The following is a 72,089-nucleotide window of genomic DNA, read 5'->3' as shown; positions in this document are numbered from 1 at the left end:
CCGCTCCCTCCTGCAGGCTTTGCCTTCATCTTCCACGGCGATGCACAAAAATAGCTCTGATACCATGTATAAAAAAAGAATGGCTATGGCGGCTTGGAGATGATAGCCATGGTTACTATGTTGGAAGTCAACATAGATAACTATGGTTATTATGTTGGAGTTGACATAGATAGAGAGAGAAAAGAGTTAGAAAAAAGCTAGAGAGAGTACAGTACACACGACTCAAATGATGTTGACTAATATTAGTTTATTCTTCCATGAAGTACATGCACCTTTATAGGTTACAAAGGTTACCTCAATGACATCACTACTTATGTCGGGCATACAAATATCTAGATATTATGCATGCCCCTCTAAGAGGTGGTTCACACACAAATACACAAACATTTAAGTGAGTGTTTACTCCGTGTTAGAGGATGTTCACACACACATACATTACCACATATTTATCCAAGCTTAGAAGCTTTTCAAACATAGGTAAGACCTTGATTCCCAACAGATATGTAGCACTATTGGGGTTAAGCAAGGTTATCTTTTCTCACCATTTAAGTTAGTGTTTACTCCTTGTTAGAGGATGTTCACACACACACACACATTACCACATATTTATCCAAGCTTAGAAGCCTTTCAAACACAGGTTAGACCTTGATTTCCAATAGATATGTGGCACTATTGGGGTTAAGCAAGGTTGTCCACTCTCACCAACACTATTTAGGCTATTATGTATGGATAAGATTGCATCCTTAGCTTTAGAGGTAAAGGATCATCTTTGGCCCAACCAATGGTGCCCACATTACTATAATATGCCACTGACATTTTCCTCATCTCAGATTCAGAGGAGGAAATCACCTAGGTTCTTTGAGCATCAAGGAGAAAGACCTTACGATCAATTTGGGCAAAACAAAAGTGATGGTTTTTTAATCACCTAACTACCTCATGGCTACATAGGGGGAGATTCTTGATCCTTGTAGACTAAGTTGACCCAATAGCTATGTATGGAGGAGTATTGGCATGCTTCAAGGGTTGATGTTGTTATGCATGATTAGGAGTAACTCGTTGGTGCCCCATGTCATAATACGTGTAGAGTTTAGGGTAGCTCTAGTGGTCACATATGCTCTTTTCGAGACCATTAATTACATTCATGTATATTCCCTAGATAGATACCATCTCCTTGGACTAGCACTAGAGTCTTCTATGCAACTTTATCACAAAAGGGAGTGGGAGTGACATGCCAAACTTCCCTCCATCTCGCAAAGAAGATGACCACCAGATCATGTATGATACTCAGAGGTAGTTGATTTTTTCATGCACATGGATTGCTGATTGATCATCTCCCCCCATTTTAGTATAGCCTAGACTATCCACACCTTAACCTCTCACAACAAGAGATCAAATGGATCCTAATATTGGATCTACTCGGCCTAACGTGAGTTATATAAAGAACAATTTAAGAGACTCTTTGAGGATGGATTCTTTGAGATTCCAAGGTTCATGCAGATCCATATGTCACATGATCACAATTGGTCAACCTAGAGTATCCTCCCACTACCTCTTTGAGTGGAAGAGAGTGAGAAGACAACCAATAACATCCCACTAGAGGAGCGATATAGAGTATGCATCATAGGAGGGATAGAGGATGAGGCCCAATATATGTTCACATGTTTAGCCTATTATGAGATGCGGGGGAGACTTCACTACCTCTTCTAGGAGGGGTTCTAGCTATTGGCACAATGATGCAATATTAGGACCAGAGATGTATTGGGATGTCCAGATAAAGCTTAGAAGACATAGGGATAGAGTATTGAGAGGAACGCTAAGAGACAAGGCCAACCCATACAAGATGTTGCCTAGAGATCCATCAGTGATTTCTTCACGACACAAGCATCCACATTAGTCATCCATGTTGACATCATTGCTCAGTCATACACATAGGGGCCATATTCATGTCCCATAGGAATTTTTGTGTGAGTGGCCCTGCTCCATCTTATGTGCTAGGCACCCCCAACCTCGATCACATAGGATTTCAAGCACAAAGATAGATCCATGAGATTCCCCAACCCAGATCACAGAGGATCTCCACCACACAAAGATAGATCCATGAGATTCCCCAACCCAGATCATAGAGGATCTCCACCACACACAAGGATCTCCAACGTCGATCACATAGGATCTCCACCACATAGAGATAGATCCATGAGATTCCCCGACCCAGATCATAGAGGATCTCCACCACACATAGGGATAGATCCACGAGATTCCCCAACCTAGATCACATAGGATCTCCACCACGCACAAAGATAGATCCATGAGATTCCCCGACCTAGAGGATCTCCACCACACATAGGCGTAGATCCATGAGATTCCCCAACCTAGAGCATAGAGGATCTCCACCACACACATCAGATTCTCTAACAACACAACATGCCCTCACCTTGGTCACATCCATCAGAAGCTTGAGAGATTCATGTTTTAATTTTTAGTTTTCATGTTCTTTTTTAGTTTTTCCATGTCACTATATACCCATGGTATCATTGTACTATTCATGGTCTCATAAGCTCTTTAGGTCTTTTTGTAGATGTTAATCTCTCTCTCTCTCTCTCTCTCTCTCTCTCTCTCTCTCTCTCTCTCTCTTATAGAGTCATGTTTGAGTTTCTAGTTTTCACGTTCTTTTTTAGTTTTTACACGTCACTGTATACCCATGGTATCATTGTACTTTTTATGGTCTCATAGGCCATTCAAGTCTTTTTTGTAGATGTTAATCTCTATGTGTGTGTGGAAATAAAATAAGGAGTAATAGTCTCACAAATATTGAGATCTAAGTCTTCTTATGCATTTGCATCACTCATACTTGCATGTGTTAGTTAGATGATTTTTCTAGAAGTATGTCATGTTTTCATGTGTTGCTTATGCAATTGTGGGTCAATCTTCTAGTGCCGAGGATGCCTAGAACTATTGGCTACAGGCCATGGGCTTGCCAAGGACTACAAAAGACCTTTATACAAAACATTTGACCCATGGTTGGAAGACCTTGGCTCCTATCCTAACTCACGTGGTTGGAAGACCTTCCTATCCTAGCTCACATTTTTTATAGGGCTCTTTGTGAGGGGTTCCCCTATCTTTGACTACCCATACCATTGTTCCCCTTCACAAGGCATGAGGCCACTTGGATCCCAATGATTATCAAACCATCATAATCTTGGCCATACATTGGCCAAGATTTATGGAGCAATTTTGGAGACTCAAATTAGCTCGTGAGAAGAGGGGCACTGACACCACATGTAAGATTCAAGATGAACTATTAGACCCTTGACCACATCTTTATTACATTACCATTGAGGATGTGAGGGCACGTCTTTTGTTGCTTTGTGGATTTCAGAAAGGCCTTGACACAATATCGAGATCTTGACTCTTTGCTTCATTTTCCACCAGAGAGGGTATTGGCACTATATGAGTCAGTGATGTGACAGACAGGGTTCGAGCTCCAGGTGGCAGGTCAGGTGAGATTCATAGCACCAGGTGAGATTCATAGCACCATTGGTTCCATTGGTTGGGGTCAAGGCTGCCCACTCTCCCCACACTATACATTGATAAGATTTTAGATTTTATTGATAGATTGGGGGCTGCTAGCCCAGACAATAGTTCCAATTCTCTTGTATGCAAATGATATAGTCCTTATCTCTTAGGGGATGCAAAGACATCTGGGTGCAATTCAGACATGTTGAATCTTGCCCTATTATGCACTTCGAGCCGGTTACACTTGAAGACACGTGGATAGTCCTCTCCACTTTGAGGAAATTTGACGGTGCGGAGTGAGGGTTTGGAAAGGTCTCTGCTTGCGCAGGTATCGTTGGGGCAGACGAGGCTGCCTAGTAAGCGAGGCATGTCGCACTTCGGGCGCTCCGGACCTCCAGACATCAAAGACACCTACTCACTTCTCGTCCTCAACATCACTTTCCGTAAGTGCTCGCCCTGCCTAATCAAGATGAAAGTGAAATTTGTCAACATTAACACTCTCTATTGGAATTGGGTCGAACTAATATAATCAATACCTTGCTACACAGCTCTAGATAAGTGTCATGTGCATGCTTGCCCATGTACATTCTCAGAGCTAATCCAGAGGGGGCAGCCAAGAAAAAGAGCATTAGAACCAGAAATTGGAGCATAAGGTGCTGAAGGGGCAGTAGGTTGACTTGGAGCAAGGCTTGGAGGATTTGGAAGGCTCAGTCGGCTGCAAGAAAGTGGAGTCGGCTGTACCAGAAGAGGTCGGCTGCAGCAGGCGCTTCAGTTCATGGAGAGGCACGCAACCCGACCAGCATTTATGGAGTCGGCCAACTCTTCTAAGTTCAAGAAGCCTACAAATAGGCCCAGATGCTCATTGTGTTACTCATTCAACTCTTTAGGAGTTGGGTCCAAGTTAGGAGTAGTTTTGGTGATGTTCACCTTTTCCAAGAAGGCAGCCTATGGCTGTAGATTAGGTATCTTTTTGTACCATATGAATATACTGAATTTCCAGCATTTCTCTCTCTCTCTCTACTCTCCCTTCTGTTTGCGTTTTTGCATCAGCATGTTCTTAGTGGTGTTTAGGGCTGAAAGAAGACCCCCAGAGCTTCCGCATGTTACAATAAGAGCCATAAAAGCTGATAACTTGGACGTGTGACCTTGTCAAAAGTATGGTCGTAAACTTTACATCTGCCACGTCAAAGGTGTGGCTAATGAACTGGACATGTGCCATATTAGAGGCTAGTGCACTCACTCCATGAACTAGGCATCCAGCAACACTGAGTTCTGGATAACTATCCCATCAGAAGCTAGAACGTCTACCTTGATGGATCGCTGTAAACCCACACATGTGATACATTCTAGCGTCCCATACCTTCAGAACATACCCCATATATGTCTTACAATCCATCACTCCTTAGCTTGCAAGTCTTTCAAAAGATTTCTTAAGCTTGCGAGCAATTTCTTCTGGCATACAAACTGAATCTTCTCGGGAGTGTAAATTTATCCGAGAATCTTGTTGATCTCAATATCAGGTAAATCTCATCTTTATCTGGATCTTTGCAAAATATATGTGTGCGTGCCAAGATCCTTAGAACTATTGTTGCATACAGGGAAGCCTTGCTATACTGATCCACATCGCTTAGCTTGATTAAGAACAAGATGCTGATTAAACATGAGTAAGTTAGAGGAGAGAGAGAGAGAGAGAGAGAGAGAGAGATGGTGTCAAATTTTATGGTACAAAAAGGTGAGTGAATGACTTTACATATTTAAAAGCTGTTGGTCTACCCCAAAGGGGTGACCTTTAGGCTTTAGCCTTCTACATACTTTTGTTGACTTCTATAAAGAGAGTTGAAGAACGTACAAAGGTTGGGAGAATTGATGAAAGTAGTAGAAAGAAGAAAGTAGGTTTATTTAGGAGTAAAAAAAAGAGACTTGAAGAAAGCACGAGGGTTGGGAGAATTGGTGAAAGTCGTAGAAAGAAGAATTTAGTAGATAAGTACTAGAGTAATCCTAGCAACTAAAGTCAACCCACTCATCTTGAGTCCCAAGGAGAGTAATCAATCTAAAATGTCAAAGAAAGTAGCAAAGAGAGTCCAGGGAAAGTGAGAAAATGATTGTATAAAAGAGAAAGTAGAAGTGTAGGAGTAATTAGGAACACGCTTATCTCGAGGTAAATTTATAAATAAGGGAGAGATGATATTCTAAGACTTTGTGTGTAAGGATGAGTACATTGATATTCTTGCGGGAATCATTGGAGGACATTTTGGGAGTGAAATCACTGCTTGTAAAGTCCTCTATGACAGGTTATGGTGGGAGAGATGCCATGGAATATGTCAAAAGATGTCATGAGTGCCAGCGCTTCACAATACCCCAACAAAGAGTTAGGATGCCCTTACATGATGTCTGTCAGCAGACAATTTGCTAAATGGGGCATGGATTTGGTTGGACCCTTTATGATGCTATGACCACAATCAAGGTTGATGCCAAGACAATTGCTAAGTTCCTTTAGAACTCATAAGTGACTGAGGGACTCATTTCTTAAATGATGTGGTAAGAGTTTCTTAAGCTTGCCAATGTCTCAATAGGAAACCAAAGAAAGTAGCAAAGAGAGTCGAGGGAAAGAAATTAGTTTGTGAAAGTGAAGAAATTAATCGAGGGAAAGTAATTGAGTTGGTGAAAGTGAAGAAATGAGTGTATAAAAGAAAGTAGAAGTGTAGGAGTAATTAGGAACATGCTTATCTCGAGGCAACTTTATAAATAAGGGAGAGATGATATCCTAAGACTCTATATGTGTAAGGATGAGTACATTGATATTCTTGAATAAGCTCAAGCAAGAGTCGTTGGAAGACATTTTGGGAGTGAAATCACTGCTCGTAAAGTCCTCTATGTTGGGTTGTGGTGGGCAAACACTCATTGGAGATGCCATGGAATATGTCAAAAGATGTGTGGGAGTGCTAGCGCTTCACAATACCCCAACAAAGAGATAGAATGCCCTTACATGTCTGTCCGAACATTGAAGAATTTATGGTTGTCCATCATGTCTTTGGAGCACAAACAAGGTCTTATGTGCATTGTTGAAGCTTCCAAGACAAACTGGGAACAAAAACTTGTTATAGTGTGATCAATTTGCATTTCAATAGGGTGCAACCATTCAAATTGTAAAGAGGTATTTGCAATGCACTCCTTTTTTGTGGGTGATTCAAACTAGCAATCAATGGGTTACAGTGATCAAATCAACAATTTGCATTTTAATAGGGTGCAACCATTCAAATTGTAAAGAGGTATTTGCAGTGCACTCCCTTTGTAGATTGATTGCATTTGGCATAGCTCCCACAAATAGTGTGGTTGGAGAATGTGCCTGTATATATTTGGGTTGCAGGTTATCTCTCTCCTGAGCTGAATAGAAAAGGGGTAAGGGAAAAATCTACAGAAATCAAGGCATAGAGGGTTGCATGCCAAGGCTAGTTCCCTATTTTGCAAGGATTGCTAGGGCAAGAAGGCTCATTTCAATGTGCGGCAATAGTGCAGAATGGTACCAAGATGATTGTCTCACAAGGGGGCGTAGCCAGGTCATCTCGTAGGACCACAAGGAAGCAGACTACCACACCCAAGGAGTCCTTATAAAATCATACCAAACAAGGTGGGTTACTTCTATGCTGAAGAGCTGGAAAGGATGAATAGATACATGCTCAATTTCCACCTCAACGGTAGAGGGAGTCCCCCCATACATTCCTTATCAAATCATAGCAGACATGGTGGGTTACTTCTAGGTTGAAGTGTTGGAGAGTATGAACAAATACATGCATAAGTTCCACATCAAGGCGATGGGTATAGCATGAATGGAAGGAACAAGGCTATCGCACCCAAGGAGGGAGTCCCCCCATACATTCCTTATCACAAAAAACAAGGTGGGTTACTTCCGGGAACGAAGAGCATACTATGCCATGGTGCCATTGCTAGATTGTCACATGACAGTTCTTGAGGATGTGTGAATGTCAGCTGGACCGACAAAAAGTACGCCGCCTCAACTTCTTCAGGCTCTACCACCCTAGAGATGGACTATCTCCGATGCTTTCAAGCAATGGCCCGCACCACTAAAGCCTTCCATGTAGATTCAATCCAGGGCTAAGTAGGGTAAATAGTCTTCTAACGACTTACAATGGAGGCAATGAAAAACTCACTGAAGTTGTTCGAAGTGAGCCACGCATGGATTAAACATAATGCCACAGAGGCAAAAAGGTTAGCCTTATTCGGCCCCACAAAACAGACAAAGCCTCATTAGACCAACGCTAGGCCTACCATATCTAGCCACTCTAGTACTTACTTCTCCTTCTACAAGCCAAAATAGATTCACAGAGGTAGCCACAACGGTGCTCCTTAACTCTATAGAGCTTACAACAAAGAGAAAAAGGCAAAGGCCATAATGGTGTAGACTTTTACAAAGCTAGTGTATAGAGAACTCAAAAAATTGCAAACTTTGGGAGGGAAGTACCTGGGAGCAAGACTTGTCTTAACCCAAATTATGTATTCAGGACTGGAGGCATTCCAACCATTGCTCGCACCGATGGACTTGTAGAAGGGAAAAAACCCTCACAAGTCCCACATTGGAAAAAGGAGATAGAGGTAGTCACTCCCCCACCTGCAAAGAAGTCTAGGGTAGAGGTTTAGGCCCTAGAGGACCCAATGAATGAGCCGACAAAGATTCCAAAGAAGATGACAAAGAGCGAGCCTCCGATGAGAGTAGCCAAAGCATTCCGAAGCTTTCCAAGAAACTACCATCATAGAGAGAGAAGTCCAGCCCTAGGAGATGGATTTCCCAGACCTTAACATCAACATGATCCCAGCAAAAGAGTAGATGTTTGGGCTGATTGTCTCATTTATTGCTTCATATCAAGATGCCTCGGATGTCACCATATCCAAGCTGCCATCAAGTTTCTCAACACAATTAGTATTTGTTTACAACATTTCAAAGAAGAAAAGGGCCCCATGCAATGACATAAATAGGACAAATCTCCTATGCCTCTAGGGCCTTTCCTTCGACATCAACCTTGGGCCCATACTTTGCCAAATCTCTGGGTTGTTTGTGCACATTCATTTTTTGGAAGCATTTAGGATACAGGCCTTCAAGGAGATGTTCTCATCCGAGTTCATACTTTTTGGTTACAATTTTGTGTTCATCCGTAACAATGGGAAGCCACTCCAACGTCTAAGGCAGTGCAATACTTTTATATGATGAGATCATCACACGAAGATAAATTAAATATCCTCTCATTGACATGCCCATTATTCATAACTTTTGAGGAAAGAAGTAGGTCTAGACAGGGGGGAAGGGGTGTTGTTAACTCTTTTCTTTCATCCGAAATCCTTGCATCTAGCCTAGGATTTATTCACATTATGTATGGTCGTAGGCCAATGATGTATCAACAGTGAGTCACACCCACAAGCCTCATATATATGGATAGAGATAGGCAATGGGTACCCACTTAAGTTGGGCGGTCGGGCAAAGCCCATTTGTATACATACAACTTTTGATAATGTAAGGGGATTTCAATCATTTCTCGAGTGCAAAGATTTCTTCTTATCTCGAGCTCTTACCTTCTTGCTTGTTTGATTGTAGGATGCATGTTTATGTGTGTGGATGGAGTGTGTTGAGTGTGCATGTTTGCTTGCTTGTGTGAGAGTGTGATTGATCATGATTGGAGAAGAAGGTGGTTCAAGCTTTCTAGCTTAACCATTGCCTTTCACAAGGATTACTTAGCTGATTAGAGAGTAGAGGAAGGGATCAAACAAGAGGGATTGACACACCTCTTGGCCTCTTTAGCCTCTCCAACCAATAGGAACTTCCATGATCCAAGATAAGTGGTCTAACAACTAGCACTATGGTTCCTTACTAGAGAGAGCAAGAAGGTTCTTGGCATGAAAAAACTACCGGGCAAAAGATGCTAGCAAGGGTTTGGAAGAAGGTGACAAAGATCCACCCTCTAGCATAGCTATTGATGAGCAACCAAAGGATGCCAAGGCCTTCTAAGGAACTGCCATAGAGAGAGCAGACAAGGTCCAAGGGATGGATTTCCCATATCTCAATAGGATACTTTTGTAACCACCACATTCGTAAGAGGGCATCAAACCACAAGAGTGTTACCATATTATAGTAGTGATGTGTGTGAACACACTTAGGACCGCCGGGGCACTTTTTCCCTCACTAGGAGGTTTTTTCCCCCGTGCATTGTATATACGCCCATTATCTTCTAGGGCTTGTTATCTTTCATTTTTGGCACTCATAATACACTACTGTGTTGTGCTCAAGCTTCCTCATCTTCTTGAAGTTGTGTGTGCATTCCTGCAACCCTAATTCCAACAATTGGTATCAGAGCAGGCTTCCTCCTCCCGGGCAGCATCACCGGCACCTGCCGCTTCATCTCCTCCGATTGCGACGAGGTTTCACGAGCGTTTGCAGGTTAGTATATGCCGTGGGAGAACCCGTAGGGCTCGTTCGTTTCAGAATTTTGATCTGAAGTCATTTCGCCCTCCGTTTTTGCATTCCAAGTACTGCGCAGGCAAAATCGTCCTACTGTGCAGATTTTCTGTCCAGATTATAATCTGCAGGACAGGTGCCCATTCGTCTGTTTTGGGCTGTGCTATATAGCACAGGTCGATTTTATACAGGTTTACCTCTTGCAGACAGCATTTACATCTAGTAGTACAGTCATTGGCCATGGCTGACAACAATGATGTATTCCGCATGTTGGCTGCTGAAGATAAGTTGGATGGCACCAACTATCCATTGTGGGCATATATGATGCGACATGTATTGGTAGCAAAGGGGTTATGGAATATTGTGCAGGGTATTGATGCACGTCCTATTGTGGCTGGGAATGCTGCAAACACATCAGAAACAGGTACTGTTGATGATGGTGCAGGCACAAGTGCTGTAGCAGCTGTTCGAGAACCACCACTTTCAGCAGAGCAGATTCGTTGGGATGGTAGAGATGCGCAGGCTCATGCCTTGATTGCGCTGTCTGTCAAACGTACCATTATCCCACATATTCGCTCCTGCAGGACTTCTAAGGATGCTTGGGATGTACTTGCCACATTGTATCAGGCAAGAAATGAGGCTCGTGTTGCTTATCTCCGAAAACAGTTGGAGAGTGAGCATATGAACGAAGGTGATTCTATGGATAGCTTTTTGACAAAGATCAAGGATTTCAAAGAGCAGCTCATTTCTGCAGATGAAATCCTGTCAGACAGTTCACTTGTGCAGACTGTTTTGAATGGTCTACCAGATTCTTATCAGGGTTTTGCTTCCACTCTTCGCTTGATGATGAAAGGCAATCCCAATGCCTTATCATTTGAGGAGTTAGTTTCTGTTTTGCTGCAAGAAGACCAGTCAAGGCAAAACAGGAATATTATGCGTGTCGCAGATCAAGCTTTCGTTGCTAGTCAAAGAAGCGAGAAAGGTAAAGCTGGCTTTTCTTCTAGTAAGCAGAAATCTGCAAATGCTGCGCAACCAAAGAAGGAAGACAAAGATGAGAAGAAGGGTGACAAACACAAGACATTTTGCAAGTACTGTAAGGGAAATGATCATGTCATCAAAGCGTGTCCTAAGCTGGCTGCGAAAGAGGCTAAGAAGAAAGAGGCTGGTATGGCTGTTGCAGATGCCTCTCCTTCTAACAATGAATCTGCTAATGTTGTGCTAGATACAGAATGGGCATTCAATGCGCAGTGCAGTTATGACCCATCTTTGCATGACACATGTATGTCTGCAGTAGATTCAGATGTATGGTACTTTGACAGTGGTGCCACTAAGCATATCACCTCGCAGCGCAGTTTATTCACTTTCCTTGAGTCTGCTCCCACAGGGAATACTGTCACTTGTGCCAATAACTCCTCTTATCCCGTTAAAGGAGTTGGACAGATTGTGCTGAATGTTGCAAATGGCAACACCTTTACACTTTTTGATGCATTGTATGTGCCAGGGATCAAAAAGAATCTGCTGTCAGTCTCCGCATTTGCCAAAACAGGTTTGGTTGTAAAATTTGTGGATGACAGATGTACTGTTCATGATCTCTCTTGTGGTGACATCATTGTAGCATCTGGTTCACTATGTCGAGGGCTGTATAAGCTCAATATGGATGGCAAATGTGTGGAGGATTCAGCATGTGCTATTATGGATACGCAGGCTATTTCAAATGCAAAACTGTGGCATGCACGTTTTGGTCATCTGAATTTTGCAAGTTTGCTGCGCCTGCAGAAATCTGAAATGGTGTCTTCTTTGCCTAAGCTTGAGGCACCTGTCAAGCATGTTTGTGAGGGCTGCATATTGGGTAAAATGCAGCGTGCTTCCTTTCCCAAAGATGGATCAGTGAGAGCTGAACGCAGATTGCAGCTTGTTCACAGTGATGTTTGTGGTCCCATGCAAACTCCATCATTTGGAAACTACCTTTACTTCGTGACTTTCATTGATGATTTTACCAGGCATGCATGGGTATATCCTCTGAAGGCAAAGTCCGAAGTGTTTTTGTGCTTCAAACAGTTTTTGGTTATGGCTGAAAATGTGTCAGAAAGTAAGATGGGCACCCTCCGTTCAGATCGAGGGGGGGAGTATATGTCTTCAGAATTTAATGCATTTCTGGCTGAGCGTGGGATAAAACACCAATGTACAGTGCCGTATACACCACAGCAAAATGGTGTGGCTGAGAGAAAAAACAGGTCTCTCATGGAAATGGCAAGATGTATGGTTAAGAGTCAAAGTCTACCACATGGTTTTTGGCTTGAGGCTGTCATGTGTGCCACTTATGTACTAAACAGGTGTCCCACCAAAGCATTACAGGTTGTCACTCCATATGAGGCTTGGCATAGCCGCAAGCCATCTGTTGGCCATTTACGTGTTTTTGGTTGCCTGGCATATGCATTAGTGCCTGTGCAACATCGCAGAAAATTGGATGACAAAGCTGTCAAATGTATTTTTGTTGGATATAGTGCTGAGAGCAAAGGCTATCGTTTGTATCATCCACAGACAAAGCGCATTTTGGTTAGCCGTGATGTTGTATTTGTGGAAGATGCAGTTCAGCCCTTGGTTTCATGTACTAAGGAGACAGATATCAGCTCACGTGATGTCTATGATACATTGTTGCCTCTTTTCAGTGGTGCACAGTCAAGTGCAATACCTCATGAGGCAGTTTTTCAGCCTATGCAGGTTTTAAATGATGGCATAGATCAGCCTATATCTGATGCAGATGTGCATGATGCACTTGAGGATGAGAGACAAGAGATTGAGGGCTCTAGGAATATGCCTAGATGGCTGGTGCAGACTTTGCGTGACAGCAAGTTGGATGCCCCTTTGTCTAGTCGCACTCGTTCTGGCTCTCATGGTGCCTCTTATGCGTCAGATTGTTATGCATTGGCTGTTTCTAGTATGTGCGATGAAAGTGAGCCTGTTTCATTTGATGAGGCACAAAGTTCAGAAAATTGGATGGCTGCTATGCAAGCAGAATACGATGCTATTATGAAGAATGGTACATGGTCTTTATGTGCATCCACCCCTATCATTGCCTTCTTGTATCATTCCATGTTCTCCATGGCTATAATCTCTTTCCATTGCTTTGTATGCAGCTTATCAGAGTGATGGCAAGAACCAAGTCAACTGCAAGGAGTGCTGGCAAGGGGCCACGGCTTGCAGCAGCAGCTGGGGCAGGTATCAAGGAATTTAGTGTGCCTCCACCAAAGGGAAGAGTTGCACATGGCCGCCTGGCAAGAAGGCCATTGGCACTAAGTGGGTATACAAATTGAAGCGTAAGCCTGATGGCACAGTGGATCGCCATAAGGCTAGGCTTGTTGCAAAAGGTTATGCTCAAGAGAAGGGCATTGATTTTGATGAGACTTTTGCTCCCACATGTCGTATGACCACTGTTCGTAGCATCTGTGCATTAGCAGCTCATAATGGTTGGAATGTACATCAGCTGGACATAAAGACTGCGTTCTTAAATGGAGATTTGCATGAGGAGGTGTATGTATCGCAGCCTCGTGGTTTTGTTCAAAGAGGGCAGGAAAACAAAGTGTGCAGGTTAAAAAAGGCTTTATATGGTTTAAAGCAAGCTCCACGAGCTTGGTATGAAAAAATACATGCATATTTGACTGCACATGGGTTTCAGAATAGTCCAACAGAAAGCACTTTGTATGTTAAACGTGTGGATGGTGTACATCTAATCATTGCTCTCTATGTCGATGACATGCTGCTCACAGGACCAAATGAGAGTCATATTGCTGATTTTAAGGCTGATTTGAATGCCTCTTTTGAGATGTCAGATTTGGGGCATTTGCATCATTATTTGGGGATACAATTTAAGCAGTGTGATGGAGGTATTGCTTTGTGTCAGACAAAGTATATTGAAACATTGTTGCGGAGATTTGGCCTTGAAGACTGCAAGCCTATTGCTACTCCAATGGAGACAGGTTTGAAGTTGAGTCTTCATGATGCTGGAGATCACTTTGATGTCACACTCTATCAGACAGCTGTTGGTTGCCTCATTTATGTATGCATTACGAGGCCAGACATTCAGTTTGCAGTCTCACAGGTGAGCAGATTTATGCATAGCCCAGGCATTAAGCATTGGCAGGCAGTGAAGCGTATCTTTCGCTATTTGAGTGGTACTCGGCATCTTGGGTTGTTTTATCCCAAGGGGGGATCATTGCCGCCAGATTTACATGTTTTTTCAGATTCTGACTGGGCTGGTTGTTATGACACACGCGTGTCCACGAGTGGTTTTTGCTTCATGCTTGGAAGCTCATGCATATCATGGTTGAGCAAGAAGCAGCCTACTGTGGCCACTTCTAGTTGTGAAGCTGAGTACAGGGCAGCTTTCACAGCTACGGTTGAGTGTGTGTGGCTCAGACGCCTTATGGCTGATTTGGGTGTTGGGCAGCCATCTGCCACCACCATCTTCACTGACAGTCAGAGCGCATTGGCAGTTGCGCGGAACCCAGTGTTCCATGCTCGTACGAAGCACATTGAGGTGCACTACCATTATGTCAGGGAGAGACTCTCTGCAGGAGAGATCAGTTTGGCTTATGTGCCAACACAGGATAACCTTGCAGACCTTTTCACAAAGGCTCTGCCTCGTGAGAAGTTCGAAGCTTTTCGCAAAGCTTTGGGCTTACTTCCTTTTGTGGATTCGTCCACATAGCTAGACACTTCCCTATACATGAGTGCTAGCTCTTGTTCACCGCATCACTCCAGGGGGGATTTGTTACCATATTATAGTAGTGATGTGTGTGAACACACTTAGGACCGCCGGGGCACTTTTTCCCTCACTAGGAGGTTTTTTCCCCCGTGCATTGTATATACGCCCATTATCTTCTAGGGCTTGTTATCTTTCATTTTTGGCACTCATAATACACTACTGTGTTGTGCTCAAGCTTCCTCATCTTCTTGAAGTTGTGTGTGCATTCCTGCAACCCTAATTCCAACAAAGAGGGGGTTGAGGTCTTTCCCGACATTAAGCAGAGAACCACACCACAGTGGTGGGTGCGTGACTCCCTCCCTGCCTAGACAATTTAATCACACCAATTTATTCTTCGAAGCAAAAGAAAGAGTGCAACCCAAGGACCTCTCATGCGTGTACCACCAATCCATAACTATGATGCAGCCATTTATAGGCTTGCTAAGAATCTTCCTTGCCTAGAGCCCATCAATGGTGTACATAGGCTTGAGGTCCCGCTCATGCGACTCTACCTTGAGCAACCGTTCAAACAATGGCTTCACAATGCACCAATTGAAGAGCGTGGAAGAGGATACCAAAGGCCAGATGATAAGGAATTAGATAGTGCAGAAATAAAGGATCAGTCCCAGTGGCGCCTCCACTACCTCCAAAATCCAAATTGCTGTGGGCCACATGCTGCACTACACCAGTAACCAAAGAGTAAATCCAATATACATGCCATTGCACAGGTGAATGAGGTGAAAGGAATAAAAAGCCAAAAAGAAAATTAACCCTCTCCTTGTCAACTTCCTTGAATTCTAGTCTCCACCATTTGGCAAGATGATCCCAACAAAAGCGTGGATGTGGCAATTTTTCAATTTATTATCTCATATCAAGATGCCCCAGATGATGTTGCCATCCAAGCTGCCATCAAGTTTCTCGACATGATTCGTATTTGTTTACAAGATTTCAAAGAAGAAAAGGGTCCCATATGCAATGACACAAATACGAAAAATCTCATGCATAGGGCATTGCCTTCAACATCGACCTTGGGCCACACTTTGCTAGATCTATGCGTTTTTAGTGTGCATTCAATTTTTGAAAGCATTTAGGGTGTAGGCCTTCGAGGTGATGTTCTCATTTGAGCTCATTCTTTTTGGTTAGAATTTTATGTTCATCCGCAAGAATGGGAAGCCACTCTAATATCTAAAGGTGGTGCAACACTTCCATATGATGAGATCATCGCAAAGTTAAATTAAAGATCAATGACATGCCCATCATTCACAGCTTCCAACGACAAAAGTAGGTCTAGGCAAGGGGGTGTTAACTCTTTTCTATACATCTAAAATCTCCACCTCTAACCTAGGATTCATTCACGCTATGTATGGCCATGGGCCAATTATACATCAAAAGCCAACCACAACCACAAGCCTTGTATATACGGGTAGAGATAGGCAATGGGTACCCACTTAAGTTGGGCGGTCAGGCAAAGCCTATTTGTATATATACAACTTTTGATAATGTGAATAGGGGAATTCAATTATTTCTCAAGTGCAAAGCTTTCTTCTTCTCTTCAGCTCTTAACTTCTTTCTTGCTTGATTGTAGGATGCATGCTTGTGTGTGGATGGAGTGTGTCGAGTATGCATGCTTACTTGCTTGAGAGTGTGATTGAGCATGATTGGAGAAGAAGGTGGTTCAAGCTTTCTAGCTTTACCATTGCCTTTTGGAAGGATTAGTTAGTTGATTAGAGAGTAGAGGAAGGCCTCAAACAAGAGAGATTGACACACTTCTAGTTCTCTTTAGCCTCCCCAAAATAGGGACTTCTATGATCCAAGACAAGTGGTCTAACCACTAGCACTAGTGATTCCTCGCTAGAGAGTAAGAAGGTTCTTGATATGAATACATGCTTATTGAACTTTGTGCAAATTCAATGTACTAAATGGCCTAGTTCATGGTGTTGATGGCTTTTATAAAACTTTTAACATTTAATAATAGCATTCTTTTAATGTGACTACATTAAGATAATGGCCAACATACATGAGCATATTATGCCCACATCTACTACAACACGATCAAATAATGGACATATATTTACCCTAAATTTTCCTTATTGAACATAACAAAGCATAATTCCATATACAAGCACCAGTAGCTTGGATGATTCATTGTTCCCAACTCACTAAATGATGTCACCAAACATGTTTTTACAAACACAACTTTATTACAAGTTTGTAGAAAAAAGCAACTCTATCTTCTAGCACTAGTCAAAGAAAAAAAACTAGAGTAGGTACAAAAGTCAAAGGTCAAGTCAAACATCTATTTACCAACAATTCCCACAATCAATCACCAACCATGAACTCTATATAAAGGAGGTTTCAACCCTCATTTTAGCATCTCCTCTCAAGTGTTGGCAAGAACCCCACCAAAGGTAACCCAAGGCAAAAACACAACCAGAATGACCAAAATGTGGATTCAGCTTTTATATGCACAATAAGTAAGCATACATGAACCAAATCTAGTCCAAATCTGAGAACCATTGTACTTATTCATGTTTTGGCAATAAACAATAGATTAGGCTTTACTCTCTTATCTTATATGTGTTTGTTAGAATAGTAAGATTAGCATTAATCTAATTTGCTTAGTGTTAAATCAACACAAACAACAGTAATAAATGATGCACAGGGTAACTCGACACTTATCAAAATCTTATGTGGTGTTAACCACTCCATTAGTTAACATGGTTTCACTTGCCCAACCTATCGTAAGGCTCTTTGCCATCTTATCTGGTTAAACGGGCACTTAGCCTTTATAAGACGGTGCTAGAACATATAAACTAGTCTTACACTACGATGAATGTCAAATAGGGAAAGTCGATAGACCTAGTGTTCATAGTTTCTTAAGACTAGTAATAGAGGCTATATCATTTTTAAGTTTGGCCGGCCTAGTGTGAAAACTAGTCACTTATATATAAGTCATCTTTTACAATAAGAAATAAACATTGTGAGCTCTCATTCTTCCCTCTTCTTTTTGCTTGTATGCTTTTTAATCTTGCTTGCTTGATGAATACATGCTAGATATGTTTGATTGTAGGTTTCCTTCTCATAATAACTTCTTCTTCTTCCCCCACCTTGTGAGAGAGAACCATCGTAAAGGACCATCTCTTCTTGCCTCCATCTAGGCATTGAGAGCTCTCCCTTCACCCCTTTGGCAAGGAGTATTCCACTGTGATAACGGATGGAGTGAGGACACGATGGACGAGCTAGTGTAGCCACAATTGAAAGTTGCATTTGCGGCTCGAAGGCAAGACCCAACGACACATGCATTGGCAAGGCTAAGGTAAGCTCTTGAGTTGAACATATTTGGCACCAATGCTGCTAGCCTAGGACAGTTCCATTTTTCTATATATCCATTCCAAGCTATTGGGATCACCCAATATTGCCTGGTGTTAATATGGGGTCCCACTCCAAAACACATATGGTTTTGAAGCACTTAATGTGTTTGTTAATTGCTTTATATTTTAATTTAGAGTTTATTTTTTATTAGGGAATTCTATGTTCATCTATTGGTAGCACAAAACCCTGATGTTTTGGGGCGATTTGCATGAAATTAAAGCCCAAGAGGCTTAAATATCATTGTTTTTATCCAAGAATTATCTTAACAATTATAATAAGGAGTGGAATCCACTCCGAAAATGTGAGCATTGAGTCCATTAAGTTGAATTAGAGTGAAATTATCAATTTTTGTTCATGCATTTCAATTTTTTTCATAATTTGTGCAATTAGTAGAGTAGAAGCATGCTAAACCATCTAAAAATAATAATAATAAACACTTAATTAGTTGTATCACAATCATTAATTAGGATTAATAATATTAATCACACTCTGAAGTCCCAAAAATCATAAAACCAAGCCAAACCAGCTCTCGGGTAGGGGACGTGATCTTGTCCACAGTCCCGCGCAAGAAGACGTGAATCTAGACACATGAGCTTGGAGATGTGAGCCTTGATACTGGATACATGAGACCCGTTAGACGTGAGCATGGAGGTATGTAAACTTAATATAGGAGTAAGTACAAACCAATTATTAGAACCATAAAGACCCATATGAACACACCTCCCCATGTCCTTTGAAGATTTCTTGTCTTACAATATGTACCAACTATAATTTCCAAGGACTTAGACACGTGAACTTGCATACGTGAGTCGAGACACGTGAACCTATAGATGTGATCCTAGAGACGTGAGTCTAAAGGTATGAGCCTGGATACATGAGCATAGCAACCAAAAAAAGAAGAAATAAAATCAAATTCACCAAAAAAACAAAACAAAACTTATCTGAAACCATTCTCTAACGTGTTCTAGAAGCACCCGGAACCTTTGATGATGTGAACATGATCTGGGAAACAATAATACAATCAATTGCAGTGCATAAAATCATACTCCTCAAATCCACTAAACCTTCGATCCGAGTCAGCAGAATGCTCCCCACCAGCAGTTAAGAAGGGTAGACTCCTCAAGTGAGAACCTCTAGTAGGAAATGAGCCAACAAAACATAGACATGAGTGGAAGAACAATGGAACACCTGGAAATAGGAGCCTCCATCTGGCTCTGTTGACAACGCCTTAAATTTTTATGAAGAATTCCTTTAGCCGCCCTATTCATTGGGCGCAGCTCCAATGAAGGAGCAAGAGCAAGACCTATAATGTCAAGGTTTACTACCATAAGAAGCGGTCAAACCACGTTAAAGCCATAATGTTTCAAACATTTAGTGTCGATCTTGAGCTGGGTTTATCCCAAGGAGACCACGAGCCCAACCACTGCAATTAACAGTAACACAGGACATGTCCCTTTTTCTCTATCATTAGGGACAAATGTTCCATAGTACACACAACAAGAAGCTCACACAATATAAGCAAGAGTCCCGCTCTCCACAGAAACCCATTCTAGAAGTGCCTTTACCATAGAACCAAGTTCCAGTTCTTCTCTATTTGGACGAGGAATAGGGAACATGGGGAACAGTAAAGAGCTAATCTCATAACGTGTCCTCAGCCTGCAAAGTGAGCCTACAGACTCAAGGCTAGGCTAGCGAAGGACAAGTGCCATTGGAAAAAACCGAGCAGCCCAACCCCATAGGGCAAGGAATCCCAAACCCTGAAACGGAGGGTTTCGTGCAACCAACGTTACCCCACCATGTGAATAAGCAAAAGACATGTTGAGAATGGCGTTTGAAATAAGAAGGGGAGTTGCAACCAACATAGCACCTAGAAGCTTAGAGTTGGGCAAAACCAAGCCAATCCATATCTTAAGGATGACACCCAAATTTGATAAAACTGGAGATCCTATCTAGTACCTAGAGAAGTTTGATCATATTTATAAGGCCATGGGAAGGATTGATGATTCGACCAAAATCTGCTCATTCTGATCGACAAAACAAATGCCATGATCCCACTCTCATAAATTGGCCACATTTTCTCTTTGTGACGCCATGATCTCTCAATCCTAGCCCAAGTGACCATGAGCATGTGGATAATATCACACCAAATACTACAAACGCATTGGGTATCATAAACCAAAGTGCCCTCCATGGCCTCAATGCATCTAGCCTTCCAAATGTGCCACAGTGTGATGCTAGCAATAATCTCACATGCAATGTCCAAACTTTGTGTTGGATTGGCATGTCTTGAAGAATACACTACCGACCCACTCCTTGGATAACCCACATGACGATTATCTCTGTTGTTCCCTATAAGCTTGATTTGCAAGCCCAACTATGTCAACCAAACAATAGCACTAAAACAAATGTAGGCTCCTCTCCTCATCCTTCCAAAAAGGAAATCCTATGTGCCTCCTTGCACCTCCTAAAAGCAATCTGAAGTTCTTGCACATCTTAGACAAGCTGGGCTAGTGCCAATGACCAGTCCACCATCTAAAGAAAGCCCAAAAAAAGAGGAAATCTTCGTCTCCGATACGTGCCATAGCCTTCCCCAAAAAGCTCCATGAATGTCCAGGATGATCCCATATGCCTCCCAATGCGGTCTAGAAGTGGGGAATCTCTAAAGAAGGGCATGCTTTTCATGGGATTAAAAGCATCCCACTACCACCACTCACCAAGGTGACAATCTATTGTTTCAACAAATGCTACAAGTCCAAGTTACCAAAACTTCGTTAGAATATTCTTTTCATGTTCAAATTCTTATGTCAAAATACAAGAGGTAGTTATGGGCTTGAAATGGGCATCCCGACAAGTATCACTCCTAAAAGCTAATGCCTACCGACATGCCAAAGTGCAGGGCACTATTTTTTATACATCAAATGCAATGTAGGGCCAGCTACATCGGCCTTGTCAACAACAATAAGTCTTGTAAACGTGACACTCAGCTAATGAGCTTCAAAGCTACCTCAAGCAATCAGTCTGGACCTATATATACTCTCAATACCCACACTTCAGATTGCAAACTAAAAGCATCGAATGGGTAGTAGGTGGAACCCGGATTGGGCCTCTGAGAGCATTGCGTTTGTCCTGGAGAGCAAGGATGGGCCAATCGTCCTTTGGGTGTTTTTTAGTTCCGATATCTGGATTCAGGGTTCCAAAACAAATTTATTTTCCGTAGTTTTAAGGTTAGTTCCGATATCTGGATTCAGGGTTCCAAAAACAAATTTCTTTTCTGTAGTTTTAAGGTGCTGCTGTAACATAGCAATATTACAATTACATTGTATAAGCATCCATGCATGAATGAGTTTTACCATAGGCACAAAACATACCATAAACATACAAAGCATGATTCTAAGTAATCGCACTTTCTTCAAAGGGTTTTCAAGTCAACTATTTTTCCGTTAGCTGGTAAGTAGTGAAAAGTACTGTACTTTCCATAGGTATGATACTGAACAAAAAATTTAATACACAGTTACCCATGCTGCAGGCAACTTACCATCAAAAACTGGGCTACAGCAGCAAGCTCAACTTCTGGTCACTTTTCTCTCAAGAAACCCACGGGTAATACTCCTAAATCACCCCTTTGTGTCCTGCTAATCCCCTCCTACAGCCTCCCTCACTTCTAGAACTACTACCAGAACTAAGGAGCAGTTTTAAAAGGATGTTTCTATCAAGAGGGAAGCTGCTAGAAAAGAAACATCTGTGATCATAGCCCTTCTCTCCTTCCATCCACCAGCATGCCTAAGACAGGAGTGGTGCATTTTGAGTACATCTGTTAGTAGCTTGAAAAGAATTGGACTTGGAAAATGAAGGGCATAGCTGTAAGACTGAGGAGTCAATCATGTCATTATGAAAGAGAGAATGGTGCTTTAAAAAAATGAGTCAGTAAAGGTAATTGATCAGGTTGATGCACATCATTTAGGCATCCAAGATTGATTGAAAATTGTGCCAAGCATGGATCTTAAAAAAAGAAAATATTTTGACCATTTGTGGCAAAGAAATGCATTAAAGCAAAGCATCCAAGAACAAGGACGTTTGTTTACGGAAGTTATCTGTAATCATCAGTAATCGACAGTTATCTTTCCTACTTATTTCCACAAAAAAGCAAACATAATTATTACCAAGAGAGTCAAGGGAATAAGTCTCATGGATGCCTTGCTCCTGAGCAGTGTCCTGTGGAGCTATGCAGGGTAGTAAGTGCAGTGTAAAAACGGGCTTACCACCCGTGCAGTTTCTCTTCATACAAACTGGTGAAGGTAAGCATTTGCATCTACAATTAGGTACAAGATAACAGAGGTAGATGCTCTTGTTACAGTTATCTTCTGCGAGGTCCTGAGTTTACTGCCCTTTGAGAAGCTCCTTGGGCACCACCTTGGTTAGCAGACTCGTCTGGCATATTCGCCACTTGGGTGATAGCATTCAATATAATGAGACCTAGCGGAACAATGTACATCCACTGCGTACATAGCACAAAGAGAGAATCAGACCGAGTTTGATATTTACATGCAATCAACTTTTGCACCACAAATGGAAAGCAAAAGTTGAGTACGTCCTTTATATAACTAAAGAGTGCAGTAAGCATAGGCTTGCAGCAGGTACGATTTTGGCTTTATAAGGTTAAGCTTATTATGATTATCAAGCTTAGTGTAAAGTAATTTATGATTGCTTTTACTATTCTTTGGATTGCTCGTAATTAGTAATCTATAGCTGGGAGGACTCACAGGAGATGAGAACCCACATCGCCATGACCAAGGCTCTAGCCAGGCACTCGAATAATGCTCTCTCAGGCAATGTGTTGCATTAGGCGAATTTTGGACTCATTTTTGGACCCTCTAAGAAATGCCATGTCATCGGTCCTTTGAAAGAAAGGAGCTCATGGAGAACTCTACCACCATATCTCAAAACCATATCATGTAACATATCATTGGAAAGGTCTCAACGAGTAGATTATAAATCACCAATCTCCGACAAATTCAAAATTGGTATGCTTAAGTCATCCTCATTTGTCCTAATGGAATATTCCCTAGAATCCCCAACAGCCTAAAAGGCCCCAAAGTGAGTTCAAAATTCCCTAGCCACAAGCTTGTACGTGTGTTGTATTGGTCTAGCCTCAAGCTTGTGAGTGCTCTAGATTGAGGTACAGTTGGGCGGTAAACTTCCCAGCAACCCCTTCAATTGTCTCCACTTTGTGCATGATGGTGTTTGTGGGATTTTCCTGGTCTCAGACTATGCTGTAAGAGTTTGTGCCTGTTTCCGAAGGGCATATACAAAGAACCACAGCCACTGTCCCAAAAACAAGATGTCAGCCCAGAAACGTGAAGCCCATCCCAAAAAGGAGCAGTCTACACAAAAAGAATCAGCCCCACAAACAATGGGTGCATCATGTGTAATTTGACATAACCCCTTCAAAAAAATCCATCCTTATAGCAATGGATATCAGTGCATCCCTATGTTGTCCTACATCAGAGAAACCCATGTGGAACAAAATCGAAAGGAATGGAGAACGTTTACATATTTTCCCCAAAATGACTTCTCTAGCGGCTTTTTAGGTTGGCCATCTTCACCCAACTCCACTTCCACGTCATTGGTGATGGTAAGGGACCTGCAAAGCACAAGAATATATCAGCATCCACTGTAAAAGGTAACATTTACTGTCATATACCAAGAGCCCAACAGCATGTAGCCTGGTGGTGATGAGTTAGGACTATCACGGTAGCAAGCTGGGTATGAATTTCCCCAGCCGTGTGGCGCACAATGTCTATTACCGAATATATACCTCTCTCAATAACGAACAGTTTACATGCCAACAGAGTGTGGAATCATGTGATGTTGTACCTCACAGCCTGCTCTCCACTTTTCAGCACAATATGTGAGTCGAAACCCCACTTCGTCGGCTGCATCCCAAGAAAAGGATGGATCAGCAATTGCATCAAATTTAAAGCCCACTTTCAAGCAGAGAAAAATAAAGTGGAACATAAACCGAGTATGAGGGGCATACTGCCAAGGAACCAGAAAGCTCCTAGAAACACAGCTGCGGGAAACTCCACCCCAAACTTAAAAACCTAGTTTCCACGTTTCTAAATTTCCCAATCATTTTGGAAACTTTGAACCAGCTATGCGTGGATGGGAGAAGAGCAAATATATATTCACACCCTTGGGCTTGTAAAGATAGAAAACCTCTTACATCCCGCTAAGTTGAGACCAATGTCAACTTCGGGTTGAACGGCCTAAGGTTAAGGGGATGGGCTAACCCGGCTCAACTTCGCTGGAGGTTAGAACTTAAAGCTAACCCAAGATTAAGATAAGGGCTTAGCCCAGCTTAAGGTTTGACAAGACCTTGGGTCCTCATCGGATGTGGACAAAGCATTGGCAAATGGATTGTCTAAAGCGTCCAATTTGTTGGGTAAGTTGCTTAGACAAATTTTGGGTAGTGCATGTGTTTTGGGGAAGTTTGATTTTTTTTATTGACTTAATCAAAATTTGGAGAGCCCGTGCTTTTTGGGCTGCACACTAGTTTTGGGGATCTAGAATCATGGAGCTAAGGTCAACTAAACGTGTGTACAACATCAGCCAGCCAAAAGGCAACAGGGCGCTTCATGCACATGCAAATTTTAGCCTTATATGTGTTTTATTATCTACCGACAATCACTGCAGCCATCGTTTTGCTTCACTCAACAATCCTCTTAACTTGCCTTTTTTTTTACAAATCTTCCTAGTGCCTTGCAAAAGTCTGACTTATATTGACTAGACGGCTGTTAGTGGTGTGTTTTAATGGTGTCCTCCTGAAGGGGTGAAGACCAAAGGAAGCCAACACCTGCCGAAAGAATGACAGCCCAAGCGCAGAAAACCTACTAGAAAGGAAACATGAGAAAAAGGGGGGACGACGAACGGGCAAGAATAAGGGCGGCAACAGGCGGAGGTAGAAAGGTGTAAGCCCAGTGGGGCGTGCTGTCACAAATTCCACCATGTATCCAAGAGAGAAGAATAGGAAGGGAGGGAGAGAGAGAAGGGTTGACAAGCCAAGATCAATACATCAATGAATACAAAAGCAAACAAATATGCCGATGTAGGAACCCAAGTCAAAGTCAATGTCAAGGCATGAGATCCTGATGCCGAGCACACCACAGGGATGACCCACAAGAATCTCTCACCAGGGTAGTACCAAATCCAACAAACCCCAAGCTTGTATACAAGGTACATAGGAGATATGTGTACATGACAGAGTATACGATGACCAGCTGTAGATTCTGTCACCCAAACCGGAATAGAAACAGCCCACACAAAGGAGTATATACCAAATCAGGACCATGGCTGCAAGGCAGTACAGTAATCTGTAGATGACACAGATCAGCAGCAATTGACGGCAACATGTGTACGGCTCAAATCAGCAGAGGCAGACGTACAGTTTCAGTCAGCTGCTGCAGCAGTCATACAGTAGCGGTGGTGCAGGTGGTTCAGGCAGCCAGTTGGCGGGGCTAGCTGGAGCAGGTGGCGGTGCTGGTTCAGGTAGCGGCGGTGCTCAGACGGCTAGGTAGGTGACGCTGTTAGCTGGCAGCAGCGCACAGATGGTTCAAACGCCAGTCAGCAGGTGGCGCAGATGGCGACGCTAGCTGGCACAAGCAATACAGCAGCGAATCAACACTAATGGCAGAATTCCGTACAATGGTACGGACAACAGTACAGTGGCTGACAGTCAATGATGGAAGAAACTCCAAGCTTTGATGATGATTACCATGCTTTGGGGATAATGAAGGCGATGATGAGCTCCACGCTTCAATGATCTTGTTGATGCTTAAGAGAGGCTCATGCTAGTTTAATACCTGAGGGGAGCCCTGCTTTTTGCCAGATAGCTATCCATGCTTTTAGTCTGCCTCTTTCACTTTACTTTCCTTCTTTTTCTTTTTACAATAAATTATTACTCAAATATGGCCAGCTTTTTCCAAAGTTCTTTGTGCTTTGCTTTTCCAACTTTAAGGCCTTGCTTTTTGGCCCTAGGGCTGCTTTTTGCTTTTTTGTCTTGCTCAACCCCCTCTGCCAATGGTGCTCTTGGCTTGCGGTCAACTCAGTTCGACTTCTTGCTTTTCTCTACTTTTTGACTAAAACTGGTGCTTTTTCATGAGCAAACCTTATGGTCCCCTTCCCCAGGCCTTCTTCTACCTATCCAATGTCCGAGCAAGGGTTCCATCATGTGAATAGAGCTAGGAGATAGTTGCATTCCCTCCCTCTTATATCACAGTTGTCCTCAACTGCGGAATACGATTGTACCAAGCATATCCATATGGTCCAAGTACTAGCCCCATCTGGTGAGTCTTGTGCATCTGGACATTCCCCATATCTGTGGTGTCATCTGCTCATCTGGCAACATCTCAATGCCTTATCTTTGACCAATGGCTTTGTCCTTGATGGTTCTTCTTCATAATCTATCACATGGGTTAGATTAAAGAAATGCATACTTACCTCCTGCAGAAACTAGACAAAATCTAGTCAACAAACAAGTAAGCATCATTCGCGTCTACTGGGTATTTCAAGTACTGGCCAGGTAGTCTGGAGCCCAATGGACTATCACATGCCATAAATCCAAGCATTATCCACGCATCAAAAACAGCATACAAAGTCAAAGAAATTCAAACATACATCAGTATGCAATGGATATGTAAAGATCCTCCCCTTCATGGATTGTCATGTTTGGTCTCATCGAAAACCGGTTATGAGCTATCTAGCTCCCAAAGGAAACCCCTCAGTCAATCATCAAGGCCATCTGGTCATTATGACCATCGAGAGTTCATCAATAGTCATCTGGGCCATCTAGTCGCACTGACTGCCCGTATGAAATCCAATACAGTCATCTTAGCCATCTAGTCACTTATGACCGCCCGACTGTTCATCAATAGTCATCTAGGTCATCTCATCGCATTGACCGCCCGAATATGAAATCCAAGGCATGGCTGCCCAATGGGTCATCTGGCATCTCATTGCCACCTAAATACAAATCTTGCTCATTGGGTCACCTGGTATGCAACCGATCCAAACTAGAGCATGTCCAATTAACCATTACATAAGCAAAGTAATAATCGATTACATTCAAGTATATATACAATGAAGAGGGCTAGAGGTACAATCCCTCCCTCTTGAATCTATGTTGTTCGCAAGACGCCTATGTATGTACTTCAAATACATCTTAACCAACCGCTTCCTCATAAGCTCGAAGTATCTCTGGATAGCCTTTATAGTACTTTTCTCGTATCCATTTCGCATCCAAAGGCGATAATTCTTGAATTTCAAGAGAAACTTTCTAATCACTATCTTTCCTCTTTTTCTCACAAAATGAAACACTATATATTTTGGTTGCAAAATTTCTTCTTGCTCTTCCGCCACTGGTGGATCCTCCAATATAGGCTCCTGTAAGAGAGGTCCCATATATGGTTTCAATAAACTGACATGGAAGGCATTATGTATCCTCCAATGTTCCGGAAGGTCCAACTAATAGCATATATCGTTGATCTTCTTTGTAGCCTGAAAAGGTCCATAATACCTAGGAGCAAGCTTTGGATCCTTGTGCTCCTTGGCTTTAGACTTCCTGAGTCTTGCTTTCTCGAATCTCAACAAGACCCAATTCCCTTCTTCAAATGAAACCTTTCTATGCTTATCTATAGCTTTCTTTTACTTGGCTTGAGATGTCTCAATAAATTTCGAACCAATGCAAAAGCTGAATCCAAGTCTCGAACAAACTCATCTGCATGAAAGAGATCTCTTTCTTGGTTCTAAGAACGAGTAACAACAATGGTTTGCCATAGATGATCTCAAAAGGAGCTTTGCCTGTCGATGAATGAACGGTGTTGTTGTAAGCATACTCAACCAAAGGCAAATACTTCTCCCATTGATCCTTTGCTTTGAGAGCATAACACTATAGCATATCCAAGATAGTGAGCTTTGCAATCTCACTTTGTTCATTGGTTTGAGAATGATAAGCCGAAGAGAAATTCAGCTTTGTTCCCATATTGTCAAAGAGCTCTCCAAAAGAAACTTGTAGTCCGAGGATCCCTATTTCACACAATGGACTTAGGCAATCCATGGTGCTTGAAAATTTGCTGAATAAATAATCTCGCCACATGCTCTATGCGAATAGTCTCTTCACTCGAATGAAGTGGGCTTGCTGACTGAATCTATCAATAATATATATACCTAGATGAATCCAAAAACATGCCCAAATTCACCTTTTAGGAAGGTGCATGTTATATACCATCAACCACAAGACTATATAAATATCAATAATAGTCCATATACCATCATTCCCATTTCCTGACTTTGGTAATCCAAAGATAAAATCCATAGCAATGCTCTTCCATGGAACATTCGAAATCGACAATGGATGTAATAATCTTGCTGGCTTTTATCGATTAAACTTGACCTTCTGACAAACCAAACATTCTCGAACATATCAGTCAATGTCCTTTCTCATGGTAGGCCAATAGAAGTAGCTCTCCAAAGCTTGAGTTGTCCTCTATGGCCCGTGTAGGGTGGAGCATGACATTCTTCCGTCACTTTTGGCCTCAAATCCTTTGTCACACATAAACGAGTTTGCACCATAAGGAAACCCTCCTTGATGACATAAGAGGTCACCAAATCTCCATTCTACAATCCGTTCCAAATATCCTTGAAATCCTCATCGATAACATAAAGATCCTTCATCAAAGTAAAATCCATATGATAACTCATAGAAACCACATAGCTTATGAGTCTCCGAGATAATACATCTGCTACCTTCTTGTCTTTTCCATGAGTGCATAATTTGAAAATGAAATTGAGAAAAATAACTAGCCCATTTTCGGATATCTTAGGTTGAGACAAAGTACCTAAGACTTTGATGATCCGTCTTGATTCAAACTCTCAACACCCATAAGATAATGCTTCCAAATCTTCAATGCATGAATGATACCCATCAATTCTATCTCATACGTGGGTGCGGTCTTTTCGGCTTCTTGAAGTCTTGGACTTTCATAGGCCACAACATGGCCCGCTTGGTTCAAAAATTGCTCCAATGCAAACTTCTCAGGCATCACATACAACCACAAAATGCTTTGACAAATCTAGAATAATCAACACTGGTCCTTTGCTAGCATAAAATTTCAATACTTCAAAGGATTCTTTGGTCCACCAAAATTCCATGACTTTCTTTGTCAAGTCATGCAATGGACTCACAACGACTGCAAACCACTTGACAAACTTCTTGTCATGATGTCAACCTGATGATCTTCCGGTCTCTCTGGCTTCTTGCTTTGACTTGTTGTGACATTTTAGAGCCATGTGTCCCTTCTTTCCACATTGAAAACTTTGACATATTCCTCAAGTTGCTTGAGGAACAATTTGCTTCGAAAGAGAGGAGGTTTGTCTCCACTCATATCCTTCTTCTCTTGAGACTCGGTTCTCGATTGGGATCCGTCTTTAAACTTCTTCTTTTGAGGTGGATCTCGGTTATCATTCTTTGTCTTGCCCACCATCCATCGCATGTACAAAGTCTCGGCTTACAAAGCTTTGTCTTGGGCTTCATCCAAAGATTTCGGATCAACCATATACACTACTTGCATAAGCTTAGGTTGACGTCCATTCACAAATTTATGCATTCCATTAGTGGTGAAATAGAGTTATAAGAAGTAAACTTCAATGAAATAGCTGAAAAGTTGTTAAGATAAGTTGCCACATTCTCACCAACTTTCTGTTTTACCTCATCCCACTCTTTTTGCACATCTGCTTCAAAGGTTGTGGGTAGAAAGTTCTTGTTTAACATAACCTTGAAGTCGGTCCATGTCTTTGGCTCAATTCCTTCTTGTACCACCTTTAGTCACCAAGGCGGCATCCTTCAAGTGCATGCAAAGCTTGGACTTTTCGGAGAAATCCTCTTCTCCAAAAGCAGCATCAAATTGCTTAATAAAAGATAAAGCTTTTTGTGTATCCTGCTTTCCATAGAAAGCATCGAACTTATCACTACTCTCTCCCGGCTTGAAGTCCATTTTGCCGATGTTGTAGGTTCCTTTGCCTTCCTTTCTCTTACTTAACCCGAAGAGACAACATCCAAGATAGCAGGCCTAGGAATAGCCTCCATGTCTCCTCCACGAGAAACAGTCTTGGTGGCTCTAGACCCTTCCACAATGATAACTTCTTTGGCACGAAGATAGGCTTTGACAGCTTTAGGCCTCATATTTGTTTCCTTCATCAGGCCCTTGGTTGCCCTCTACTCCTGACATGACTTTGTTACCCCAAGAAAGATTCCTCAAGAGAAATCTTCTTTGATACCGTTGTAAGCCCAGCAAGGCATGCTATGAGACAGATTCCACCACGTATCTAAGAGATAGAAGAATAGTGAGAGAACATACAGAGAGGGAGAGAGAAGGATTTAGGAAACGTTGCACAGGACACACACATTGAGCGGGGAACCCCTTTCAGAAATTTTTCCAAGCACAATCCATAGGCTCACTGTTGGTCATGTCCACTCCTGGCTAGTTCAGTTGTGAATCCGGCTTACTCACGGGCACTTTTTCCCTGTGATTGGACACAGGTTTTTTCCCCGTGTGAACACACTTATGTGTGTTGGGCACTTAGCCCTAGGCTTTTTAGTACTCACTTGTACTTTCATTTCATATCATTATTGAGTACATCTTTTCCAGCACTCTCACATTCTCTCTTACATTCTACGAAAAATGGCAGTGGTGCCATTGTCAAGGCCTCCTATCACTTCATGGGGAGAATGGCAATGGTGCCTAGAGAAACTCTTTGTGCCAAGTGTCCCATAAGATTAATGCTAAGCGCACAAAATCAATACTAATCAAACTGCCTGAGCCACTGCACTCGCTGCCTAGCACCGCCCATCGCCTCCTGCCGACTGTACCTACACCTTAGATCTGTCGCCACCTACTCGTGCCCCTCTATGCGCCGCCCTGAACTGCTGTGCGCCGCCTCACAACCCGCCACCCTGTATAGTACCTGCATCTCAGATCTACCCAAACTACAACTTCAAATCTCAAATCTACCCAGCTGCAACTCCAAGATCCCTTACAGATTTCACGTTTGTGGAATTTGCAAATTTTGACCTAAAATTACTAAAAATTAGCAAATTAGTTGCATTAATTTTTGGGGCTTTTCACCATTGAGCCTACAATTGCAACATTGGCACACATTGGCATTGATTTTAGCAGATTTGGTACATGATTGCACTAGAAATTTGGGGATTTTGCATAAATTGGTACTATTTGCAGGCATTTTTTGTATTACAGGCACATTTACTTGGCATTGGGACATTTCCCCCAATTCTTTGGGTATTACAGGAACATTTACTTAGCATTGGGGCACTTTCCCCAATTTTTTGGGGCATTACAGCATTTGGTATAGGTGACAATTGCTTTAGTAGATTTACAAGTGCATATCCGGTTTAGATTTGGTCTGATTGGCTGCCTAAAAATTAGAACTTTTCTAAATTGAGCCCATCTTTGTAGCATTCGACCAATTTACCTTTGATTTTGCTAGGATTTGAGCACTTGCAGCTCTTACAGGTGTCAACTGATCGTGTTTTTCACGGCACATGTATACATTTGTGGTTTGATGCAGTCTATGTATGCCATTGAGGACACTTTAACAGATTTGCATCATCGTGTATTACACTTGCGGATTTGGGACATGCATATGTATTTCTTGTGGTGAAGGAGTTCCCTTTCAGTCCATTGATTATCTTGCTATTTATCTCCCGCATTCTTACGATTTTACTGGGCATTACCTACTCGTGGTGACTTGTGACAAATTTGCTATGTTGTCATGGCCAACAGCAAAAATGACCTCTTTGGAATGCTATCTCAAGAGGACAAGCTCAATGGGGATAACTACCCTATGTGGGCTTATATGATGCGTCATATATTGGTTGCCATGAATGTATGGCTATATGAGGATGACAGTGAGGAGCGTCCTCTTGCACCTGCTCCAGCAGAAGGTGAAGTGATTCCCGCTCACCCTCCTGCAGGTCCACCTCCTCGGCGGCCTCCTACTCAACAACAGCGTACTTGGGATGCTAGGAATGCTCAGGCGCATGCGTTGATTGCTCTCTAGTGCTGCAGGCATATCATTCTGCACATTCGTTCCTGCACTACTGCAAAGGGTGCTTGGGATACCTTGGCGGCATTGTATTTAAGTCGCAATGAGGCTCGTGTAGCTTACCTTCGGGGCAAGCTTGAGACTGACCGCATGCTTGAAGGTGACTCTATCGATCAGTACCTTACGCATGTGAAAGACCTAAGAGAGTAGCTCATTAACATTGATGAGGTCTTGATAGATGGCTATCTTGTTCAGACAGTTTTGCGTAATTTGCCCGATTCTTATCAGACATCTGGCACCACTTTGCGGTTGTTGGTTGGCAATGCACCTAATGCGATCACTTTTGACAACCTTGTGACTCTCTTGCTCAGTGAAGAGCAATCTCGTTCCAACAGGAACAACATGATGTCTACTGAGTCAGCAATGGCTGCTCCCTTTCGTGGGAATAGATCTGGGCCTAAACCTAGTCCATCGAATCCTCCCAAGACAGAGGACAAGCCTGATAAGAAAAAGCGCTGTAATTATTGCAAGAAAATAGGGCACACCATAGAGGAATGCAGGAAGTGTATTGAGAGTGAAAAAGAAGAAGAAGCTAGCATCTTCTTCCACAAGTGCAGATCAGGCCAATTTGGCTACACATGTATCAGCCTTGACCCTTACATCTTCATCGCCTGCAGAGATGTCTTCTGATGCCGTTGCTTTTGATGACTATGCTGTATAGTCTGTACTCCTTGGTATGCATTGTCTGGCAGATGCATTTCACGGGGAGATTTTACTTGCCCACATGCAGTTAGTGATGCCTCATGGTCACTTATGCGTGTTTACCCTTATGCTTGTCTATGCTAGACGCTTTCTCTTATGTGACGTCTACTGGAGATGCCTTTTATGCTGTTTTTCCTTGCAACGGGATTGTTTCTACAGTGTTGACATTGTCACTTTCTCACATGTGATGTTTACTGGGAGTGCCTTCTACACACTTGGCCAGTGTTGCCTTGCTCTCATGGTTTTGACATGTCACATGTATATTATTCATTGTGGGATTATGCATCTTTATACTTGCCATACATGCCACTGATCACAACATCTCTGAGAGTTTACCCATCCTCTCATAGCATTGGCTGATGCCCGCCTCGAGCCCCCAGTTTTTCTCCCGATTTTCAGCTTTTCGCATTGCTGAATTTTTTCTTTTATCAGCCCTACCATTGCTGATTTTTCCTCATCGGATCCTCCATTGATGAGTTTTTCTCTTGCAGCTTACATTGCATGTCTCACAAGCATGACTTCTGGATCCTCTTGCCTTTACACCGTGTATCTACTACCACTTCTTATGCTTATCACTGGTGCAATTACAGAGCTATGCTTTGCTCTCTTGTTATCATTGATGTGGATTACATGCAGTTCAACTTGGCATTTGGATGCTTGCCTTTAGGGAGGTATTATGCCATGCCTCTTGATTTGATGCAGTTGATGTCCTCATGATCTTTGCCATGCATTTCAAGTGATGCGTTTATGTACTACTGTGCTCTAGCATTAGCACTATGACATTGGGGATTCTCCTTTTCCCCGTCATATAGTGCTTGTTCTTCCCATTGGCACTGCAATTTATCTTTGCCATCATGATCTCTCTTGATCACTATTACTGTGGAGCATAGTGCAGGGCAGCATTCACAACTTTATCACCCTGCTACCCGTTCACACCGTTCACTTGAGGGGGGTTTTGTTGGTCATGTCCACTCCCGGCTAGTTCAGGTGTGAACCCAGCTTACTCACGGGCACTTTTTCCTTGTGACTGGGGACAGGTTTTTTCCCCGTGTGAACACACTTATGTGTGTTGGGCACTTAGCCCTAGGCTTTTTTGTACTCACTTGTACTTTCATTTCATATCATTATTGAGTACATCTTTTCCAGCACTTTCACGCTTTCTCTATGCTTGAGGTTGTGTGTGTGTATGGGTGTGTGCGTGTGTGTGTGTGTGTGTGTGCAGGCTAGCTGCCCTCCTACCCAACACTCACAAGCTAGGATCAATACATCAATGAATACAAAAGCAAACAAATATGCCAACGTAGGAACCCAAGTCAAAGTCAATGTCGAGGCGCAAGATCCTAATGTCGAGCACACCATGGGGATGACCCACAAGAATCTCTCACCCGGCTAGTACCAAATCTAACAGACCCCAAGCTTGTAAACAAGGTACATAGGTGGTACGTGTAGATGACGGAGTATATAATGACCAGCTGTAGATTCTGTCTCCCAAACCGAAATAGAAACAGTCCACAAGAAGAGGCCGCACAAAGGAGTATATACCAGATCAAGACCATGGCTGCAAGGCAATACGGCAATCTGTAGATGACACAGATCAGCAGCAATTGACGGTAGCAAGTGTACGGCTCAAATCAACAGAGGCAAACATGCAGTTTCAGTCAGCAGTTGTAGCAATCGTACGGTAGCCAAGCGGCGCAATTCAGCCACTGGTGGCCAAGCAGGTGGCGCAGGTGGTTTAAGTGGTTCAAGAGGCCAATTGGCAAGCGGCACTGGTTCATGTGGTGGCAGCTCCTGTCAACGACGCTCAGATGGTTAGCGATGGCAGCTAGGCATGTGGCACTATCAGCAAGCCGCGGCGCACAAACGGTTCAAGCGGCTAGTCAACAAGTGGCGCAGGTAGCGGTGTTGGCTGGTGCAGCTGTCACCAATTGGCCGACCATGTGGTCCATCTCCAATTTTTGCGTCTCGTTCACTTGAGGCCAGGCCAGTGTCTCGTGTGAAGAGGCCAGTATTTTGCTGACATGGACGGGAGCCAGACTGGTGCCACCCGTGTGTTAGCAGGATGGTGTCGTATGGACGGGAGCCAGACCAGTGCCACCCGTGTATGACCTGGACTGTGTTCGACCCATGGGATTGTCACGCCATGGAAGAGCCAGTATTCGTGCCGTGTTTTGCCTATGGGACTGTCACACCATAGGGAAACTCGTGCTTGGAACTGTGTCTTACCTATGGGACTGTCACTCCATAGGAAGACCAGGTTTTTATGTTTTATGTCGTGCCAGTTTTGTGCCGACAGATATTTTGTACTTGTTCCATGAACGGGAGATATGTCCATGTTACTATTTGCATGCACACATATTTTGCATGTTTGAAACTGTTTTCGCATGACATGTATTTGTGTGTTGGCCTGCTTGACATGTTACTTACTGAGCGGGGACGCCTGCCAGTGAGTCGTGAAGTCTGCTCTGTATTCTGACAAGTTTTGGTGCATGTGAACAGGTGGTAAGTATGTCGCACTTGTTGTTTTAATGTTTTATATTCTAACCCTTTATTTTATAAGGTTAGGTGTTCACATTTATTTAAAAGTGGGCACCCACTTAGGGGCCAAGGTGGGGAGCCCCACTTTAAGTGAGTGTGGGGGTGGGCATGGTCACCTACCCAAACTCCCCACCCACATGCATGCGTGGAAAACTCTAGTTGTAACTTCACCTTAATTTTTATTAAAAAAGCTCCCTTCTTCAAGCGTGATCACCATCCGCTTCGTGGAAAACCAGCTGCCGGCGATCATCTCTTCTGCGCATGTTATTCCTCTAGCTATTACCTACGCTGCTGTTGGCTGCGATTGCACTACTTCAGGCGGCTGTACTTCCAGCCAGCACTGACTGCAGGCGGTTTCTCCCTCAGGCGAAAGTACACCAGCTGGCTGCGCTGCCTTCTACTCTGCGCTGGTGTTACCTGCAGGCTGCAAACTACTCTCTCTTTCCTCTCCAACAGGCGGCTGCCTACCCTGCACAACAGCTGCCACCTTTTGAGGGCTACGCTTCTATTCCTACAGCCAGCCGGCTCTTTGCAGCCAGGCGATTCTTACCTCCAGGGCGGCTGTTTCTGCTATTATATGGTCGGCTGTTTTTCCACGCCTACCTCTCTACGTTCAATCAATACTCTGCCTTGCCCACAGGCGCCTATATTAAAGTTTGCTGTACAGTCTATTACAGCAGCCGGCTGTAGATTCATCTCCAGCAGGTGTGCGTGAACTCATCTACAGTAGACAGCTGCACTTACAACACCCCTCACTCCTGCAGGCGCCTGTCCACAGCAATCTACTTCTTCTCCAGCTGCTATACCCCTGTTGGTAGATGTACTACTGCAGCTAGGAGGCCATACTTTTCTACAGGCAGCTACTTCTCTCGACATGCTGTGCCTCTGAGTCTCTCTTAAGTAACTGCACACATGGGTATTGGATTTCTCTATCAACCATCTACAAGTAAGTGACTTTCAGATTTGAATAAAGTATTTTATGTTTAAATCTCATAAAGGATTCATCCCGCTCGGCCACACCCGTTCGGTGCCGGGTTGTCCAAGCTATATTGGCGAACCTCGGTCCAAAGGTGCTGAGATCGGGAGAGCCAGGCGTTAGTACGAGAGCGCCTGTTTGTGCGTGGTCTCGGAACACCAGTGAGGCGCTCTCCGCGGAGTCCAGTGAAAGCACAGGACTGTAGAGATTGGACCACACTAGTGGTCGTTCTGCTTCGAGCTTCTACATCAAGTTTCGACTTCGAGCATATTTGTTTGGTACTGTTTTCATAAGTACATGGACATTATCTGGTTCTTGGAACCCATGGAGCATTGTATTCATTAAATACTCCCAATAAATATATCATATATTGAGGGGGGGGTCAGCCCGTTCCGGCCCCAGTGCTGGTGTCCATCTTTCCATTTCATTTCATTTAATTTCAAGTTGTATTAAGTTGTCCATTTCAAATTTGTGGTTTTAAAGTTGTGCTATTAAGCGTGTGGGTGTCCAACGGAGTCTTTCCCACTTTACGGGATCAGTTTCATTGGTATCAGAGCACGGTTGTTTCCCTCTTCCTAGTGGGGAAACGAACCTGTGTACTGGACATCCCGCTTTTAGCAAACTTTAAACACAATGGACAGCCAAGGCAACCCTTTGGAAGTACCAAATTCGAGGGGTCCATCTAGTGCCTCTCGTGGGTCTGATGCCCTGCGAGGTAGACACAAGCCTCTTGAAAGGGTTATGGATAGTGAATCAAAGGGTCAACTGTCTCCAAGAAAGACAATTATGCTTGAACAAGAGCCTGATGCTATGAGGGCTGAAATGGAACATATGAGAAAACTTTTGCAGGCTCAAGAGCAAGAGTTAAAGTTTTTACATGAAGATCCCCATCTACAAAGTGCTATTGAAGCCAGGAAGGCTGATGCTATGGTAGATGTAACTTTTGAATCAATGGCTCGTGAAGTGAGCAAGAAACCAAGGGAGTTGGCACTTGCCTATCTCCTTCGCAAAGGTGATATCAAAGAGGGGGATGACGGAGAGCTGAAATTCAGATATCCACCTCGTTTGAAGCATGGAGATCCCGCATCCCAGAGGCTGAAATCTTTTATGCAAAAGGAAGAGGTGACTGTCACCTCTCGACATGCATCTTCTCCCCAAGGCACTAAGCCTGACAGATATATGTATGCCAGTGCTCATGGAGGGCATGAAAGTCACATGCATGCAAGACATGTATCTCATGGTGACAGGTCTACTTCCAGAAAAATTTTGCCTTCTGAGTTGTCTCATGGAGAGACAATGCCATATGCAGGTAAGTCACAGGCATCTGAGTTTCGAGTTCGTGGAGCACATGCCACCGTGCCCCATGAAGCTTCTATGACGGCCCATGGAGCCTATGCAGACAGGGCTGCCCCGTTGGATAAGGGGAAAAGAAAAAGAGAAGACCATGAGCCTCATGCCAGGAAGCTCAAGGAATTCAAAGCAGGTGATAAATCTGTCAAATTTGATGTCTTTCATGGTGAACATGATGCTTCTAAGGTGTTAGCATTTGTGGCACAGTTCGACATTGCTTTTAGCGATGAGGATTTCACAGAAAAGTCAAAGGTGCGCCATGCTAGCATGTTTTTGAAAGGGGCTGCTGCTCATTGGTGGATCACTGAAAAGATCACCAAGGATCCCATTTCTACTTGGAAGGAATTCAAAGATAGATTTTATGCTCAGTTCTTGCCACCCAATGCAGAGCAAACTCTCACTCAAAAGTGGGACAGGCTGGAACAAAGAGACAATGAGAGTGTGCAACAGTATGTTAACAAATTTTGGAAAGTGTTGCTGGAAGTGACTCCCTTCATGCAAATCACAGAGGATGAAAGAAAGAGGAAGTTTCGTTCTGGACTGCAACCAGCATATAGATCGGGTATTGAATTGCACCCGAAACATACGTTGCAACAACTCACAGCTTCTGCTCTTGCTACGGAGCAATTGGTGCTCAAGATTAAACAGGATCAAGGAGGTTCCAAGGGGAAGGACAAGGCTGTCCCAAATCAGCAAAAGGATGGACAGCCACCTAAAAAGAACTTCCGGGAGCCTTACAAGGGTGGTAAAGCTGAAAATAACACATCTAAAGAACAGGGCCCAAGAAAGAATAAATTCGGCTTAACCCCGGAGCAAAGAGAGCAATATGCCAAGGATGGAAAATGTTTTTCTTGTGGTAGCAAAGACCACATGTTCCGACAATGCCCAGATCGCAAATCAAAGCACGAGGACAAGCACACCAAAGCTAATGTACATGCAATTCCTGATGTGCAAGGAAATACAGGTCATGATGCAAAAGAGCGAATGGTTTGCAAGGCTTGGGGGCAAATCAAGGATCAACCCGCACTCTTCATGTTTGATGACTGTGCAACTGACAATTTCATCTCTATGCAAATGGCAGCTGCATTGGGTATTGAGGTTGAAAACATGGGACCTCAGATTGAAGCCGAAGCTGCATTTATTGGTAAAGAGGTACAGGTTACCCCTTTGATTGGGAAGTTGCGTATCCATATCCAGGGCTACCTTGATAATGAGCATTTCTTAGTTGCTCCACTGAATGGATGTGATGTATTGTTGGGCAAGCCGTGGCATCATAGGCTTGAGCCCCGCAAAGACTACAAGTCTAATATGATTCTTTTATGCATAAAGGCCGCATGCATTTTATTGATGCTAGCAAAGAAGGGGATTCCATCCCACTTGTATTAATAAAGCAATGAAAAAGAGTCTTTCAGCGTACTTGGTTTTTGTGCGTGATAGTCTTGTGCCAAATCATCAAAATGTGGATGCTATGTCTAATGATAGGCTGAATTTTCTTAATGCATTCAAAGACTGTTTTGCTGGCTCGTTGCCAGGTGAATTACCTCCCCAAAGGCCCGAAGATCACCGCATAGATCTTGTGCCAGGTAGTTCTCCACCTAACAAACCCGCATACCGAGTGAGTGCTGCACAACAAGAAGAAATCATGAAGCAGGTAAACGAGCTTTTAGAGAAAGGTTTGGTTCAGCCCAGTTCCTCACCTTACTGCTCTCCTGTGCTTCTTGTTCAAAAGAAGGACGGATCATTCCGTATGTGTGTGGACTATAGAGCTTTGAACAAGCTTACCATCAAGAACAGATTTCCTATTCCACGTATTGATGATATCTTGGATAAGCTTGATGATTCGGCTTGCTTTAGCAGACTTGATTTGAAGAGTGGTTATCACCAGATACGCGTGGTGCCACAAGATGTCCATAAGACTGCATTCAGGACAGCCTTCGGATTATATGAATTCTTGGTAATGCCTTTTGGTCTCACCAATGCTCCTGCTACTTTTAATCGTATGATGGATAGGATATTCCGACCCCATCGCAAGTTTACAGGAGTCTTCTTTGATGATATCTTGGTTTTCTCCAAGAATGAGCAGGAACACAGAACTCATTTGGTCACAGTGTTCGAAGAGTTGCGGAAGCATAAACTTTTCGTAAATGCCAAGAAAAGTGAGTTTTTCCTTTCAGAGATTCATTATCTAGGACATATTGTATCCAAGGATGGAGTTACAATGGATCCTGCAAAGATAGAGACTATTCGGAATTGGCCCGAATTGCAAAACGTACATCAAGTACGTAGTTTTCTGGGATTATGTTCGTACTACATGCGTTTCATAAGGCATTTTGCTATGATTGCCACTCCTCTACATGATCTCACGAAGAAGAAAACTGCTTTCAAATGGACTTCAAAGAAACAGAATGCTTTCTTGCAGCTCAAGCATGCTATTATATGTGGTCCAGTATTGATTGTTCCTGACTTGCACAAGTCATTCGTGGTTGAATGTGATGCTTGTGGTGATTGCATAGGAGCTGTCCTAAATCAAGAAGGGCATGCAGTTGCATACGAGAGCCGTCGTTTGCATGATGCTGAGCTTCATATGGATATCTATGAGAAAGAGCTCTTGGCTGTAATTCACGCCTTAAAGATTTGGAAACACTACCTTCTTGGGGCTGAATTTGTAGTCAAGACAGATCATCAAAGCTTGAGATACTTTCTATCTCAAACCAAGCTTTCAGAGAAGCAGATGAGAATGGCAAATTTTCTTTCCGTGTTTCATTTTCAGATTGTGCATACTCCAGGAAAGAAAAATGTAGTGGCCGATGCACTATCTAGGAGGCCTTATGTTGCTGCAGTATCAGTGGCCTCTCATGGAGACCTATCTGCTATGAGAGATTTGTATCATTTGGATGCTGATTTTTGCCATATATGGACTGATTTGATGGCTGGTCATTCACATGCCTCTTATATTATCAATGAGGGTTATCTCATGAAGGATAATTGCCTATGTGTGGTGAAGGATTTGCGTCCAAAGGTTATGGACGAATGTCACGCTCCACCTTATGCTGGTCATAGAGGTATTATGCCTACTACTCGCATGATTCAGAGGTATTTCTTTTGGCCAAGCATGCGTAAAGACATTGAGGCTTATGTGCGTGCATGTATCACTTGCCAAAAAGTGAAATTTGACAGGCAAAAGCCTCCAGGTTTGCTTCAGCCATTGCCTATTCCCTCGCAACCTTGGGAAAGTATCACAATGGATTTTATTATGGATTTGCCTAGATCCCAGCATGGGAATGATGCTATTTGGACTATTGTGGACAGGTTTAGCAAGCAAGCTCACTTCTTGCCCGTCAAGAAAACCATCAAAGCTGATCATATGGTAAAGCTTTTTCTTGCTAATATTTTCAAGCATCATGGTATGCCTAAATCCATTGTTGGGGATAGAGATCCCAGGACTACAAGCCTATTTTGGAAGGCTTTGTTTAATAATATGGGTACTAAGCTTGAGTTTTCATCAGCTTATCATCCCCAAACGGATGGCCAAAGTGAAGCTGCAAATTCAGCCGTGTTGGATTTATTGAAATGTTATGTGGCAGATCAAAAAAGTGCATGGGAGAAGTATCTTCCACTTGTTGAGTTTGCCTACAATAATACGATCCATGCTTCCACAGGAAAGGCTCCGTTTGAGATTATTTATGGCAGAGTGGTCTTGCCACCCATCCTTCGTACAAAGGATGAGATTTTTGCAGCTGATGAATATGTTCGTGACTTGGATGTTGCCTTTGGTCAAATGCGGACAGCCATTGCAAGATCTCAGGATAAGCATAAAAAGGTTGCGGACAAGCATAGAAGGGACATGGAAGTCAAAGAAGGTGATTGGGTATTGCTGAAATTTGAGAAGGCTAGGCTTCGGAAGAGGCCAGGACGAGAAGGATCATATCCTAAGCTTTCTCCTCGCTATTATGGACCCTTCAAGGTGATTCAGAAGATCAATGAAGTGTCCTACAGGCTTGCTTTACCTAGTCATTGGAAGATTCACAATGCTTTTCATGTGAGTCTATTTCGGAAATATGTGGGGCCAGATCCTGATGAGCCTGTCACAGAAGATCCGCCAGAGATTGAAGAGCTTGAGGAGATCCTGCAGCCAGAACAGATTGTTTTTCACAAGGAGAGAAAGCTACCTGCAGGAAAGCTTTCCAGGAGATACCTTGTGAAGTTTAAGAATTATTTGCCTATTGATGCCAAGTGGGTAAATGAGGATTATTTTGCAGATTATCCGCAATTGTTGCAGGCATATCTTGAGGCTTTTCAGTTGAGGTCAACTCTTTAGAAGCCCGGGGCAATGTCACCAATTGGCCGACCATTTGGTCCATCTCCAATTTTTGCGTCTCATTCACTTGAGGCCAGGCCAGTGTCTCGTGTGAAGAGGCCAGTATTTTGCTGACATGGACGGGAGCCAGACTGGTGCCACCCGTGTGTTAGCAGGATGGTGTCGTATGGACGGGAGCCAGACCAGTGCCACCCGTGTATGACCTGGACTGTGTTCGACCCATGGGATTGTCACGCCATGGAAGAGCCAGTATTCGTGCCGTGTTTTGCCTATGGGACTGTCACACCATAGGGAAACTCGTGCCTGGAACTGTGTCTTACCTATGGGACTGTCACTCCATAGGAAGACCAGGTTTTTATGTTTTATGTCGTGCCAGTTTTGTGCCGACAGATATTTTGTACTTGTTCCATGAACGGGAGATATGTCCATGTTACTATTTGCATGCACACATATTTTGCATGTTTGAAACTGTTTTCGCATGACATGTATTTGTGTGTTTGCCTGCTTGACGTGTTACTTACTGAGCGGGGACGCTTGCCAGTGAGTCGTGAAGTCTGCTCTGTATTCTGACAAGTTTTGGTGCATGTGAACAGGTGGTAAGTATGTCGCACTTGTTGTTTTAATGTTTTATATTCTAACCCTTTATTTTATAAGGTTAGGTGTTCACATTTATTTAAAAGTGGGCACCCACTTAGGGGCCAAGGTGGGGAGCCCCACTTTAAGTGAGTGTGGGGGTGGGCATGGTCACCTACCCACACTCCCCACCCACATGCATGCGTGGAAAACTCTAGTTGTAACTTCACCTTAATTTTTATTAAAAAAGCTCCCTTCTTCAAGCGTGATCACCATCCGCTTCGTGGAAAACCAGCTGCCGGCGATCATCTCTTCTGCGCATGTTATTCCTCTAGCTATTACCTACGCTGCTGTTGGCTGCGATTGCACTACTTCAGGCGGCTGTACTTCCAGCCAGCACTGACTGCAGGCGGTTTCTCCCTCAGGCGAAAGTACACCAGCTGGCTGCGCTGCCTTCTACTCTGCGCTGGTGTTACCTGCAGGCTGCAAACTACTCTCTCTTTCCTCTCCAACAGGCGGCTGCCTACCCTGCACAACAGCTGCCACCTTTTGAGGGCTACGCTTCTATTCCTACAGCCAGCCGGCTCTTTGCAGCCAGGCGATTCTTACCTCCAGGGCGGCTGTTTCTGCTATTATATGGTCGGCTGTTTTTCCACGCCTACCTCTCTACGTTCAATCAGTACTCTGCCTTGCCCACAGGCGCCTATATTACAGTTTGCTGTACAGTCTATTACAGCAGCCGAATGTAGATTCATCTCCAGCAGGTGTGCGTGAACTCATCTACAGTAGACAGCTGCACTTACAACACCCCTCACTCCTGCAGGCGCCTGTCCACAGCAATCTACTTCTCCAGCTGCTATACCCCTGTTGGTAGATGTACTACTGCAGCTAGGAGGCCATACTTTTCTACAGGCAGCTACTTCTCTCGACATGCTGTGCCTCTGAGTCTCTCTTAAGTAACTGCACACATGGGTATTGGATTTCTCTATCAACCATCTACAAGTAAGTGACTTTCAGATTTGAATAAAGTATTTTATGTTTAAATCTGATAAAGGATTCATCCCGCTCGGCCACACCCGTTCGGTGCCGGGTTGTCCAAGCTATATTGGCGAACCTCGGTCCAAAGGTGCTGAGATCGGGAGAGCCAGGCGTTAGTACGAGAGCGCCTGTTTGTGCGTGGTCTCGGAACACCAGTGAGGCGCTCTCCGCGGAGTCCAGTGAAAGCACAGGACTGTAGAGATTGGACCACACTAGTGGTCGTTCTGCTTCGAGCTTCTACATCAAGTTTCGACTTCGAGCATATTTGTTTGGTACTGTTTTCATATGTACATGGACATTATCTGGTTCTTGGAACCCATGGAGCATTGTATTCATTAAATACTCCCAATAAATATATCATATATTGAGGGGGGGGTCGGCCCGTTCCGGCCCCAATGCTGGTGTCCATCTTTCCATTTCATTTCATTTAATTTCAAGTTGTATTAAGTTGTCCATTTCAAATTTGTGGTTTTAAAGTTGTGCTATTAAGCGTGTGGGTGTCCAACGGAGTCTTTCCCACTTGACGGGATCAGTTTCAGCAGCCAATACAACAACGAATCGACGCTAATGACATAATTTCGTACAGTGGTACGGACGGCACTACAGTGGCTGACAGTCGACAATGGTAAAACTCTAAGCTTTGATGATGATTACCATGCTTTGGTGATGATGAGCTCCATGCTCCAATGATCTTGTTGATGCTTAAGAGAGGCTCATGCTAGTTTTACACTTGAGGAGAGTCCTGTTTTTTGCCAGAAAGCTATCCATGCTTTTAGTTTGTCTTTTCACTTTGCTTTTCTCCTTTTTTTTAACAATAAATTATTACTCAAATATGGCCACCTTTTCCCAAAGTTCTTTGTGCTTTGTTTTTCCAACTTTAGGGCCTTGTTTTTTGCCCTAGAGTTGCTTTTTGAAAAAGCAACTTTTTTGCATTTCTGTCCTAACGCCCCACCAATCAAAGGGAAAGGGGAAGAGGCTGACAAGCCAAAATCCAGTATCAAAGGGGAAGGGGAAGGGGCTGAGAAGTTCGCCGAAATCTCGTATCAAAGGGAAAGGGGCTGACAAGAAGTCCCGAATCAAAGGGCAAAGGCCGGGCACGCTAGGGACCGGGTCCGACTAGCCTTTTAATTTAACCCAAATCACTTCGCAGCCTTCTACGCATGGATTATTAGCCCAAGATATAGAAGGCATTGTTAGGTCGGCCGTTCAAGAAGCTATCAAAGATATTCGTTTGGACTTCAAAGAGAAGCTACAGGCTGAACGTAAGACCTTCGAAGAGAAGCTACAGGCCGAACGTAGGACACGAAACAAAGAGAAGCCATAGGCACAAAGCAAAGAGGACCTACAGGCGCGAAGCGAGAAATTCACATATGAACACAAGCAGGACACAAAAACGGGTACATAAAAAAACATGGACACACATACGAGCTCCGAAATACCCGACAAAGACTCCTCAAAAGAGTTGCACCAAATCTATATCCAACAGTACTGCTTGGCACCCGTATGTCTAGACCACCATCCTGTGGTACATATTCCAAGTAATATATCCACTAGTTCACCAAAAAAACTCAAGCAATGTTCGGTACAGTCTCCAAAAAAACTACGCAATGTGAAGACACCCACTAGCACATCCATTTGGCTATCCACACACACACACACACACACACACACACATATATGCATCCATATACTAGTGAGTTTGTTTTACTACTGTCGACCAAGTCCACGACCTACCACATCATCACCTGCGCATGTCCACAAGCATGTACATGATATCTTATGTGTACAACAAGTGAGGTGTGTCACAACCTACTACTAGATTCCTTTTGCAACCCTTTTCTATTGCATAGTAGCTATGCACAAATATGCACGGCAGATCTTAGTGTAGATATGGGAACTCTTTGTATAGATTCATGTTTTGGCAACATACATTAATTTAGGGACACTCTTGTCTCTTTTCTATTGTGCATCTCCTAAGTAGGATTAGCGTTGATCTCAAATTTGCTTAGCGTTCATCAAATCAACTTCCCCTTGCATGTATGTTGCAAGATCTCACCAACTATGCCAATGGGGTGATAGCCCAAGTGGTGAGGGTGTTTGCCTTGGACCAAGAGGTCTTGGATTCAAAACCCCACATGGTGCTTCCTTGGCAGCATCTCCTATGGGCGCTTAAAAAGTGTTTTTTTTTTTGTGTGTTTCGTGGTGGGGGGATATAAGAACTTGTGGATTCAACCTTTAAATTTTCAAAGCACTAAAAAATCAAGAGGCACTTTGGCACACTAAACAATAAAGTTCATTAGTTATTTATCCTCTAAACCCTAAATTAATAGCATGAAATTTTCAATTAAAGAATAAAGTTGTAGAAATGTAATTTCTACCTTTTATGATGTGATCACTCTGTCCGAATTTTCCCTCCTTGCCACAATAGCTTGCAAGCTAGCCCTTCGCTCTTCAAGAGTCCCGATCATCTTGTGAGAGTAAACCACAAACCTACTTCCCCATTTGATTGATGTTGACTTCCTTTGTGTCGAAACTCAAGGTCCAAAATGTAGACTGCAACATGGAGTGAGGGTTATGATTCCATTTGCGAGATCCTTGAGCTCCTATAGCCTAGGAGGATTCATCTAAACAACACATATGTTCCTAATCATCCAATCATGGCCTCACAGATCTTGTATAATAGTGTGATAGTAAAATAGCCCCAATGCTACCTTCGAAGTAGGCCAAGATGACAGCTACGAGCTTGCTACCATCTATCTCAATTCCGTTCTCATGGTGTAGAGACAACAAAGCAGAATGTAGTTGTCAAGGATTCTCGTGACATAACCCTTCCAAGATCTCCTAAACACAGGACAAGCACAAGATTAATCCGAATTGGGATTCTCCAAGCTTACTCACCACCCAACCATAGATTCTGCACACACAAGATCTCCCCCAATCATAGGGGCTAAGGGTCTGTCCGTCCATACACAAGGCCACACCAATCAGCTTTAGCATCCCATATCGCCAAGACTTGCCCTAAGAAGCCATCGATGGACCGTTTGCCTCAAGGATGGACAATCATGAGTGGATTGCTTCCATGGTTTGGAGGTTAGGTATTTCCCAAAAGATGCCACACAAAGATGGCGAAGACAAGCACAAAGTTGGTCGAGCAGAAGCACACGTATTACAATTCATTGACCATAATCTTTTTGCCTTGTACAACCTTTTACCATGTGCATGTAGTAAGTCTCCACACTAATGCCAAGTGTCACTAGTACTATAAATGAGTGTGAGTACTAAGGTTTCTAACCCTTTTATTTCCTAACATAAGTGTATGTGCACCTCAAGGACTTACTCGTAACCCTCACATTTACCACTACCAAATGTGCATCTCTCACAAACCCCCCCCCCCCCCTTAGTTGTAATGTGGATGTACATAGTGTATATCAATACCCAAAAGGAAATAAGCCCAAAGCTTTTGGGAAAGCTTCAAACTTTTCCCGTGGAACCGCCTTCGTGAAAAGGAGTGTCAAGTGTCACTAGTACTATAAGTGAGTGGTATATCAATACCCAAAAGGACGTAAGCCCAAAGCTTTGCAAAAAGCTTCAAACTTTTCTCATAGTGGAAGCGCCTTCGTGAACACGTCTACTAGGTTATCTTGAGATGGACAAAAGATAATGTTGATGTCGCCTGCATGTAGCAATTCTCTCACATAATACGCTGCCAATGCAATGGCCACCCCAATAGTAGTCATCTTTGATGTAGGGGAAAAGTTCTGATCATAATCTATTCCCTTTTCCTGAGAATAGCCTTTTGCAAGGAGTCTTGCCTCTTGCATCTATCATAGATCCATCACACAGAAAAGAATCCAACTCAAATTCAATTTCCATACCGCATCCAAACCCACTAGATCTAGATCCAAACCATCAAGTTATTGAGCCTCTAAATTCCCTTCATTGCATGAATTAACACAATACCTATGGCCAGCATGTCCTTCACCTTTTTATTAATTTTAAGCAAAACCATCAATAACTTGTGAATAAAACAAACCGGAAAAAAGATTAAAAAACGCAAGCCATTGCCATTACTACGCTGGTTGTAATTATATTCAAACCTAGATATTGCAAACTCAGAGAAAAAACGTACATATCTCAGGTTGCGAGGGTATGCACAATCACTTGCTCCATAGCCAACTGCAATGACATTTCCTCTGTCCTGTATGAACATACAAAAAATAATAATGTACATAGCATGCAAAAACCTCTACAAATACAATTACTAAAATTTTGACACCAAGTGTTGACCCCTGATCCAACGTCGCACTTGAAATCCCTCCCTGTTAACACAGCACTGAAGCAATCCTAAACAAGGAGGTACTTTGATTAGAAACACGACCATGCAATAAACATACACAGGTTAGACATCCAACAAGGAAGCTGTGAGAACAATCTCTAAGGAGATGCTAAATCTAGGAACTCCTCCCTCTTATGATAAATACCATAAAAGGGTATAGAAGCTTTGCCCATTACTCTCCCAAAAAGGGAAGATTTCGCATGCTAAAACAGCTGCTGAAATTACAAAGGGGTAAATCTACCTGAAGGCCCCTCTCCTAGAGTAAAGATAACCTACTTCAGATCCAGGGATGATGACCATGAATGAATCTGGATAGTGGCTCACCTCGCAGCCACCCGGAACCACCCATGAGCTCAAGGTCTAGATTGCCCCATGTCAGCCCTGCCACAACAACAGTAGGTGCATCCCATACCACCAAGACATAACCCATGCTGGGCTACTCTTGGCCCTCAGCCCTAGGTACTTTTTATAGCCTAGACCTAGCTAATATTAGCGTGTCGCACTATACTTAGCCTTCTGCCAAGGCTAGCCCACCTAGGGTCTTGTCAACCCCTAAGACTGGCTAAGCCCTAACCCTAATCTTGAATTATCCTTTAACCCTCACCCTAACTTAGCTGATCTAGGTTAGCCCATCCCCTTAACCTTAGGTTATCCAACCCGAGGTTGATATTCAACTCCGCCAGTTAAAGATGTTACAATATCTTTCCCAATGGATTATCTTGAGTCTAGCTAAAGACAACCCTTTTTAACTTTAGCACTAGCACAGTAAAGCCTACTCAGCTAAACCTCCTCTGCCCTGTCAACAATTACTAGCTAATCCAATGCTTCAAGGTCTAAAAACCTTTAAACTTGTGTCGTCCAACTAGAGAAGACACAATAGGATTTCCCAATCCTTAGTTAACTTGTTACTGAAAAATCAACATTCTTCCAAGTTAATCAACTGGTTCATGAAAAAATAATCTTTTTCAAGATGTCCTCAGATCCTTACTACTTCACAGTTGATGGGCATAGTAAAAAGAATGTAGAGGGCCTAGCCCCCAACGGATACTATTGACATCATACGGATCTTCTCACCGACAAAAAAAAAAGAAGAAGAAGAAACTGACATTGGCACCCAAGCCAATGTCAAACCTTACTCGGGCCTCAAAAGCATCTAGCATACACCTCAAACAAAAGCACGTACTTGAAACACGCCCTTTCTAATAAGGGTTAAAAAAGTGATTACTATATAAGGGATAGACAATATCATACCATGTAAAAGTCGAATCTTTCTTGAAGATTGGAAGCAGCTAAGCATCGCTACAAGAAACACAATTGAATCAGCTATGATTTCTGCATGCATCTTTAGTTGTTCACATACCATCACTTTGCAAACCGAAAAATAAATTGAGAGCTCATATCAGCCTAGCTTACAGCTTTTACAGATGAAAGAATTGACTCCTGGCCTGGATTCAACACATTTGCTGGTACTCTTATTCTGTAAAACCCATCCGCCTTTACCAATGCCTGTTCAGCAGCTAAAGAATCAGTAATCATGAGTTAACCTCAAAGCAAAGCCTAGCAGAAGAGCTCAACGTTTAACATGTAAAAGTGATGTACTAACGCGCTTTACACAACACCCCATGAATGCCAGATGGGAGGCTACCAATGGAATGGATTTGACCATCTGAGCTGAGCCGAACGACCCCCCCCCCCCATCCCCCACAAAGCCCACCCACCTGCCTCCTATAGTCAGATCCTCTAAGGACAGGGACAGGCAGTGTGATGGGCCTAATACAATGGTAACCCCAAAACAAAGGAGAGGGGAGAAAAAACAAAACAAAACAAAACAAAAAATCAAGTTTAAAAGTAATGAAATACAGTTTAACAATTTACTAACCTCAAAGGCTTCTTGCTCCTCTGTCGCAAATGCATTCCTCGATAAGCGAAGCTTTGTAAGAGTCTGAAAAGATGATAGGCCAAGGAGGTAATTGGATACGGCCAAGCCCTTGCAAGTAACCATACTCCAAAGACATTATAAAGCAAAGCAAAAATAATAATGTAGAAAGTTGAACTGATAGCACCCATGAGAGTAGTCGTCAGAAGATCCCAAAGCTTTATAGCAGCACAATTTTTTGGAAAATGGCAAAGATATATATATAAATGAGAACAGATCCTATAAGATCCATCCCCAAGGATATCTCAGATGTGTAAGCATATGTGTTTCTAGAGAGAGAAAGTCTGGGTTGGGTAAAATGTTCATTAAGCGAAAGTCTCCTTAGTTAAGAAACTCGTGTATGCTCAGTTTCAAATGCGGACTCCGTTTGAAACCGTATGTTTAAAAGTTTTGGACTTGACTTGAACCATGAATGGAAACGAAATTGGACCAAACGTGGGAAATGTGCATCTGGACTCGGATTGAGGTCATGTAACCTCTCAACTAAGATCGAGGTCATGTAACCTCTCAAAATTTATCTTCCAAACATTTTGAGGATCCCGAAAAAGTGAGATTCACCGTATGAGCCTTTGAGCTTGAGAACTAAGATGTGTATGCACCTTTGATTTAATTGAGAAGCCCTCTTTGTAAGGTAAAAGAGTGTAACGTTAAATGGTGAGATATTAAAAGGTTAAAAAGGTTATGGTTTAAATTAAGAAGTATCGAGCATATATAAGGAAAGTGTAACTATTTGGCCCTCCTATCTCTATTTCTCATGATGAAACCCATGCCCAGACACCAGACACGTGGAAGAAGACATGGGGACAGGGTCCATAAGGTTTGATTAAGAAAAAGCACCATTCTTGGTCAAAAAGCAAGAAAAGCAAAAAGTCAAACAGGGTTGACCACGAGCCAAGGGCACCATTAGAAAGAGGAGACTAAGCCAGACCAAAAAGCTAAAAGACACTTTCAACAAGCAAATCTAGGGCCAAAAAGCAAGGCCCTGAAGCTAGAAAAGCAAAACAAGAACTTTTGACTAAAGTTGAGTAATATTTTACTATTAAAAAGACCAAAGCCAAAGTAAAAGGCAAAAGCAAAGCAAAAGCATCACTTTTTAGCAAAAAGCAAGGCTTTCCCAAGTATAAAAGAAGCATGAGTCTCTCTTGAGCATCAAGTTGAAGAAGAACCTCTTCATCGCGTTGCCATCTTCGTTGAAGCATGGAGATCATCTTTTCCATCATCATCTACTTGATCATCAACCAAATCATGGAAATTTTTTCATCGCTACCCGTTGATTCAGAGTGCCTCCATCAACTATTGTGCCACATCATCACCTGTCCGTACGACTTTACGAACATGTATAGAACTATACGGGCGTGTGCGGAGCTATACGGACTGAAAATTTCAAAAACCCTAAAACTGCTCCAAAACCTGCTTTATGGAGGTTTTTATCGCATGAAAAACATTAAAACGGGTTTTATATCAATTTTCTTCCTAGAAAGAGCTTTCCGTGGTTTCCTTCATCGACAAGGCAGTAGGAGTTGTGGAGATTACTCATACGATGAGAGATTGATACTTGGACTTGGACTTGGATTTGGATCTGGACTTGAACTAGAACTTGGATTGGAACTTGGACTTGGATTTGGATTGGAACATTGGAACTTGGATTTGGATCTGCACTTGGACTGGAACTAGAACTTGGATTTGGATTTGTACTTGGACTAGAACTTGGACTTGGATTTGGATTGGTACTAGAACTTGGATTGGAACTTGAACTTGGATTTGGATTGGTACTAGAACTTGGATTGGAACTTGGAATTGGATTTGGATTGGACCTAGAACTTGGATTGGAACTTGAATTTGGATCTGGACTTGGACTGGAACTTGGATTGGAACTTGGACTTGGATTTGGATTGGAACTAGAACTTAGATTGGAACTTGGACTTGGATTTGGATTGGAACTAGAACCTTGGATATAAACTTGAACTTGGACATGAACTTGGACTTGGATATGAACTTGGATTTGGATTCATTGGACTTGGATTTATTGGATTTGGAAATTGAATATGGTACTAGCCCGATGAGAGATACTTGTGGGTCATCCCCGTGGTGTGCTCGACATCAGAGATCTCATGCCTCGACATCGACTCCTTGGGATTCTACATTGGCATATTTGTTTGCTTTTGTATTCATCGTTGTATTGATCCTGGCCTGCGTGCCCGTGGATTGTTCCTGAATAAATTCCGGAAAGAGGGCAGGACTTGTTCCCCGCTCAGTGTGGTGTACTGTGCAAGATCCCTATTCCCTTCTCTCCCCCCTCTCTCTATATATCTTTATCTCTTGGACACGCCGTTGAGTCTGTCGCGGCACGCTCCACTGGGCTTACAGGAAGGCTTGTACATGTAGAATAAAAAAATTTGGAAAGAAAATAACAAGTGTCATCACCTTCTAAATCTTGCATCACCTCTCCCTCTACCTATAACCTCTTGAATGCTACCTATACTCTCTTGAAAGCTAGGAGCCATGAGCATACTAGGCTTTGTTTTTCTTGTGTTTCCCTTCTCTCAAATAAAACGTGGGGAAAAGGTAAATATAAGCAGGCTAGAGCTAGGATGAAGCTATCCCATCAAGTAGATGCCATTCTCTTCTCCGCGTTGGTGTTGGAGCTCAGTCGAGTGCATCCTCTTCATCTCAAGCCTTTTCCACGGACTTAGTGTGAGGGCAAAAGGACGAAAGGACCAGATGTACAAGAGATCAGAGCAAAAGAACACAATATGAAATAGGTGAGTGAGTCTATATATAATAGTGAGTGAACGTATAGGTACAAGAGCCCTCTGATGTGACGTGATTCTGAGTAGAAGAAGACCAGTGTAGAAGCAAAGACAATGTCGGATCTAAAGCACGATCGGTGACGAAGGCTCGCGTCGATGTGAGGCAAAGGCACTCCGTGAGGTGGTCCGTGTTGAAGGCTCGCGTCGGTGGATGCAGAGGCACTCCGAGGTGGTAGTGGGCAGCGGAAGGGATGCAGACTCTTGTGACAAAGGTGCTGCGGTACCGATTTATGAGGCCATGCATTCATCTTATTTTCGATATTTTTCTGCTATTTTTGTCTATTTTTTAGACATTATTCTAGTATTTTTTGCATGGTCGGCCAGCCCACTGCTTTTATACTGGCTGACCAGCTCTTGTCCAACCTATAAATAGGTGGCTTGGGTTTGCATCATTAGCACATCATTATTCAGCTATTGCTGTTGGTTGTATGCACCTACGGACAGCCCTCGTGCTCTACTTCAGCAGATAACAAGTTTTCTACTTCAGTTCTTTTGAACGTGTGTTTCTTTGCAAGATCTATTTGCTGTTTTTTCTGATTTACAGCCATTCTTACACTCTCTCTCTCATTCTCTTGTGCTGTTTATTTTCTGCACTGTTCTTGCTCTAGTGTTCTCAGATTTGGTTATCATCTCCGCTACATATTCTAACATGGTATCAGAGCCCTAGGCTCTTGATAGATCTTGGGAGTTGTGTGAGCAAGAGGGGGACTATTGCGTTGCGGATTGGTGGACTGTTCAGGATTGTTCGAGAAGAGAAGCAAGAGGACGGCGGGCTAATTTGCTGGACAGCCACTTGCAGGTGGTAATTTTTTTTTCCCACCCACCCACCCTTTTAAGTAACATCCCCGCAATGGCAGATTTATTAGAGATGGCTGAGAAGCATGTGAAGATCCCAACTCTCCCCACGTTCCCGGTGGACCGTCAATTGGACAGGAATAACTACGGCATATGGAAGGTGATGATGGAATCTGTTCTGGAGTCATACGATCATCATTGTTGGGGTTCCACGGTCAAAAGTAGAGGAAGGGGAGTTACCGTCAACCCGAAAGGACCGGGAGGCACGAGCACAGTTGTGGGATCGTGTCAACGCCAAGGTCCATTCATTTATCTTCCTCAACTACACACCGCCAGTAATCAATCATGTAAAGCATATGACGCTGGCCAGAGGCATATGGCAGCACTTGGCTTCGCTTTGTATTGCCCATGAAGAGGATCTCCTTGGAAGTACAGATGCGGGTTACGAGCCCTGCAAAGTCGTCGACAATGCGGGAACATATTAACAAGCTGCAAGCCCTTCAATAGGAAGTCCTTCAAACTGGGAAGGAGATATCATCAGGAGATATGGCCATCACTTTGCTGTCCCACTTGCCTTCTCAGTATTCCGCTTTCTACTCTTCTTTGATTACCAGTGGCAGGCTCAGCACCATTACATGGGAGGAGCTTGTGCCCATGGTCTTGGACCAAGAGGAATGATTCACGCACCCTCCTCACGAGTCACAACGGAGGTTCAGAGGCCTTAACTGGCCAACGGTCGAAAGGCCGGAATAACAACAAGGGCAAAGGGAAGGCTTCATCGAAGAAGTCTTCTAAGAAGAAGCCTCACACGAATCGAGAGAAACTGAAGGCCGAGAGGTCCTGCAATGATTGTGGCGAGAAAGACCACTATTGGAGAAAGTGTCCTAAGCGGACTGGGAAGAGTGCTGATTCTTCAGCCTCAGCTGCAAAGACTCCAGCATTTGTGCACTTAGAGATGGACTCAGATGCTTCATCATCTTCGAGCGAGGAGGCAGTTGGCTTCACCGCAAAGGATACCCGGGAGTGGATTCTGAACAATGGTGCTTTCAGGCACATGACTCCTTCCCGAGACTTTTTTTTTGGATCTTAAATGACAGTCAGGTCGCATCTTCATTCGCGACAACTCCACCATTCCAATACACAATGAGGGCCGGATGGAGATTATTCCCGACGACAAGGGGGGTAAGCATTCCTCCCGTGTTCTTTACGTCCCTCCTCTTGATTTTCATCTTTTGTCAGTGCATGAAGTATACAAGACTGGCTTTCGGGTGGCTTTTGAGGAGCATTCAGTTGCTCTACAGGACCATGAGACTGGCCAGGTTGTTTGGGAAGGGGGTGTGGAGAATGGTATCTACAAGCTCTCTGCACTCTCCTCGTTGACAGGTTCTCAGGTCGGAGATCTGTGGCACTTTCGGTTTGGCCACTTAAATGTGGATGCACTACGGCGATCTTGGCATTGGAAAAAGCACCATTCTTGGTCAAAAAGCAAGACAAAGCAAAAAGTCAAACTATGTTGACCAAAAGCTAAGGGCACCATTGGAAAGTGGACATCGAAATGGATCAAAAAGCTAAAAGCCGCTTTTTCAAAAAGCAGCTCCAGGGCCAAAAAGCAAGGCCCTGAAGTTGTAAAAGCACAAATCAAGAACTTTGGCTATTATTAATAATATTTAATAAAGAAAAAGCAAAAGCAAGAAGATAAAACAAAAGCAAAGCTTGGCAAAAGCAAGCACCCCTATCAAGTTATATAAGATCATCATAAAAATTTTGGAGAGCCATCTTGGAAGGCTTGATCATCATCTTCATCATCAAAATCTCCCTCTCCACCCTCAGCCTTTGCCCTATCTGCAGAGCTGCCTCTGTCGGCTTAACCACCAGCAACGCCGCCGCCGCAGAGCTCAGCTCCGTCGGCGCCTCCGTTACCCAGAGCCTGATTCCGTCACCTCCACCACCCAAAGCCCGCCTCCGTCAGCGCCTCCGCTGCCCAGAGCCGGATCCGCGGTCGCACGCGTTTCCGCCACCCCAGAGCCGTCTCCACCACCTGTTCGCCGCCATGTTTGCTACTCCACCGCCACCTGTTACCTACATCAGCACCACCTTTCAGCCGCCTTCTTTGGAGGGTTGCCACCCTTTGAAGAAGCGCCACCTCCTCTCTTTCAAGTTTCGGTGAAAGAAGCTTGGAGATGGAACTTGAACATGGAACTTGGGCATGGAATTTGGGCATGGAACTTAGGCATGGAACTTGGACATATAGCTTGGGCATGAAGCTTGGACATAAACATGAAACTTGGTCATGGAACTTGAACTTAGACTTAGATCCGGACTTGGATTTGGATCTGAACTTGGATTTGGACTTGGACTTGGATTTGGATCCAGACTTGGATTTGGACTTGGATTCATTGGATTTGGATTTGGATTTTGGATCTGGTACTAGCCCGGTGAGAGATACTTGTGGGTCATTCTCGTGGTGTGCTCGGCATCACAGATCTCGTGCCTCGACATCAACCCCACCTTGGATATCTACATCAGCATATTTGTTTGTTTCGTATTCATTGATTGTATTGGTCTTGGCCAACGTGCCCGTGGATTGTTCCTTAATAAATTCCTAAAAGGGGGGCGAGGCCTGTTCCCCGTGGTGTATTGTACAAGATCCCTATTCCCTTCTCTCTCCCCCCTCGCTCTATATCTTTATCTCTTGGACACATGGTAGAATCTATCACGGCACGCCCCGCTGGGCTTACATGTGCTGGGCTGTTGTCCCAAGGTGTGGCCTGATGTAAAACATGGTGTGCTGACCTGTAGAGCAAAGAGTGGGTTGATGAAGAAGATGTAGTGTAGTCAAGTGGACTGTTGGTCGGCCACCTAGAATAATCCAAATAAATCCCCTTTTTAGGGCTGGACAAAATGCCATTTTCAGGCACCCCCTCTTGGGCCAAAAAGGGGACCATGAGAGAAGATGGAGGATGCAAGGGTCCCACACTGACACACTGTCAGAAGGAATGTATCCCCCTTTGGAAACAAAGTCTGATAAAGTCAGAGAGGGCGATCGTGATGGCAAAGGTAGTGAAGGTGAGTTGATGTAGATGGGTTGATCGTCTCCCAAGGTAATATCTTGAACGGGACTCTCCTCTGAGTAAGAAGTCCCATTCCTTGTGTGGTCTAGACCAGAGTTTGGAGAATCAACTTCTGATGAGAAAAGTTGGTCCTCTGGGAGTGCAGGTAGACGATCCATGCTGTGTGCCTCACGATAGCTCTCATACAATGTGAGGACAAAAGGACCAGATGTCCAAGAGATCAGAGCAAAACAACACAACATGAAATAGGTGAGTGAGTCTATATATAATGGTGAGTGAACATATGTACAAGAGTCCTCTGATGTGAGGTGACTCTGAGTAGAAGAAGACTAGTGCAGAAGCAAAGACGATGTAAGAGTTGAAGCACGGCCGGTGACGAAGGCTCGCATCGATGTGAGGCAAAGGCACTCCGTGAGGTGGTCGGTGTCGAAGGCTCGCGTCGGTGGATGCAAAGGCACTCCGAGGTGGTAGTGGGCAGCGGAAGGGATGCAGACTCTGGTGACAAGGGTGCTACAGTACCTGAGTGGTGATGAAGAGCAAGGAGGGCTGCCGTCCCGAGTGGTCCAAGCTCTGGTGACAAGGGTGCTACAATACGTAAGGGGTGGTGAGGAGCAGAGAGGGCTGCCATCCCGAGTGGTGGTGGTGCAAGCTCTGGTGAAAAGGGTGCTGCAATACCTAAGTGATGGTGAGGTGCAGAGAGGGTTGCCGTCCCGATGATGTGAGATGGTAAGCAAAGAGGGCTGGTGCCCCGTGGTAAACAGTAGAAGAAATAGGAGCAGAGAGGGCTGCCGTCCCGAGTGGTGGTGGTGCAAGCTCTGGTGAAAAGGGTGCTGCAATACCTAAGTGATGGTGAGGTGCAGAGAGGGTTGCCGTCACGATGATGTGAGATGGTAAGCAGAGAGGGCTGGTGTCCCGTGGTAAACAGTAGAAGAAATACGATGGTGAGCTGTAGCAGAGAGTGGGCTGCTGTCCCAAGATATGTACTCGTCGATGTAGCAGAGAGTGGGCTGTTGTCCCAAGGTAAACTGTAGAAGAAAACACTGATGTATTGTATGTAGCAGAGAGTGGGCTGCTGTCCCAAGGTAAGCTGTAGAAAAACGCTGAAGTGCTCTACTGTAGCAGAGAGTGGGCTGCTGTCCCGAAGTGTGGCCTGATATAAAACGCTGATGTGCTGACCTGTAGTAGAGAGTGGGCTGCTGTCCCAAGGTGTGGCCTGATGTAAAACGCTGATGTGCTGACCTGTAGCATGATGTGCTGACCTGTAGCAGAGAGTGGACTGATGAAGAAGATGTAGTGCAGTCCCCAGCAGCAGCAACAGCAGTAGAAGTGGTACCGGATATGATCTATAAAGTGGTACCAAAGAATGAATGAAGAGGTAATGTTATATATAGTCAAGTGGACTGCTGGTCGGCCAGGCCAGAGGCTGCCGGCCAGCAGCAAGACACAAAAAGATGGAAAAAATCTAATAACCTAATAAATCCCTTTTTTAGGGCTGGACAAAATGCCATTTTCAGACACTTAGCTCATCAAGTGGCTCTATTTAAACTTCTTAATTGCTTGGATTAAGGGGTTTAATTCTCAGATTTGTTGATTGGCTATAATTAATGATTAGCGAGCTAGTTTAGCTTCTAATCTCATACTAGTCCCTTGTTTATGAGTTGAGAAAATTTAGAGACTCGTTAATGATGAAAGCTAGGAGGTCTAGATGATTTGATTGTTTTAATTTTGGTTGAAAACACTATCTAATTAATAAGCTTCATGAGTGATTAGTAAGCTGGTTTAGTTTGCTAATCTTGGATTAAGCATGGGATTTGAGATCTTTTGTTTGGGATCTTTTCTCCTATGAATTGCTAAGCTCATGATGCTTTCAATTTTCAAAAATGCTGGAAGGATAGAGTGTTTTTTGGAAAATCCCTAAAATTAGACCGTGATAAGTGATAAGTAAGCTTGATTAAAGAATTTCGAGATGATTAAGAATTATGGAATGTATTGGTGATCCTTGGATGCTATTCAAGTGTCTTAATCCCTTTCATGTGATTAATTGCTTAAATTAGATTTACTATCCATGAATCCGCCCGCTTTCTAGAGTAATTAAGGATTAATTAATGATTAAACTATGAAATTTTTGAGATCGGTGTGCACATGGCACGTCTCCTATATATATATATATATATATATATATATATATATATATATGTTCTTGGATTCATCTAGGTATATATATATATATATACCTAGATGAATCCAAGAACATGCCCAAATTCACCTTTTAGGAACGCGCATGTTATATACTCATGGTAGTCCACTTGGTTCTAGGCATATATCACTTGAAAACAATGCTACGCCTCATGATCTTGAACTCCTACTGAAACTAGTCCCATTCAAGTTCTATCCGTTGTGCATATGAACAAAGGTATATGAAACTTGAACACTCGTCCAAAGCTAGTCCACTTGGTTATGAAACTTGAACACTCGTCCAGAGCTAGTGGAGTCAGTACAACTTGATTCTTATCAAAAAGATCCAAAACTCATCCTCCCATGTTAACCCTCTTGCATACACTCAACTATTGAAAGATCTTTCTCAATCATCATGGACGGTGTTGACACCATATCTTCTATAAGACCCACTTATTGAACATAAGTTTGTTCTTTGGCACTCAATCTACAACTTCTCATATTGCTAGAACTTCATGGTTGATGGAGACACCTCATTCACCACTAGGAGACAATGGTCTACCAAATCTCTATTGTTGGCAACTCAAGGCTCCAAAAGTCCGTCGATTCTTTACAATCCAAATGCAACAGCTCCTCCACTTTTATCACAAACTCCCATAACGTTTTCATAGTCTTCGTCGGAAGAAGTCATCTTCCGACCAAAGTCTTTCCACTTCTCATTGATGATCTTCTTCAATGTCTTGTGTCAGTCTTTCTATTTCTTTTCGTTTGCACTGATGATCTTCCATAGCTTCATGTTGAAGTAACGTGTCTTTGTTCTGTCGGAATGCACAACGAAAAATGAGACAAGTGCTGTGAGAAACAAAACACAAAAGTGTAGAGAGAGAGAAGCTATATAAACTTTGATATATACACGAAGATCCGATACAAACCCGATGTGGGGGACAAGGGTGATATTTATACCACCCTACAGTGCTGGTCGGCCAGGTCTAAAACAGCCGACAAGGTGTACATGGTGTCCACAACTAAGAATAACCAATCGGCCAGCAAAGGACATCAAATCGGCCAGGACAGAGAAAGTCGGCCAGCACAAGACAATCCCCACAACCCAAAAACAAGGAGAGAACCACGAAAAAATGAGGAAAAAATCTAGGCGAGCACACCCACAACAAAGGCCCTCATTAAGTAATATGTACAGACAAGAGATGACTACTAACAACCCCTCTCAGCTCCTAGATGTGGAACCAACCCCAATGAGCTGGAGCATCGCCTAAGATAGAGACTTCGTGAAGAGGTCTGTCACATTGTCCTCCATCGAACAATAAACAAGTAGGATGTCACCAACCAAAATCTTCTCACGAACAAAGTGACTCTAGATGATCGTGGGTTCCTTCTGTGGAAACCCAATCTCGCTAAGTAACCTCTCCAACCACAACACCTCGCAAGCAGCAGCACAAGCAGCCCGGTACTCTGCCTCTATAGGAGACAAGGCAATAGTTGGCTGCCTCTTGCTGCTCTATGAAATAGCTCCTGAGCCAAGGGTAAATCCGTAGCCTGATGTAGATCTCCTCGTGTCTAGATCTCCTCCCCAAAATCAATCACTCCAACCTTGAAGTCTAACTCGTTCCGTCATTCCCCCCTCTAGTGTCATAGAAGCATAGTTGCCAGACGTTTTTAAAATGGAAAGTATTATACGAGTTTTATACTTTTAAAAACGTTTTTTTTTTTGGGAAAGTTTTTAAAATAAGTTTTTTATTTATTTTTTGTTATTCATTAATTTTTTTAATGCAGATGGAACAGAGCCAGTACCAGAAGGACCCAAGGAGAAGAGACAGGAGTAGGCTGCAACAGAGGGGACATGCAAGAGCAGGCTGCAGCTACACAAAGGCAGGAGCAGGCTGCAATAGAGGGAACAAAGACGGGAGTAGAGAGGGGGGCACTGGTGGGCAGAGGCGGGAGCAGATGTTGGGGGGCAAGGCAGGAGTAAAAGAGGCAGGCAGGAGCAGATGGTGGGGGGCAAGGCAAGAGCAGAAGAGGCAAGGGCAGGAGCAGAAGGGGGTTGAGACTGGAGCAGTAGAATGGACAGAGACGAGAACAAATGGTGAAGGGACAAAGCAAGAGCAAAAGCAACAGGCAAGAGTAGATGGGACAGAGGCAGGGCAGAGACGAAGGGGACAGCACAAAAACATTAGGGCAATTTTTTTTATTTTAAAAAAAAGCTGGATTAAAAAACGCATATCAAAAAACAAGACGTTTTGAAACGTTCACGTTTTTTTATTATTTCAAAAAAATGTGTTTTTTAGCAACTATGCATAGAAGAGTCCAAGATCCTTCATACCCTGCAGATCCGCAAGATCCGCACAACCTGGCCTGTTGCTTTGTCCCGGAGAGCAACAAAATGCTCATCAAACTCCACCCGTACACCAGTCTTGCAAACCTCATGCAACGACAACAAATGAAAACCAAGGGATGGGACATAAAGAACTTGGGAGGAATGCTTCCCCCCTCTGCCAATCGGGAACGATCTCTAACCTGCTCTTACTCTGTGAATAGGGATAGCGGACTTGTCACCAATAAGGATGTGACATGCGTGTCTTCGAAGATCCTGTAATAACTCTCGTGAAGGAGTCATGTGCCTAGATGCACCACTATCGAGATCCCTGGCGATGAAACCAACTACCTCCCTACTTGAAGAAGATGAAGCATCTGTGTCCATAATCTCTAAGTGCACAAAAGCTGGAGTCTTCACGGTTACTGCTGCTGAGGATTCTGCACCTCTCTCGATGCTCCGCTAAAGACATTTCCTCCAATAGTGACCTCTCTCGCCACAATGATTACAGGTCCGCTCTACCTTCAAGGCATCACGATCCGACTCAAGCTCCTGCTTGGAAGACTTTCCTTTGCCCTTACTGCGACCTTTCGACCGCTAGTCAGTTAAGGCCTCAGAACCTCCGCCTTATGGAGGGTTCGTAAAATGCTCTTCTTGGTCCAAGACCATAGGCACAAGCTTCTCCCATGTGATGGTGCTAAGCCTCTTACCAGTGATCAAAGAGGAGTAGAAAGCTGAATACTGAGAGGTCAGATGAGACAGCAAAGTGATGGCCGTGTCCTCTGAAGATATCTCCTTCCCAACCTACGAACCTCCTGCTAAAGAGCCTAGAGCTTGTTCATGTGCTCCCGCATCATCGAAGACTTTGCAGAATCCATCACTCGCATCTGCACCTCCAAGAAAATCCACTTCATGTATGATACCCTGTTATACAAAGAAGCCAAGTGCTGCAAAATCCCTATGGCCAATGTCATGTGTTTGATATGATTAATCACCTGGGGTGTGCAATTAAGGGAGATAAAAGAACGCACACGGGCATTGACACGATCCCGTAACTATGCCTGGGCCTCCCATTCTTTCCTAGTAGAGAGTAAAAGCTCCCCGTCCTCCAACTCTGGCCATGGAACACCAACCACAATGAAATCAACCAAGTCATAAGACTCCAAGACAAACTCCATCATTACCTTCCAGATGCCATAGTTGGTCCCGTCCAACTGTCGATCCACCGGGAATGTGGGGAGAGTGGGGATCTTCACATGCTTCTCAGCCATCTCAAGAAAATCTACCATCTCAAGGGTTCACAAGGTCTTGTGAAGGGAGGGTGGGTTGGGAAAAAATTTGAAGAAGAGGCTGCAAACAATATGCAAGGTGGCTGTCCAAAAGTGATGGCTGCCTTCTACCCGATCTCCAAGTCCCGAACAGCCCAAGAAATCTCCAATCAGCACCAAAAAACAGCAAACCCTCAAGCTCCCACTGTCTCCAAGCTTCAAGCCACCTGGGGCTCTAATACCATGTCGGAACGCACAGCGAAAAATGAGAAAAGTGCTGTGAGAAACAAAACGCAGAAGTGTAGAGCGAGCGAGCGAGAGAGAGAGAGAGAGAGAGAGAGAGAGAGAGAGAGAAGCTATATAAACTTTGCTATATACATGAAGATCTGATACAAAACTGGTGTGGGGAGCAAGGGTGGTATTTATACCACGCTACAATGCTGGTCGGCTAGGTCTAAAACAGTCAACAAGGTGTACATAGTGTCCACGACTAAGAATAACCAGTTGGCTAGCATATGACCAGTCGGCTAGCAAAGAACATCAAGTCGGCCACCAAAGGACATCAAGTCGGCCAGCACAAGACAGCCCCCACGACCCAAAAAACAGGGAGAAAAAACCACAAAAAATGGGAAAAAACCCTAGGTAGGCACACCCACAACAAAGGCCCTCACTGAGTAATATGTATAGACAAGAGATGACTACTAACACGTTCTACCTATGTTGATTCCTTTGCTTGATCATCTTTTAAAAAAATGGAGCCATCGTCTGCAACCGAGGCTACATCTCAACTACAAACACAACTTGTATCATCTGTATATAAAGTCTATAACTAGAGTAAAAACACTTCGCGACAATGGTAGTAGCTATCTAAACCTTGTTCAACGTGAGATAGTGGATAAAAACTTGCTTTGATACTAACTAATGTCAAGGGACACTATAAGAAGTGCAGTTCTTGAACTACTTGGAAACACAAAAGTAATTTCATTGACTTGAAGAAACAAAGAATCTGCTGAAAACTAAATACTAGGGTAATTATGGACACAGCAAGAAAGCCTTCTATAATCATCTCCCAATTACTGAAATATGTTGCATTTGGAAGCCTTTAGCTGATTTACTTTAATTGATGCTCTTCAGGTTGAGTCCACTACTCTTCTTCTCCCCTTTGGCTAGGGAAGAGCGAGGAGAGTTATCCTACCTACAAAAAAAGCAGGCCAGCCAACTAGTCGGCTAACTTAGGTTAAATTGTATTAATTGCGTTAATTTTTGTTCTATGTTATCTGCATTCACATTCAGCCTTTATAAATCAGGGCTCACAACATGAGCTGGTTCTTCGCTAGACCCTAACTCTAACCCTAGCCCTGAGTGGTAGCCTAGCATGACACAGGCATCTGAGAGTTGGAGCTGATGCATGTCACATCTGACATTGCTGAGACATGCAGCCATGCTTCAAACATTATGTAGAATGAAGGTGTAGGAATTTATTGGTTGTCACATATGCTCACAATCTCTAATGACATCCCTTGACCCTCCATCAAAGCTGATCAGCAGGGAGATCTGACGAGCACTGCCACAAGACCATCTGTTATCGTTTTGGGAAGAAAAAAGATGGAGCGATACCTGGCCACCATGATGCAAGTTGCGAAGCCGCGCCGAGAAGCTGCCCGCCGGAACGAAGTCGGAGTCGCCGAAAGAATGCTCTAGCTGGAAGAGAACTTTGGTATCAGAAGCAGCGCCAGCAGCGGGCCCACCATCGCTGGAGGGGGGATTCGGGCGGCGAGGAGGGCGGGCGGTGACTTGCTCTATGTTGGGAGAGCCGATTATACCCCACTCCTCGTCTTCATCCTGCAGTTCGTCCGATTGGAAGGAAATAGCACAAGGGGATTTGAGCAAGATTAGGCATAGCAGGAGAAGGGGGACGCGCCTGGCAGGAGTCATCCTCCGGTTGCTAAAAACTAGTTTTCACGACATACATATAAATAGGGCTTACAATGAGTGAAAAAAGAAATTTGATTAATTATAGATCGTTTTTTTAACCTTTGAGTGAAAATTAAAATTAAGGTTTTTTTTCTTTAATCAAAGAAATGAAGCGACCCCGCATTTGCTTGGCCTTTGCAAGAGGAGTGAGTCTCGTATTTTGCCTTTTACAGAGGGGAGAGGTGATAGAGAGAGGTCGAAGGGATGAGCACAAAGGAGCAGGAACTACCTTATGGTGCATCTATTAAATAACTCTGTCGTTTCTATCTTGTTGTACCTCTCTGATGAGCAGAATCCTAAAACGCCTGCGTTCAAAAGGGAGGGAGATCTTTTCTCTCTCTCCCCACTCCCCAAAAACAAACATTAACCCTCGAGAGCTCTCTCTCTCTCTCTCTCTCTCTCTCTCTCTCTCTCTCTCTCTCTCTCTCTCTCTCTGTGCAAATAGGCAATGCTCCTCTCTAGCACACGCACTCTCTTTCAAAGCTGTAGACGAAGGCCTTGTGCCACCATTGCGATGTTGAAATTTTGCTTCCGTATGAATTTTTTAAATGATTTTAAAAAAATATTTATGGAGTTTAGTAGAGGAGGACCCAATTGAAGTATATACCTCGTGTCTTAAAGTGAGTACACTAGGCTACCATCAATGCCATGGTCCACTACCCCAAGAATCATCTCTGTCTCTAGTCTTAGTCAAAAAATAGATGTGCTCGAAGTGTCTTGCCAAGTAAACTCGTTGTGAACAACTATTGGTAATCATGAAGCTTGAGTTGCTAGGCTATGGAGGCTTATAAGAAAACATGGCTGAAGCTAAAACATAGACATTGAAATCTTAAAGAGAGAGAGTGTTACAATACACTCTATAGTGAGAGAGAGAGAGAGAGAGAGAGAGAGAGTTACACGAGTCAATGAAGTGATTATTGTGTGTATTTTAAATAAGTACGTTGCTTTTATAGCTTAGAAGCATAAGATGTGACAGCATTGCTTAGGTCAAGCTATCATCATATAATATCTATATATTATGTGTCAGTCCTTAAGAGTGTATTAACACGCAAATACAAGAGCCCTTTGTAAGAGGCTGTTCACACACAAATCTATAGTGCTTTGATAAGGCTTGTATTTCAACACCCTGCAAGAAAGGGGAATGGTGCACTCAACTGGAGTACCACGGTTTGCACTTATAATGGAGCCTCTCAAGAATGAGAGCTCACCATGAAAGCTTGCTCTAGGCAAGAAGATAACCAAAATGGTAATATGTCAAAAAGATATACAAACTATCCCAAAGGTGACTTATATAGTCACTTACTCCTATGACCTTTCACATATGGGTTGCCCATAAACCCGAGTCCTATGTCCCATAACATGTGTATAAGCCCTCATCCCACGTGTGCATGTGCAATACATCCAAGTACATAATTTACTACGTTATAAACCACCCCCTCCTACAATGATTTCATCCTCGAAATCAAGGAGTGGTTGTGCAAAACAAATAAAAATCGACCCACAACGTGTGGAGTCACAGACCATAGTAAGTACCCAACAATCCATGAGCCTATATAATAAACCGAGTCACCGTCAGGATCAAATGGAAAACCACAATTATTGATGCACAAATAACATCAAACATCAATAGGCCCTCATAGCCTCTTGGATCAAATGGAAAACTCCATGGAACAACTCCCAAGCTGTAAAACATGATGCCACCTGGGCCAAAAAGATGATGTAGCCATGCATCCTCAATCATCACACGATCTCCTGGGTCAAATGGAAGTCCCAAGAACCAATGATCCATATGCACATGTGCATAACCACACATGTACAGAAGGAAGCTCCATTCAATTATCCACCAAGATGACAATCCAACTAACCGCCTAGATCAAAGGGAACTCCATGAAAGTCACCATCCAATTTCTCATAATCATGAGAATCACAATAGCATCTACAATGATCAATAAAGTGGCCACCACCAATAATGCTCGGATCTAAGGGATAGCTTATACACCCATCCTCCTCTGTCACCAAGTAACCATAAATGTAAACGTGGCATGTCCCATGATCAAAAACCATGCATCCCGAATGACATGTGATGCATCCACCAAAAGTGAATACCTCAGCTCTATAAACCATAGGATTATGATGACATCCACAAAGGCTAAATGAGCATGTCTCATAGGTGGAATCAAACATATCATAAGTGAACCGGCACCCTCATCATATATATCATCCCTTGAATGATCCAAGGCATGGTCCACTATAGCAATGTCTCTCTAGACAAGATCAACATGTGTATAACCATCATCATGAATGTGCATAACCATGATATCCGTAGCATACAAAGTATATCCATATGTGAATGTCTCGTAGACTGACTGTCTATAGTGTCAAGACAATATCCAATGTGAACAAACACAAATGCCTCATAGATATGATATCTAGCCTCATAAGGGCATATATGGACATCAAAACTAAATGCCTCCAAATTTGAATCATGCCAAGGTATAAGCAATGTTAAACCACAAACATCATGTCTTGCAAATTACCCTTTATAAAGAGTAACGAGGACAGAAATCCACATACGAATAGCACAAGGGCGGCTGCTGCTACAAGAAGGCCTCCTGCATAATTCCACACCACCATTTGCATAATATCTATCACCTTGCTGCTACAAGAAGGCCTCTTGCATAATTTCACACCACCATTTGCATAATATCTATTACCTAGAACCACATAGACATAATCCATGGCATGTAAGTGCTCAAAATATACATCCAAAGCTCTACCACCATCCACATCAATGCATGCAATTTCATTGCCAATACTATCATCCTCCATGGAATCAACACATGAGTAATCCACAAATGTAAGGGTGTCATCAAGACTCAAGATTAAATCTAAAACTTTACATCAATGTGTATATGGCTTCTCATCTTGCTGTCCAAAGATTACAGCAAGTGGCATTGATCACATGCAAATGTGAATGGAGATCCTCGTCTGTCCTTTATAGAACCAACCTCTTGCAAAATAGAGTGCATAATACCTCTTCCATCCACATAGTCATAATCCATGCATTGATCACATGCAAATGTGAATGGAGATCCTCGTGTGATCCTTTATGGAACCAACCTCTTGCAAAATAGAGTGCATAATACCTCTTAATCCATGCATTGATCACATGCAAATGTGAATGGAGATCCTCGTCTGTCCTTTATAGAACCAACCTCTTGCAAAATAGAGTGCATAAAACCTCTTCCATCCATGCTCAAAGTAAGATGTAAACCAATAGATGGTACCAACAATTCACCTACATTAATCATCCTTATCTTGCCTTCACTTGTGGTAGCTCCACCATAGAAATTTGCACATTTCTTTCCTCCATCCACATCTTGTGAAGAAGAAGGCATTTGACCATATGACTCATTGATAGGCCAAGGTAAAGAATATTATTGATTCTTCCATTGTTTAAACAACTCACCTTGACTATGTCTAAGGCTTTCAAGGATCTTCATTTATGTTATCAAAGGCTGAGTCCAATCTTTGCATAGTGACAACTTTAGAAAGCTCAACTCGAGTGTTTTAATTCTTAACAAAGGCATTATTGCAACTTTGTTGCATTGCATCCAGACCAATGCATGTTGCTTGCATAGCATCAAAACCATTGGCTCTTGCTTTTCATTGCATTAAAACCCTTGTCATCCTCTTCATCGTCATTCTCATCACACATGTGTCCATAAGATCACTACCATTGTTACCCTCATAGGTGTTGAGTTGGGATTCATCTTCACTTTCATTGAAATCCACATCTTCCATATGCCTTTGAGGGTCATAAACAAAGCCTTGGTTTTATAGGGGTAAGCATCAAAGCCTGCACCTTCATTGTTGCTATCCATGCATGTGGATTCTTAAAGATTGTCGCCATCCCCATTGGGAGTGCAATTCTTAATGTTGGAACCCATGCAATTTTCATCATCATCTGTGTAACTACCATTGTCGGTGCTATGAGAGTCATAATCTTCCATGGCTTCTCAAATGGGACATCGGATGATAGAAATTCTAGAATCAAGTGAACAGAAAGCACTTGAGATGCACTTTGCCAAATTTCAACTTGCTTTGTGCCCCGCTGATCAAAGAGAAAATGCTCTCTATTTTGACTTTTCTGCAAAAAGTTAACAAAATGTAATCTGGTCGTTCAACCACTCCAACAATGTTGGAATTAAATGATCTTGGATTGGATGGAAGTTCTAAGAGTATACTACATAACCATAAGATCGATTTTGCTTCAATCAAAGGGCAAATATTCTCTGTTTTGACTTTTGTGATTTTATAGAGCTAAAAATAAGGAAACGACCGTAGATCCCCAACAAGTATCCAAACGGACCAATCTATAACTCGATGGGAAGCTCTTCAGGAGTACTAACCCTATAAGAGGTTTGACTTTAGTAGTCAAAGGGTAAGTACTATATGTTTTGCCTCTTTTAAAAAAGTCAACTATGTTGGTTGACAACCCAAATAGTAATGGATCGGCAGGGAGTTTAATGGCTCTTCTTGAAGCTCTAAGGGAGTACTCTCAGAATATATAAATACTTGGGCAAAATACAAAATAGGTTATGACTGAATTAGGGTTTTTGCTTGTGGCTGACCTTGTTGGTTGGGATAGCAACAGCAAATGGTACTAGAATTGGGAGCTTGATGGCTCTAGACGTAGCCCTTAGGGAGTACTAAAAAGGCTATGCAAATACTCATAAAACAGCCCCAATTCTTTTTGGCTAAAGTAGGGTTTTGTGGTCCTACAAAACCTAGTTAAGACTATTGAAAAACCCCAATTCAATGCACTCAAGGCATCTATTGTCCCCACGGCACTTGTGCATAAGCTTTCCTTGATCAACAAGGCATTAATCAACTACTCAACAATGTATTAAACCTTGCCCATCAAGTTTAGCCATGAAGTTTTGAGAAAATTTTACCATGGTCTCCTTTTTTTTTTCCATCAAAATCTCAACATGAAAAACTACAAAAATACCATTGCATTGTCTTGCCAATTCATTACCAATTTAAAACCATACCAATACCCAAATGATGGATTTCAATGATGTGCTACTTGTTGCCGATTTCCCAACCAAGTCTTCCCGCCTCCTTAATAAAGTTTATGATCCAATGGCAAGTATCGAGGCTAAGTCTTCACCTCCATGTACCTAATCCTCCATCTATCTGCTTTTTCAAGGCACTCATGGATAGACGGATTTAAGACACACTCTATCCTTGGCCTCTCCTTCAATATGCCAAGGGCGCCATCACACAATCTAGATTCTAGAAGGACATGTGAATACAATGTGATTATGTGGAACTTGTGTAGAATGTTTGAAAATATTGGGTAACTTCAGTTACCCAATATTTTCAATTGAATACAATGTGATTATGTGGAACTTGTGTAGAATGTTTGAAAATATTGGGTAACTTCAGTTACAAGATTGTTTGCATGAACTCATGCCAATATCATAACGATATATCACTTAGCTTGGACTCATACTCTTCTCCACCACCATATAGCTCCAAAGGCATCACAACAACATCCAACCAAGCATGCAAATCAATTATATGTGCTCATTCCATCTCTTGCCATCACATAAGCATGTCATATGTCACTCCATAGCACGTGGATGGCTATGGATGACAACTAGTTATCAAATGACATGTACTCAAGCATATAGCATGCTTCCACTTGTAAAGCCTCTCACAATAGGCTCAAATCAACATAAGAAAGCCAACCATATATATTATATGCATTCCATATTATCAATGTAAATGTTATGAGATTAACAGGAAACACTCAAAGGTAAGACTAGGAAAGATTATTTATATGTAAAAGGTTTGCATATTAATAAGGTTCATGGGATTTCAAATAGGAAATACCTAAGCAATGGTTAATAGGCATTAAAGGTAAAGTAAAAAGTGAAGTAAATGGTGCACAATGGAAGGCCAAGGGACACATAAGAGGGCTCCCCCTTCTAGGGATAGCTAAAGAGACATTTGGCTAATGAAAAGGCAATGTTAGCCAAAGAAAGGTAAAGGGGCTGAGGTTGGAAGGTCATGCACCACTTAAGCCTATATAACCATGAGTTTAGGGTCCATTTGGGATACGGTTGGGTGGATAATCAAAGTACTAGTCTTATAAGTCCTCAAGCTAATAATGCAAGGAACATTACATTGGTATTAGAGCCAAGTACTTCTCTTTCATGTTTCCATTGAGCTACTCATTTTGCTAACTCTAATTATTCTTATACCCATTAATCTCTACTCCTTAATCTCTTTTCTATTAATTTCCATAAGCTAATCCCTATATTTCACAAATCTCCTCCTTACAAAAAAATAACTTTTGCTTAATAAATTGGCCATACTTTGGAGTTATATATGGAGCAAGTGGAGTACAAGACAACCTTGAAGGAGCATGAACCAAATATCAACAAGGAGGAATCAATGAAATTGTTCATCACGTCATTAGGGATAATTCATAATTTACCCAACCAAGTAAGGTCATTGTGTTGCATTTTTTTCGCTTTGTATGAAATTTGCCATTTTGCTTAGTGTTAGAGTAAATGGCTTGTCAAGGTTGGAAGAATGAAAATGTTGAGAAAGGAAAAAACCTAATGTTCTCTTTCCATATGGAAGAGGATATTACAAAACCAAATGAAATAGACATGCAAGATTTATATCTTAATGATTACGAGGATATAGAAATGAAGAAAATGAAAGAAAAAATCTATAATATAGAAAATAAACTTGAGAAAATGACGGGTCTTCTTAGCTCCTTGATGGGAGGGGAAGAATTGGGAGTAAAAGAAATCTCTAAAAGTAACATTGGTGAGGCAAGGGAAAAAACTATAGAAAAAGGATTGAATGAAACCATAATTGAAGAGGGTCCCAAAAATACAGACTAGGATATAGTATTCAAAGATTTAAAAGCACCCACTTTTAGACGAGAAGAGAAGGAGAAATAAAGACGCACTCTATATTCTTCTAAATAAATGGAAAAATTTGCATCTTTTAAGAAATGTGCCCGATCATAACCACCCCATTAAAGCTAGCCTATCCTTGTAAGGCAAAGCTTATAAGTAGTGGATGGGTTTAGCAGAAGCTAGGCAAGTACTCGATTCTTGGGATTCATTCAAGGAATTATTCTTAAAGGAATATCTTCTTGAAAATTAAGAATTTCGAAATTGGGAGGAGTGGGATAATTGTTCTATGGAACAAAAGAATTTAAAACTCACTCAATATATAGGTTGCTATAGAGAAATTCTCTTAAAACTTAAGTGCATATACCATTTTTCAAAAAGCAAGAGGCTACATTAGAGGCCTGAAAAGGGAGTACAAGAAAGAAGTTCGCTCCAAAGAGCCAAAAAACTTAGATAAGGTTATAAGATTTGCAAAAATGTTTCACAATACCATGGGTAATGGTAATCGTAAAAGAAAAAGATAAAAATTGTCTGTTTCCTTAAGTTTTAAGATAATTTTTCTATAGCAAGCTATATATTGAGTGAGATTTAATTTCTTTTGTTTTATAGAACAATTATCTCACTCCTCCCAATTCTGATCTTCTTCGTTTTCAGGAAGATATTCTTTGAATGAATCCCAAGAATTGGGT

General features: G+C 42.9%; 1 protein-coding gene across 1 annotated transcript; it reads right to left on the bottom strand.

Moving 5' to 3' along the window:
- Positions 1 to 22,115: 22,115 nt before the first annotated feature.
- Positions 22,116 to 64,468, bottom strand: LOC147625573 (ER membrane protein complex subunit-like protein). The gene is made up of 8 exons (XM_086817083.1): positions 64,100 to 64,468; positions 49,978 to 50,040; positions 49,512 to 49,604; positions 49,350 to 49,397; positions 47,892 to 47,960; positions 23,967 to 24,025; positions 23,643 to 23,733; positions 22,116 to 22,587 (listed from the first exon to the last, which is right to left on the bottom strand). The coding sequence occupies exons 1-8, from the start codon at positions 64,415 to 64,417 to the stop codon at positions 22,447 to 22,449; spliced, it is 882 nt and encodes a 293-aa protein (XP_086673209.1). The 5' UTR covers positions 64,418 to 64,468; the 3' UTR covers positions 22,116 to 22,446.
- Between the last annotated feature and the right edge of the window lie 7,621 nt (positions 64,469 to 72,089).

This window comes from Cibotium barometz, chromosome 23 (genome assembly GCF_041138505.1).
Source record: "Cibotium barometz isolate CiBa-2024 chromosome 23, ASM4113850v1, whole genome shotgun sequence".
Taxonomy (NCBI): Eukaryota; Viridiplantae; Streptophyta; class Polypodiopsida; order Cyatheales; family Cibotiaceae; genus Cibotium; species Cibotium barometz.
This window is presented reverse-complemented; position numbering and strand designations above follow the sequence as displayed.

Bases quoted from the DNA above. Each gene is read 5' to 3' on its own strand.
- LOC147625573 (XM_086817083.1), bottom strand. From the start codon at position 64,417: ATGACTCCTGCCAGGCGCGTCCCCCTTCTCCTGCTATGCCTAATCTTG. The intron at 49,398-49,511 runs GTAAGCTAGGCT...TGTTTCTTGTAG, and splicing joins TTCTTTCATCTGTAAAAGCT to CGATGCTTAGCTGCTTCCAA. The intron at 47,961-49,349 runs GTATGATATTGT...ATGTTCATACAG, and splicing joins AAAGATTCGACTTTTACATG to GACAGAGGAAATGTCATTGC.